Source organism: Urocitellus parryii, chromosome 11, assembly GCF_045843805.1.
Source record: "Urocitellus parryii isolate mUroPar1 chromosome 11, mUroPar1.hap1, whole genome shotgun sequence".
In the NCBI taxonomy this organism is placed as follows: Eukaryota; Metazoa; Chordata; class Mammalia; order Rodentia; family Sciuridae; genus Urocitellus; species Urocitellus parryii.
Window position 1 is genome coordinate 69,812,423 of NC_135541.1, and position 66,481 is coordinate 69,878,903.

The window sequence follows — 66,481 nt, forward strand, 5'->3', positions numbered from 1 at the left end:
GTTAGGGTTTAAGGAAAGCAACATAAGGAAACAGCAGAAAATACGAGTGTTGAGCTCCATTACAATAGAGAAATGGGGAAATAAAGTCAAATTCCATAAGTGGGAAATTTTTAAGTTTTTTATAATAATAAAAAAGTAAAATCTTAAATTTTAAAGTAAAATTTTAAAGTTTATAATTACACATATGGAAATTATTTCATTGATGTCTTATTCCTTATGAGAGTAATATATTGTGTTTCTCCCAGAAAGACATTAAGGTCAACATTTTTAAAAAGGGTTTATATATCAGGGACAGAAATCTGCCCTTTATCTTATAGTGGCACCCCTTTCTCCACAGAAAATCTTAACTGAGCTTCTCCAGAAATCTTCACCATGGTTGATTTTAGACTGTCAGCAAAAGAATCTCTACAAAAGAGTTCAGTGTAGGTAAACTTTCTATTTTTGTGATGCCCTATCTTACTTGGTCACTAGCCTGGAAGAAAATCAGCACTCCAGGTGCTGAACACCCCCTTACTAGTTCTTTACAAACATTTATCCAGTATAGTAGTTTGTAGAAATGTGTAAATGAGGCCTCTGGCCTTAAGCTGGGCTTCACAGAGATGTCTACATTTCTAAGATAAGTTACCAATTGGACTCCATGGTAACAGCTGGCAAGGGGAGGAAAGAAAGGGGAGAAGAAGTCTCCCCTTCTCAGGTGTTATCCTTGAAGGGTTAACATGCCCAAAAAAGTGAAATAAAAAGCTGCTTTTATGTGATCTTCTACAGACTGTGAACTTCTGGGCCCCTCCCCTTACATGCTGGGTATACAATTCTGAAACTACCTGAACTCAGGATTCAGGGGATTGATTGATCACAGCAAAAGCTGTGACCTCTGAACCTGGCTGCAGCCAAATAAAATTGTTTCCTGCTGTCTTAGGTCTTTAAAACAATCTCTCCAAGTTCAAAGGCCTAACTATGGCCTAAACATTACTTTTCACTGTTCCTCCCTGACACTAACTTTCTCCCCTCCATCCCCATGCAGAGTGTCCTCAGTGGAGTAGACAGAGGGCTAAGCAGAGCTTTGTTGGTGTCACTCACCCTGTTTCTTCCCAGCCAGCTGGTTCATCAGATAAGATTTGCCTGTGCGGTAGAGGCCCACAATGGCCACCACCACCATGGGCTGCGTGATGGCCGACAGGATCTGCAGGGCTTCCTGCTTGACCACTAGCTGCCCCTCCATGTTCTCGATGAGGCACATGGGGCCTGGCATGTAGGTCTCTGAGGTCATGTCTGGGGTGTTACTTTGTCTGGAAGGAAGAGATGGGATGGGCAGTAAATATTAGCCCTTGCAGAGAAAGACATTTTGCTTACTGAACCTGAGAACATAACTGTTTTCCAGTGTGGCCTGTTTCTGAAGATATTACAAAACAAAACATAAAAAGAAATAGCTAAAAGCACCAAGGTAAACTAGGTCCTAGGCGAGCCATCAGCTACCCTGCTTGTTCTTAAATAGCTGGTGAACAAAGAAAAATTAATTTCCTTAATCTTACCCTCTGATTTTTTTGCATCTATCTCATTCCACTGGATTTTGATTTACTCATGTTTCTGAGTTTTTACCTCCTAAAATCCCTATTTTGAAAATTTATTTTCATTATTTACTATATATAAATTTTTGCTTTTCTCTTATTTAGGTCCATATCTAGACTGCATTGCATTAAACAATTCTATGCCGTTATGTTGCATTTTCCAATAAATTCAAGTGTTTATTCAAGCTATACTTTTCAAAGGGATTTTTACTTAGTTAATAATTTCTTTTACAGAAACAAAACTTCAAAGTGTTTTCATTTTATGAATGTTTATATGAATGGAAAAAAATTTCATTTAATAATTTTTCACCACTAATTTTCTACTTCTGGGCATCAACTCCTGTAACCTGAGGAGTCTTTGGTAAAATATTTTAAAGCTATGTGAAACATAAAGGCAAATAGTTGTTTTTATGACCTGTCATGCCATAAGGAGAGGGTTTTTTTTAATTTTTTCCATTTTAGAAATCATCATTTATTTGGAAGCTAAAAATCCACTATCTGCTTGAATTCATTTTTCATGAAAGTCTTAAAATTAAAACATCTGGATTCTTTTTGCTAGCAGACTATACGCACTGTGGATTTCTTTGTTGTTGTTGCTGGTTTTGATGATCATGAAGACCCATTCTCTCCCTTTCTCATAGCCAATGACCTTTCTCATCAACCATCCTGATGAAAGACAAATTAGAACAGAAACTGCTGCTTGGGACCAAATAGTAGGAAGTCCATTCACAAATTGTACCGCCCCATGTATTCAGAGGCAGGAAATTCCATATGCCAGATGTCTTTCCCTTCCAACCCACTTCTACTGCAATATTGGTATTTTATATTAGTAGAATTCTGATTGCCTGACTTACATATAGCAGGGGCTAGAATCATATTTAGATTAGAAAGATGTGGGAAAATTCTAATCATGATCTACAATAATTAGCTACAAAGCAGATATTTGTAAACCAAATCTGTATTCAGACATTGGAGACTTATAAAGTCTCATGCTTTGAGGTGAACTTATTAATGTGGGAGAAAACAGCTTTGAAGTTTTAGACTTCTTCATGATTAAGAATAGCTCTGTGAATCAATATCAGTAATAGTGTTTTTTATGTTGTTCCCAGGTGTGATCTGTATAGCATCTTTAGTGCTTTTCGAAGAGCCAAATCTCCGACACGTCTTGGAATATTTACTGTGTTCAAGCCACACAAACAACTGCCACTCTGCCATTTACAACTCAACCTGTTTGTGTCCTCTGGGATAAAACATATTAAGACATTTCAAGTTCTAGCTAGCCCCCACTGGTATTGTGTCTAATTAAGCAGGAAACAAACTTAGCAGACACTGAATGAATTCCGTTATCTAGCTACACATCAATTTAGACTTTAATGGGTTCATTTTGTAGTATCTCAGAAAAATTTGCACCCTATCCTGGATGGAATACTTTTAAAAATACCTGAACATTGCAAATATCTTCCTCCCTTTTGCCCCCCACCACCTGCCCACAGTTTTAACTTACCGGTAAAATCTAGAGCAGAGAGAAAAGCTGCTTTTAGAAATGGCAGAAAAGCTGCTTTCAGGAAGGCTTGGTAAGGGTGAGTTTCAACAGTTGTCCTTTAGTTTAGCTGTGATGAGTTTTGATGAGCTCTTCCTCCAATCCTGGGGAGTTTCTTTCTTCCCCAGTTCCCGCCTCCCAGCAGAGTATTTGAATATGAAATGTAAGCATGGCAAAAGTCCAAGGGGTTTTCAAAGTTTCTCTACAAAACTGAAACCAAAGAGCAAATTCAGTGACTACATAGTTGCAGAGGGGATATTCTGAGCGTCCTCTGGTGGAAGGTTTCAAGATATTTGGCATGATTTCCCAGAAATTGCATTGTGTTAGGGAAGGAAAACTTTGAGAACTTTTGCAAGTTTTTCAAGTGTGTGTTTTTTGAACTAGCTTGAGATGATATTTATCTCCAGTTTGGAAAAACATACTCTTGTAGGTCTAGTTTACTGAAATGTTAAATGCACTCACATAGGAATAAGGTTGTTGTTTCTTTCTTTCTTTCTTTCTTTCTTTCTTTCTTTCTTTCTTTCTTTCTTTCTTTCTTTCTTTCTTTCTTTCTTTCTTTTTTATGGAAGCTTCAGGAGCTAAGAACTAATTTACAGGAAAAGATAAAGGTTTCTGCACAGCACACAAAGAATGCTGGCAAAGAAGTCATTTACTAAACATTTTCTATAACTCCCTGTACAGTGTTCACTTCTTTATGTGGAGTACCCTATTTTAACTCTCCCAACTGAAGAGCCAGGGCCCTGAGAGGTTTAGAAACTTGTTCAAAACCACAGAGCTACTGATAATCAGATCTTAAGGCTCAAACCCAGGCACTTCCTAGAGTCCTTCTGATTTGTGGTGTGTCATAATTGTCACCAACATCATTACTGCTTTTTTTATTGGTTGTTCAAAACATTACAAAGCTCTTGACATATCATATTTCATACATTAGATTCAAGTGGGTTATGAACTCCCATTTTTACCCCAAATACAGATTGCAGAATCACATCGGTTACACATCCACATTTTTACATAATGCCCTATTAGTAACTGTTGTATTCTGCTACCTTTCCTATCCTCTACTATCCCCCCTCCTCTCCCCTCCCGTCTACCCCATCTACTGTAATTCATTTCTCTCCTTGTTTATTTTCCCATTCCCCTCACGACCTCTTATATGTAATTTTGTATAACAATGAGGGTTTCTCTCCATTTCCATGCAATTTCCCTTTTCTCTCCCTTTCCCTCCCACCTCATGTCTCTGTTTAATGTTAATCTTTTCTTCCTGCTCTTCCTCCCTACTCTGTTCTTAGTTGCTCTCATTATATCAAAGAAGACATTTGGTATTTGTTTTTTAGGGATTGGCTAGCTTCACTAAGCATAATCTGCTCTAGTGCCATTCATTTCCCTGCAAATTCCATGATTTTGTCATTTTTTAGTGCTGCGTAATACTACATGGTGTATAAATGCCACATTTTTTTTATCCATTCATCTATTGAAGGGCATCTGGGTTGGTTCCATAGTCTAGCAATTGTGAATTGTGCTGCTATGAACATCGATCTGGCAGTATCCCTGTAGTACGCTCTTTTAAGGTCTTCAGGGAATAGTCTGAGAAGGGCAATAGCTGGGTCAAATGGTGGTTCCATTCCCAGCTTTCCCAGGAATCTCCATACTGCTTTCCAAATTGGCCACACCAGTTTGCAGTCCCACCAGCAATGTACAAGAGTACCCTTTTCCCCACATCCTCGACAGCACTTGTTGTTGTTTGACTTCAGAATGGCTGCCAATCTTACTGGAGTGAGATGGTATCTTAGGGTGGTTTTGATTTGCATTTCTCTGACTGCTAGAGATGGTGAGCATTTTTTCATGTACTTATTGATTGATTGTATGTCCTCCTCTGAGAAGTGTCTGTTCAGGTCCTTGGCCCATTTGTTGATTGGGTTATTTGTTATCTTACTGTCTAATTTTTTGAGTTCTTTGTATACTCTGGATATTAGGGCTCTATCTGAAGTGTGAGGAGTAAAAATTTGTTCCCATGATGTAGGCTCCCTATTTACCTCTCTTATTGTTTCTCTTGCTGAGAAAAAACTTTTCAGTTTAAGTAAGTCCCATTTGTTTATTCTTGTTATTAACTCTTGGGCTATGGGTGTCCTCTTAAGGAATTTGGAGCCCTACCCCACAATATGTAGATCAGAGCCAACTTTTTCTTCTATCAGATGCAGAGTCTCTGATTTGATATCTAGCTCCTTGATCCACTTTGAGTTAACTTTTGTGCATGGCGAGAGGAGGGGATTCAGTTTCATTTTGTTGCATATGGATTTCCAGTTTTCCCAACACCATTTGTTGAAGATGCTATCTTTCCTCCATTGCATGCTTTTAGGTCCTTTATCAAATATAAGATAGGTGTAGCTTTGTGGATTAGTCTCTGTGTCCTCTATTCTGTACCATTGGTCCACCCGCCTGTTTTGCTACCAGTACTATGGTGGCTTTTTTACTATTGCTCTGTAATATATTTGAAATCTGGTATCACTATACCGCCTGATTCACACTTCCTGCTTAGAATTGCTTTTGCTATTCTGGGTCTTTTATTTTTCCATATGAGTTTCATGATTGCTTTATCTATTTCTACAAGAAATGCCATTGGGATTTTGATTGGCATTGCATTAAACCTATAGAGAACTTTTGGTAATATTGCCATTTTGATGATGTTAGTTCTGCCTATCCATGAACAGGGTATATTTTTCCATCTTCTAAGATCTTCTTCTACTACTCTTTTTAGGGTTCTGTAGTTTTCATTGTATAAATCTTTCACCTCTTTTGTTAGGTTGATTCCCAAGTATTTTATTTTATTTTTTTGAGGATATTGTGAATGGAGTGTTTTTCCTCATTTCCATTTCAGAAGTTTTGTCGCTGATATACAGAAATGCCTTTGATTTATGCGTGTTGATTTTATATCCTGCCACTTTGCTGAATTCATTTATTAGTTCTAGTAGTTTTTTTGTAGACCCTTTTGGGTTTTCTAGGTATAGAATCATGTCAACTGCAATTAGTGATATTTTAAGTTCTTCTTTTCCTATTTTTATGCCTTTTATTTCTTTCGTCTGTCTAATTGCTCTGGCCAGTGTTTCGACTTAACTGACATATATAGAATATATCAACCATCATCAAGTGGATATACTTTTTTCTCAGTAGCACATGGATCCTTCTCAAAAATAGACCATATATTATCCCATAGGGTAACCCTCAGTAAATATAAAGGGGTGGAGATAATACCATGCATTTTATTTGATCATAATGGAATGAAACTGGAAATCAATGATAAAAGAAGGAAGGAAAAATCCTACATCACATGGAAAATAAACAATATGTTACTGAATGATCAATGGGTTACAGAAGACATAAAGGAGGAAATCAAAAAATTCTTAGAGATAAATGAAAATACAGACACAACATATTGGAATCTATGGGACACAATGAAAGCAGTTTTAAGAGGGAAATTCATTGCCTAGAGGTCATTCCTCAAAAAAAGGAAAAACCAACAAATAAATGAGCTCACACTTCATCTCAAAGCCCTAGAAAAGGAAGAGCAAAACAACAGCAAATGTAGCAGAAGGCAAGAAATAATTAAAATCAGAGCGGAAATCAACGAAATTGAAACAAAAGAAACTATTGAAAAAATTAACAAAACTAAAAGTTGGTTCTTCGAAAAAATAAATAAGATCCACAGACCCTTAGCCATGCTAACAAAGAGAAGAAGAGAGAGAACTCAAATTACTAACATACGGGATGAAAAAGGCAATATCACAACAGATGCTACAGAAATACAGAAGACAATTAGAAATTATTTTGAAAACCTATATTCCAATAAAATAGAAGATAGTGAGACATCGATAAATTTCTTAAGTCATATGATCTGCCCAGATTGTGTCAAAAGGATATAGACAACATAAACAGACCAATAACAATTGAGGAAATAGAAGAAACCATCAAAAGACTACCAACTAAGAAAAGCCCAGGACCGGATGGGTATACAGCGGAGTTTTACAAAACCTTTAAAGAAGAATTAATACCAATACTTTTCAATTTATTTCAGGAAATAGAAAAAGAGGGAGCTCTTCCAAATTCATTCTATGAGGCCAACATCACCCTGATTCCGAAACCAGACAAAGACACCTCAAAGAAAGAAAACTACAGACCAGTATCTCTGATGAACCTAGATGCAAAAATCCTCAATAAAATTCTGGCGAATCGGATACAAAGGCACATCAAAAAAATTGTGCACCATGATCAAGTAGGATTCATCCCTGGGATGCAAGGATGGTTCAATATACGGAAATCAATAAATGTTATTCACCACATCAATAGACTTAAAAATAAGAACCATATGATCATCTCAATAGATGCAGAAAAAGCATTCGACAAAGTACAGCATCCCTTTATGTTCAAAACATTATAAAAACTAGGGATAACAGGAACTTACCTTGACATTGTAAAAGCTATCTATGCTAAGCCTCAGGCTAGCATCATTCTGAATGGAGAAAAATTGAAGGCATTCCTTCTAAAATCTGGAACAAGACAGGGATGCCCTCTATCACCACTTCTATTCAATCATTACTGCTTTTTAAATAATTAAATCTCTTTGTATTCAGACAGTAATAGTACAGGACCATTGGTTTTATTTGTAATTTAGAATGAACACAGGGGCTGTTTGGCTGTGTTTCCTGAGGTTCCATTCTGGAGTCAAGGATTTGAAATTGAGGGATTTGCTCAGAAGGTGATCCTACAAAGCAGAGTAGAAGATAGGGAATGAAAATTGGAAGGGAATGAAGCCAAGGAACGGGGAAAGAGCCAGTGGTTCCTTTTGTGTGAACCACAAGGTTAGCCCCTTAAGCTAATTCCAGGAAACAAGGTAAAATCTGCCTGGGCATCTGGCCCTTAGGATGGAGCTTTTTCCTCCAACTTCCTTCAATATCTGTTCGGAGACTGATCCTGGCAGCATGACTCCCTGGCATTGCTGGCCTTGCTACGTGTGCCTTGAGAGCAAATGCTAATGTAGGGTATCTAAAATATTTGTTGTTAGATACCATTGGAATATGCAGAAAGGGTAAGTAGCAAGGAGAGATTGGTGAGGCACCCACAGCATCTGTGAAGATCATTTTCTATTTGCCAAGATCCCCTCATATCTCACAGAAAATCTACTCCTTTACTTCAAGACTTCTTCAAATGGATGGTTTGTCATAGTTTACTTTTTAAAAATGTACCCACAATAGGAACATATAAGCTATAGTCCTTATTACTGCCATTGATTTCATGGTCATAATTGATACTCAAGTTCTTCCCCCTTCTATCCATTCTAGATTGCATATACGTAGCCAGCAGTTCTTCTTATGTACTTACAAGGGATTCTAAAAAAATCTTTTTGTGTTCCAATTAGGGTGTGCTCACTACCAATGTATTTGAACAGACCACAGAAATGACAAGAGACTCCCAATTAATCCTCAAGAACAAGACATACTCTTCCTTCCTTTAATCATGTATATTCTCTTCATATAAATTACTGGAAGTTAAGCTTGCCAATAAAGCAATCTCATTTGTTGCCTGCTGGATGGTCCAATGGTAAGTTTTATATAATACGAGAGTTTGCATGACAGCTGTAGTTTTAGATGTAATGGAGCCTTACTACATGTTACTTCGGAGAAATACTGCCTAACTCCACACTTAAAACCATCCTTCTAGTCCAGCAGAAACACAGCATGTGGGAAGTGGATCATAAATTCATAATTGAGTCAATGAAGAACATTTTTATTTGATTCCTTAGTGCTCAGGCCTATATATTCTAGCAAGCATGCAATGTCTGTTAGTTCATCAACTATATACTGGATCTTGAATGCCAATGAACAATCTCAACAGTGTTTCTTATTACATCACCAAATGGACATTGCACTGTTTTATTAAGCTAGCAATATCTTGGTGATGTATAAGAAGTAGTGGATCCTATAACTACATTCACATTGTTGTTCCTCTTTTTTGTAAAATCAGAAACGTGTCTAAGATGACGTGTAGCAGAGTCACATAACAGTAGACCAGACACTATGAATCCTTAAACAGGTTTTTCCCATAATTCTCTAAGAAAAGGAGGGTAACACATAACCAGAATTCATATCAATTCCAGTTACAGGGTGCAAAGGAACCTGTATGGTCATCTTACTATCTACTGGCGAGCTGATCTCTAAGAAGAAAGGGATCATGTAGAAGCATCTGTTTCAGTCTTTGTTGCCTTCAGGCCAACATTTAATATCTGGTGAGATTAAGAGGGAGACCAGGCTGGTGGATTCATGCAAAGATTCAGTCATCAAACATAGCTATCTTGTCCACTTTGTACAAACAGTGAGTAAGTGAGAACAAAGGCTGAATCAAATTTAAGATAACTCCCTCATGGTTCCCTCTCTCTCTAAGGTGTAAAATCCTTGGTTTACATTGACCTAAGAGATAGACATCTACATATTAAAAACCTGCACTCCTGTGACTCACCTCCTGGTCATTCACTTGTGTTCCTTGTAAGCCAAGAAAAACCAGAGAAAACCATTCACACTGCTTAAGACTCTCTGTAGAGCCTTACTTCAGTTTACTCTTTCTTGGTACAAAATTGATGAACAGTACAAAATTGATGAACTGCTTAAAATCTATTCGTAGACAATAAATCTAAAGGTAGGTGTCTTTAGGGTCCATCTCTAGCTGCCAAAACTATATATTTTCCATTTTATTTCAATAAATAGAAAAACCAAAACACTGAAATTAGAACTGTCAGACAACTTCATGCCCTGACATTGGTGGTTTTCCTGTGTTTTGAAAACTTCTTTTACACAATTTCAAATTTCTTTTGGCTCCAGTTTTACTATAATGCCTGTTGCTACCACCATTTCTGCCACTTCTACAGCTGTCATTGGGGGATTCTCACCTGGACTGGTACTTTATGTCTTCACTGCTTCTGTAATGTGGGGTCCCAAAACTATTCAACTCACAGACTTACATATGTACAATCGTGTTCTCCCTAGAATTGTAAGGCATAAGTATCCATAAAAATGAGAGCCAATAAAAGTGCTTTTTCATTTTGTTTTTTGGAGGTTCCATTCTGAGATACATTGCAGAATGTATTTAAGAGAAAGCTTCAGAAAGAATAGTAGTTATTTACAGTGGTGAGCAAATCAATGACTTGTTTTTTATTAACCTTTATTCCTTTTTATTTTACTCCTCTGGTCCTCTATCCAGATGCCCTATATTTTTTCCATTGATCATTTTAAAAAAGAAAACTCTTTCACTCAGACCTTTGTCTCAGACTCTGATATTGGGAGAATCCCCACTGTGACCAGTGGTGATGGACATCGTAACAAGCGGCTCTATGTGGTGGCAATTTGGATGAGAAACATGGGGACACTATAATTGACATTCACAAATGGCCATGCATCTATCCATCCCCAACAAGATCACAGACATGAATGAGGTCATCATGATTCAACAGAGTGTCTTTCATTGGAACCCCTTAGAGCAGAAGTGTCACACAACTAAATGTAACCCAAATTTCTGGTAAAAACAAGAATAAAATTATTAACTAGGATAAAATATTCATTGTTTTAAGTCAATAAGTTTTGGAATAAATTGTAATTTACCTTGGTGATTTTAAGTTACCCTGGTTACAGTGAGAAATCATAGTGGAGCTATGAAGGAATTTATTTGGAACCAAGGACATCAACTGACTTTTCTCAGGTTCATGATGAACTAACAGTAGCAATAATCACAGTCAAACAAACCAAGGTAAGTAAGAATTCAGGACTTCTTAGGAGATGATTTGTTTCATTTCACAAGGAACATAGAGCACCTTAAATATCCCTGTGGATAAAAAAGGCTACCATGCAGTGCTATATATGAATGTATTTATCTTTCTAACATTCAGATGGCCTCATGGTGAATAGTATCAAGAAGTGGGAACTTTGGAGAAATGAGTAAGTGATGAGTATTCTGACCTCACAAATGGTATTTATTAGTGCTTTTATAAAAGATACTGAAGGGGACAACCAAGTTATTTTGCCCTTACACCATGTAGGACACAACAATGATGGGCCATGTTGGAAGCAGAGAGTGAGCCTTTAGGAGACACCAAATCTACCAAGCACCTTGATCTTGGACCCTGCAGTGTCCAGAATGGTGAAAAATAAATTTCTATTATTTATAAATTTCCAAGTCTGTGGTATGTTATATCAACAGGAATGGACTAAGGCAAGTGATAAAAGAAGAAGATGAAGAATATAAATTATGGTTTTAAAACTGTCACTGCAAACAGAATGTGGTTGTCCCTCAATTTGCCTTTGTTAAATGTTGGTGTTGATAAAATTTCCTGTTGATAACCCACGTATCCCCCCAATCTCCTATGTTAATTCAGGAGACAAAGTAATTAGATTATGAGACTGTAACCTAATCAGTGCATCGATCCATTCAATCAATTAATAATTTGAAAGAACTGAACTGGGTAGTGACTAAGGCAGGTAGAGTGTGGCACAAGGAAGGATCATAGGAACATGCCTTTGGAGTACATATATTATTGCTGACGAGCACAGGTTACTCTCTCTGCTTTTTGGCTACATGAAGTGAGCAGGTTTCCTCTGCTATACCCTTCTGCCATGATGTTCTACCTCACTTTTGCAGAAAGCAACAAAATCAGCTGTTCATGAACTGACCTCTGAACCCAGGAGCTCAAAATAAACTTTTCCTCTTCTAAGTTGTTCCGGTCAGATATTTTGGTTACAGTGACAACCCTAACTAATATACCTTTTGAAGAGACTCAATCCTGGACTGGTCCTACTAGAGGAGCAAGTAGACTGAATTATGTTCTTCATACTCCCACTTTACACTCCAGATTATGTTACTGCATCCAGTTCCACATGGCTGGAACAAGCTTCAGGCTGGTGAGCAGTCTCCTTCAGGACCATTCATATGCTATTTGTCCTGCCCTGAGGCTTCTCTGATGCTCAGTCTGGATCTCCTATTAGAAAACATTGGCACTCATTCTTGTACAAATTTGAAGATAAGTTTGTGGGACCAGTCTTCATTCAAAGGAATGGAAGCTGATGGATAAATGTTTTCCTTTTTTGACTTCTTGAGGGCATAGTTCTTAATAGTTTTTTTGTCCAATCTTCAAAATATTCCAATGGAGGTGAATGGCTATAGCCCAACTTGATAACCCATTCTTCTATTGACTTCTCTCTCTTCCCTGTTTCACTTTATCCTTATTCCCACTCCCTGGTATCCTATTTCCAATAAAGTTACCTGTACGCAGGGCTTTACATCAGGCTCTCCTTTCAGTTTAAACAAAGCTTATAAAACTGGCATTTACTATCTTAGATATCAGAATATTGAGGTCAGATCAAGTTTCTCAAAATAAGCTTAGGAGAGTTCTTATTTCTATTCTACTTTCAGCTCCCAGAAGCAATCCAGAAGCATCCATACTGGATACCTATGTGCTTATTTATCTAAAGACAGGTATGTAGGAAGTGATAGCCCTATGTTAAAATGGATCCCAACTCTGAGTATTTTCAGCTCCTTTCCTACTACCTCCCCAGTATATCACCATCCTCCTTAGTTGAGATGGTCACAGGAAACTCCAACAACTCTCTCTGCCTTCATTCTTTCACTCTCCCCTGATTTGACCATCCTGCAGGTTTCTCTTTACACTATAATCTGACCCTGTAAATCAAATTTCCCACATTTCCTAATTACTTCCCCAAATTAGTAAATGCCAGTTTTCTAAGCTTTGTTTAAAATGAAAGGAGAGCCTGATATAAAGCCTTTAAGTCCCTTAAAAATGAAATTTTTAACAAATCACCCAAACAATAAATGGGAAAAGGAACTGAACAGACACTTCACAAAAGAAGAAATACAATTGATAAACAAATATATGAAAATACGTTCAACATCTCTAGCAATTGGAGAACTGCAAATTAAACTCCACTGAGGTTTCATCTCACTCTAGTCAGAATGGCAATTATCAAGAATACAAGTAACAAATGTTGGTAAGGATGTGGGGAAAAGACACACTCATACATTGCTGAAGGGACTGCAAATTGGGGAAACCACTCTGTAATTTAGTATGGAAATTCCTTAGAAAACTTGGAATGGAAACATCATTTGACCCAGTTATACTACTCCTTGGCCTATACCCACAAGACTTAAAATCAACTTATTATAGTGACACAGCCACATCAATGTTCACGGCAACTCAACTCACAATAGCTAAGCTATGGAACCAATATAGGTGCCCTCAACAGATGAATGGATAAAGAAAATGTGGTATATATAAACAATGTAATGTTACTCCACCTTAAAGAAGAATGGAACTATGGTATTTGCTGGTAAATGAACAGAACTGGAGAATATCATGCTAAGCAAAATAAGCCAATCCCATAGAACCAAAGGCCAAATGTTTTCTCTGATATGCAGATGCTAATTCACAATAAGGGGAGCCTAAGGAAGAATATAGGTACTTTTGATTAGATAGACAGGAGTGAAGAGAGGGAAGTGGGTATGGGGTTAGAAAGGACAGTAGAATGAATGAGACATTGTTACCCTATGTGTAGTATATGACTACATAATCAGTGTAACTCTACATCATGTACAACTAGAAGAATGAGAATTTATACTCCAATTACATATACTGTGTCAAAATGCATTCTACTGTGTATAATTAATTACAACAAATTTAAAAATAGGGAAAAAAGTTAAATTAAAAATAAAATAAAAGGGTTGGGGATGTGGCTCAGTGGTTAAATGCTCCTGGGTTCAATCCCTGTGCCAAGAAAAAAAAAAAAAGCGAATAATTTTTTTTTTTTAGAGAGAGAGAGAGAGAGAGAGAGAGAGAGAGAGAGAGAGAATTTTTTAATATTTATTTTTTAGTTTTTGGCGGACACAACATCTTTGTTTGTATGTGGTGCTGAGGATCGAACCCAGGCCGCACACATGCCAGGCAAGTGTGCTACCGCTTGAGCCACATCCTCAGCCCCAAAATAAAATTTTTCTTTCAAAAATATATAGCATAAATTTATTTTTTTGCTGGTTGGTTTCTTCTAATAATCATCACTCTATATTCGCTACCTTTGCTTCAAGGGCATGTCAGGGTTTTATAGAGATCAGTATTTCCCTTATATCAAGAATTTTAGGGTCAAGTGTAAAAATAATAATCCTGTTTTATCCTTTATAATATGGTATCTCAGTAGCCTATCTGCTACTAGAGGGCAGGAGGCTGTGTGCCCAGTGAGATATGTAGAGAACAGACTCACTTATTTGAAAAGCTGTATAACAAAATGAACCACAGGAGGACAGTGCCAAACTACTGAAGTTAAAATAGGAGCATTCTGGGCTTGGGTGAAGTTTCCAAGAAGCAGTGCTACACATGCCATGAAATTTTTTGGCCTGCAAAATTCAAATGGTCCCAGTGGGAAGAGGGTGGTCTCTGAGGAGGGTTTGCAGAGGCACCATAAGAATAGTAGTTCGGTAGTCCTTCAATACTTCAACATTTATTAATATCTTACTTGTAAACTACTAAAATCCAAGAACCATGGCTGTTCTGCTAATCACTGTATCCTTAATGCCTTCGCCAGGGTCTGCCACACAGTTCAATACATATTTACCAGTGAGTAAGAGACTCTCCTAAGCTCATTTTGAAAAACTTGATCTGACCTCAATATTCTGATATCTAATTCTGATGAGGTCTGCTTAGATTTTTTTTTTTAAGTTCTTGTTTTGCTACAAGAGACCAACTCATTTCCCAGAACTGGCCAGTTACACAAATAATTCTTTGTTGCTTTCGGTTTCAATCTGAATTGTATTCCAGGAAAAGCCATTTCAAATAGGCCTGCAATGAATCAAGAGGTCATTTTCCTGGCTGGAAAAACACTTCTGCTAGGTCATTTTAAAACAGAGTATCTGAAAGTGTATGCAACGTGGAGGGAAGAAGGGAGAAACACCACACATCAGACTTCCAACATAGCCCTATTTTGCTGCTATTTTACAAGCATGTGGCACTGAGCTTCCAAAGACAGCTTGCAGATCGGGCCCATTGCCAGGGCTATCATAACTTATAATCACATCTGAGTGTCTTTAACTCACCTCCATGCAATAAACATGATAACTTAAAAACAAAAACTGCATCTTGTCACTTTTTTTGCTCAATAGATTAAAGCTTCCTGTTTTATACCATTCTATGGTTAGAACTATCTTACTTGTCCCTTTCCATATATATCCAGTCTATCTTTCACCACATGGACTTTCATCCTGACCAACCATGCCTGGAACTTGTTTTCCTCATTTCTTTCCTGAACACATTGTACTCATTAAAAATTCACCATAAGTCTCTTTTCCTCAGGGAAATATTTCTGACCAACTAATCTTAATTGGGTCTCCTTTCTATACTTACTCATAACATCCTGAATTGTTCACTTGCAATGCTTAGCAGAAATTGAAATTTTACATTTATTAATATCTTACTTGTAAACTACTAAAACCGAAGAACCATGGCTCTTCTTCTGCTAATCACTGTATCCTCAATGCCTTCACCAGGGTCTGGCACACAGTCCAATACATACTTACCAGTGAGTAAATACAATCATGTTTAAAAATGCCCACTCTCTTTTCAGTAACATATGAACTTTGCTCTTTGCATCCTCACCTTTCAGCCTTATAGATAAAATAAAGAAATTCTGTTCACAAGCTCAAAACATGAATTCATGGATGTGGGCTCATGTTACTATCATGTATCTTATCATTGCCATCATCATGAGCATCATCCTATCCTTAGCTTTTGCTTTAAAGATTCCGTAACCCTAAAACAACACCTGTACTTCCAAGATAGATAAATTGCACAAAGAGCAAGGGGAGCTCAGGGGTTTCACTTAGGCTTTCTTTACAATATTAGTGATTGTGCTGGATTCTAGGACTCTAGTCTAATATCAGCTATTTTCTTAATATTATTGTCAATAGAAAATCAAAATAATAACAGGAGACTTCTGGTAACATTTTGAACTGCATCATATGAAAACTTTCTCATCATCATAATGAGAAAAAAATTCAATGAGTTATGGAAAACAAGATTTCTTGTCACATTAGCTTGCTAGAACTGTAAAAAAAAAAAAAAAAAAAAAAAAAAAAAAAGAAAGAATTCTACCATTTGGGTCCACAAAGCTCATGTCCTTCTCACATGCAAAATACATTTGTCCCATCCCAACATTCCCCAAAGTATTAACGAATCCTAGCATCAACTCAAAATCCAAAATATCATCTAAATCAGGTGGGAGGGAGTAAGATTGCAGGTGTGATTCATCCTGGGTAGAAATTCCTCTCCAACTGTGAATCTGGGAAACCAAATACATGGTTGGTCAGGCATCAGTTCTCTTCCTCTCTCTCTATTATAGCTCTTGCTAGAGACTTAACATGTAATTTTAAAGGACTCCTTCTGCTTTATTGGAGAAATCTTCTGTGGAAATCTTACCAACAAAATCAGATTCATATGGAAGGAGTCAAACTAAATTATCTTATTTCAGACATCAAATGTATATGATAAAATCCAGCAGGAATTCAAAAGTTGTGATACTGGTTGTCTCTAGCAGGGCTGTCAGAGGTTGTTAACACACTCCTTTGAGGTTTTGGCAATGGTGAATTGATGTCTAGGGTGTGGTTTTGTAATTTATATCATTTATATGCTTTAGATTTGATGCACTCCTCTGAATGTGCCATATTTCATAATTTTGAAAAACAGGAAGGGGATGTAATTTATTAAAATCTTGCTTTGAAAGGATCAAGAGATTTTGTTGTAACTGATTAAGTTGAGATCAAGAGACATTTCAAAATAGATTTGACTCACAGAAAGGCCCTCTCCTATAGGTTCATTAAAAAAAAAACTTGTTTTTTAAAATGTGTTTTATATCTTTACACTTCAAACCTTTTGTTGTTGTTGTTATTAGTGAATGATGTAAAGGCTAGTTCTGATTTGATCTTTTTCTAAGTGGCCATGTAGTTGTCTCTTCCTATTTAATAGTCCATCTTTACCTTCCATACTTCCGACATAGTCTTTTTTTTTTCACGTTCTATTCTCTTCCATTGGTGATATGTATATTCAAGAGACATTATTACCAACATATCAAAATCTCTGGGACACCAAGAAGGCACTACTAAGAGGAAAGTTTATTGCATTGAGCTCATTCATTAACAGAATAAAAAATCAACAAATAAATGACTTAACATCACATCTCAAAGTCCTAGAAAAAGAACAAATCAACACCAAAAGCAGTAGAAGATAAGAAATAATTAAAATCAGAGCTGAAATCAATGTTATTGAAACAAAGGAACAGCTGAAAAAATTGACCAAACCAAAAGTTGGTTCTTTGAAAAAATAAACAAAATAGATAAGCCATGCTAACAAAAAGAAAAAGAGAGAAAAATTCAAATTACTAAAATATGTGATGAAAAAGGAAATATCACAATGGCACATCTAAAATACAGAAGATAATTAGAAACTATTTTGAAAATTTATACTCCAAGAAAATAGAAAATATCAAAGACACTGACAAATTTGCAGTGGCATATGACCTACTCAAACTGAATTAGGAGGTCATACATGATTTAAACAGATCAATTTTAAGTAATGAAATAGAAAACACCATCAAAAGCCAACCAATTAAGAAAGCAGGACCAGACACATTCTCAGCCGAGTTCCATGAGATCTTCAAAGGAAAATTAAAGCCAATACTCCTCAAATGATTGCATGAAATAGAAAAGGAAGGAACCCTTCCAAACTCATTCTATGAGCACCATCAGAACTTGGGCTCATTACACATTATTACTTATGATTCCTATTTACAAGCTCTAAAGGATTATAAATATGTAATGCAAAAATATTAAGTCACATGTAAATTGTTACCTATTATAAGTTATGAATTAGTGAGGATTAGAGAAAAGGAAAAAGCTTTTTGTTTAGTCCTTAAGCTTATGACACAATTTCCATAGTAGTATTTCCTTTCATCCTCTAAAGATCTCCATTTCATGTTAACATTGTTTCCTTTGAACTTGGAATTTCTCTATGCAGAAGGCCAACTGAGAGTGCTGATTTGCACCACTGCCCATAGTATAGCAGTCTCCAACCAGGTAAGAACTGTGGATTGTTCCATGGTACCATTGGTGCCTCCCTGTGATGGCATCCAGCACATGACCATAAGCAGTAGTGATGCTGAACAGGGTACCGTTCCATTTGACTGAGCCCATGTGATAACTTGCGATACCTAGACGCCTGGGTGACTTGCAATATCTAGAGACAAATTAGAAGACTAGGCAGAAGGCTTTGGGATTATTTAAATGTTGATTGTTCCAAGTTCTTTAGTTTCTTGTTTCTTTGTGTCTTTAGTGAAAAGAAATAAGGAAGCTTTGATGTACTTTAGAGTATGATACATCGAGCAGCTTGTGGCTCAGACATTGTTCTGTGGATATGCTGGATCTGGTCTTGAAACCTTGACATTTCAGATTGATGCATCAACTTGAGCTTTTGGGCTTCTTCCTAAGTGAAAAATAGACACACTAATACTTAGCAAAAAGTAAGGTCCGCTTCATTCTGATTGTCTAAACTATTGATTTGTCCTTATTTCCTTTAATCCACAGGAACAGTAAACAGTCCCTGAATCTCCCTGCTCCATTCACTTACTCCAGCTTACTTCTGAAGTTATTCACACTACTACTCTTCATCTACATCCAGAAACATTGTTTCAGTCCCTGAAATATTGCTGTCCCTAGAATTCCATCCTAAGGCTCCCTTCCCATTTACACTACACAAGTTCTTCGAGTAATCTTAGTCACATCTTGACCTCAATCCTCTTTCCCAACTTTCTTTTCCATTTTTAGAAAAATATTAACTGTGTTTTTAAGAAGAAATATTGTCACAAAAACAGAATGTCTAGGTGATATGCAGCCAGGAGGCATCTGAGCCTTAGATGAGGACATGTTCCAGGTCACCACACTTTGGGGGGGAAAATACAAGAAAATCTGAGGAGATCAAACACCAGAGTTTGCCCATAATGGCCTTCAGGAGAGAGCTGCAATCTCCCAAATACTCTAGGGCAGTTACTGAAAAACAGATACCTGCAGGTTCCCTGATAAGCCAGAGGGAAGATTGGGGTATTGTCTGTCTCATCAGAGGCTCACATAGGAATTCCCTAAAGGATTTCGGTAGCAGCAACACTGTAGATCCCACTCACTGGAAAGGCACTCAGAAGACTATGAGATAATGGCCTTTAGTTATCTCCTTGGGGCTTCATTTACCACATATAAACTGGGGACAGAACAGTTCTGCTTCACGGTAAACAGATTAGATGAGTGAATGCATGCAGAGGGCTTTGTACAGCGCGTGGGAAATAAGAACTGCTGCTTATTGAGTGATAATAAACTAAAGGACTTGGTGAAATAAGCACTGAGTTCAAGGCCATCAGAACCAGATATGATTGAAGCAAGGTCAAGAGCAAAGACACTGAAATATGAAATTGACATAAAAAAGTATGATCAGAGTAAAGAATTGTCCAGAGTAATTAAAAAATTAATAGAAAAAGCTAGTTACTGTGGGACAGAAATACCATGGTTTATACTTAAAATTCATATTCTTAATCTATGCCAAACACCATTCTAAATGCAAGTACTAATGCATTTCATTATGACAATACCCTTAGAAAATATGTGTAACCACCATTTCCATTCTAGACAAGAAGAAAAGGCACAGAGGACATAGATAACTTGCTTAAACAATGCATTTGGTAAAGGTAGAGCTCGGATGCACACCCAGCTGTCTAGCTACAGGGTCCCTGCCCTTAGCCACCCTAGTAGTCTGAATCTCCCCCATGGCTACTCTTTCACAGTCTTATCCTTATAGGGAAGGGAGAGAAACACAGTCCTGAGATGCAACAATTGATCAATACCTGCAGACGACGTTCCTGCTCCAACTGTTGCTGTGCCAGACACTTTGCTCTTTCTATCTCTATTTGTCTTAGTTGCTGCTGATGGAGTCTCTCCTTCTCTTCCATCATTTGCCGCATATGCCTACGAATCTCCTCCACACTTTCTGCTTCAGCCTTGGCAGCCTCTGCTTTTGCACGTGCCTCTGAAGAGAAAGAAAAAAATAGATAAACCTTCTAGGACAGCTCTGTCCCTCCCTTGGGCCTCCTGTTCTCATTCATTATTGTTCTAACCTATCAAGAAAATTCCCTGCCATTGTTTTTCCTTCCAGATAACCATCTGCAGCTGATCCTGCCATATTCAGATACCACCTGAGGTGATAAGAAGCTTCTTTGTATGTCTTGCTTCAGGTGAATAATCTCAGCTAGGCCAGGACACATGAATTTCAAATTTCTGGACATTTCTTGTCTTTTTTGCATTACTTCTGTTCTCTTCTCACCTTCCATCTCCTTTTCCTTGGCTGTGAGAGCCTGGTCTGTCTGTAGAACAGCTTTACTCACAGACTCTTTGGACTTTAAATACTTTTGCAGAGCTTCCTCAGCCTAGGAACCCCAAAAACATGCAGTTAGAACCTGGAAATGGTGATTGGCAATATGATAAAATCATGATTCCTTTTACATCAAACATCTTTTCCTCTTAGAAGGCGCTCTGCCTGCACCTGATGGAGATGTCCATCAAGCCTCTCCACAGGTGGGGTCTCAAACCTGGCTGAGCCAATCAGAGCACCCAAGGCCACTTGCTCACAGGAGGAAAAATACTATGACTTGAATGTTGTAAAGGCTGATATGGGTGCTGGCAAAGACACCTGCTCTGTCACCAGGGCTATAAAGATAGGTTGGACTTAGACCCAGCGGTATCTCTTTGTAGCCATGTGGGGTGAGTTTACTTGAAAATGAAGCCAATAGTCAGGAGAATGGAGCACACTAATGAAGTAGGATTTGGAAAGAAAAAAGGAAGCAGACAACCGCTGATGCTATTTGAACATTGGAATGTGACCATCATTTCATAGTCTAGTTGGAATTTCTTTCTTAAACACGTGAAACGAAATACCAGGCACATAATTCCCAGGCATGCTCAGTGACAGAGTAAGTCTGAGCCAGATGAGACATCAATCTCATCTCTGTTCCTGTACACATGTCCTATCTTCTGTTCTCAATGGTTTTTGTTAAAGAGGGGCCCCAGGATTTATCATAATTAATAGATAAAACCAGGAATACCTGTATTCCTTTCCTGAATTGCTTGTGGTACTTTGTCTTCAGCTTCTCTGTCTTCTGAAGGTAGAGGTTATGGCCTCCTGGTTTAGAATAAAGCCCCTGTTTCACCACTTCTTCCAGAGGACCAAAAATATCCTGAAGAAAGCTGAGCAATGATCTGAAGAGGCTTCTTCATTTGCTTACAAATGTCTTTCTGCTTTGCATCTAATAGGGTCTTCAAAGGGACAGGAACCCTCAGAGATATTAGCCACACCTCAGTATTTATGGAATTTATCTTAAAGCAAATCTCTATTTTTTTTTTGTTTAAGAAACTTCAAGGAATATAAGCAAGACTGTGCCCTTTCTGAAAAAGTTTCAAGGATTTGAGAGTCTATGAAAAATGACATTTAGCTGGGCACAGTGGCACATGCCTGTGTGCCAGTGGCTTCGGAGGCTGAGGCAGGAGGTTCGGGAGTTCAAAGCCAGCCTCATCAAAAGCGAGACACTAAGCAACTCAATGAGACCCTGTCTCTAAATAAAACACAAAATAGGGCTGGGGATGTGGCTCAGTGGTGAAGTGCCCCTGAGTTCAATTCCCAGTACCCACCCATCCCCACCCCCCAAAAAAAAAGAAAAAAGAAAAATTACATTTACTTTCGGGTGTGAAATTTTCTGAAAACCCTCTATTTCAATTTCTGCTTTAGAGGTGATCTTTTGACCATAGACCTCTAACCTCAAGCCCTCGTTTTAAATGCAGCCTACTTTTCCATCATTTCTGACTTCAGTGTTTTCCACCCTCAAGGAGAAGGTAGAAGTGAATAATTAGCTGGAATGATGTAGGTGACTAAATTAATCCTGGATACATTATACTTTAGTTGATCCAAAGGGAAATTCTTTCTGCTTTATTAATAAAAAAGGACTTTGTAAATATAATGATATAAAGGGATGTACTCAATACTTTGTAAATGCAATGTGTTTAATATTTTGTAAATACAATGTTTTAAAGGAATTAAATCAATTCAAATTAGCCAATTGGTGTAACATGGGAAAGGTTGTGTGCACATTTGAAAATTTCAGATGCTAAAAGTCCAGAGTACTTTTATACATTTGTTTGTTTTCAGAATGAGAGTGATAATGTGGCCACATAAGTGACCATCATTTTATAGTCCAATAGGAATTGCTTTTCTTAAACAGGTTTTATTATACCTTTCAGAGCAAAGCTTTCTTTTCTATTAATCCTAATGCCCATGAACTAGAAAAACAGTTACCTATAATTGCTTCTGGAAACTCTGGTCCTCATCCTTGAAACAGTTCTTTTTGAAGATTTCTATGGCCTCTCTCTCATTGGCCCTGTGCAGGTCCAGCAGCTCCTGGAGGGTATCTGTGGGCAGCTGCACCTTCTGGCCCATCAGCCTGTCATAGTAGGCAAGAACCTTTTTTATTGCAGCTGCATTCTCTGTCTGGGCAGGGCCAGGACTGTGTTCTCAATGAAGGGCAAATCCCCACTGATAGTGTTGATGTAGGTCATCACCAAGTTCTCTAGACCTTTACCAAGGAAAAGATGCTTGTGTTATTAGAGATATACTTTATTATCTATGCCATTTAATTCTGAGAACAGCCAGTTGCAGTGGTGCACACCTGTAATCCCAGGGGCTTGGGAGGTTGAGGTAGGAGGATTGAGTTAAAAGTCAACCTCAGCAATATAGTAAGGCCTTGAGCAACTCAGCAAGACCCTGTCTCAATGTATTTTTTATAAAAATATAAAAAAGGGCTGGGGATGTGGCTCAGTGGTTCAGTACCTATGGGTTCAAGCCCGAGTACCAAAAAGAAAATACAAAAATTTAAGAACATTCATTTAACAATATACTGCCCCCAATTTTTCAGCATTCTAGACAGTATCCAAGTAGTCTAGATAAATTCCTTTGGCAAATTAAGAGAGCAAGAAGTTGAATGTTTCCTTCTTTGGGAAAAGAAGCAGGGTTCAAAGAAAATAGGAAAAATGTCAAAATGTAGCTCACAGCTCATGGTCCACGTTTACTCCTTCTCTGGAGAAGTAAAAAGTCATGCACATTCATATGATTGGAATGCTATATGGTTTCACCTATTTAACCTCCTTTTCTTTCCTTCTTCCTCAGTTATCCATGTTCTTCAAAACTCTTTCACTTTTCACAGATAAACCAGTATGGGAGATACCATCCTCTGAAAAAGGGCTGATTGAGCAATTTAGAACAGGTTTCCCTTATTCTTTGTTGGAACTTCCCTGTTTTACTTCTTGGCCATTTACATTCTACTTCCCTCTATAATATAGCAGTTGTTTACAAAGTTCTGAAAGAGATGTTAGGAAACCTAGAGCCAGAAGTGTGCTTAGATATCTTTAGAGGTTCTAGACTATTTGGGCCTTAGTCCCATATTTGTATTGTATTTAGATTAGAAAAATGTGGAAACTTCCAATTATGATTTATACCAATTAGCTACAAAAACAAGTTATATAAACCAAATCTACACACAGATATTGTGGACTTACAACCTCTCATGCTCTATGGTGAATTTAATAATATGGGAGAGAACAACTTTGAGGTTTTGGACTACATGGTTAATAGCATGTGTGTCTATATTAATAATAGTATTTTATATGTTGTTCCCAGATGCTATCTGGATAGCATCTTTAGTGCTTCCAGAAGAGCCAGATCTCTGACACATCTTTGAAGGTTTACAGTGTTTGAGCCACACATATAATTACTGTTCTACCATTGAAAACTCATCCTGTATGTACCTCTGGGATGCATTTTCTCCCACTCTGGTAGAGCCCATGACTTTTATAAAAGAAAACAATGCAAGAGTGGATCAAAACACATAGAAACAAATACACATTTTAGCTTTATTGTGAGCTAGATTTAATTTCTAATCTCTCAGCCCTGTAATTGGGTATCACATTGGCGTTTCACTCATCTCTTTAAAGCTGCTTCATAAAAGTTGGAAGTAAATGACTATATATGTATCAGTACAACTACTACCTCAAAAAAGAGATCTGCTGAAGGAAAAAAAAAAGTACCAATAAGAAAAATGCCAAGAGGATATTTCAAGATGGCAGGCCAGAGGGAGGCAGCATTCTGTGTCGCTCTGTGACCTGGGACTCAAGAAGTCAGAATACTGCATCTCTGCAAGGGATATTCCTACTTTTGCACAGGAATCACAGCCACTGTGCCCATGCATGGCTCCAGACCTCAGCATCAAAGTAGGTCTCCCAACTACTCACCCACACAGGACTACCAGGTGCCCAGCGGGACCATCAGCACCAGCACCAGAGCAAAACTTTCGGCCACCCACCCCAGCAGAAATCCCAGATGCAGCTCCCACACAGGACACCCAACAGTTACCCACACGCTACATTTCCAGCCGCCACTCCTGTGTGGACCCTAATCAACCAACATGGGGCTCCCCCGGTCCCCTCCATCTTGGGACTCTGCAGCAACATAGTCCCCTACATGCTGTAGCCTGCCTGCACCTTGCCTGCACCCTGCCTGAACCAGGGAACTTTACACAGGCTCTGAAGAAAGCCACAGCCACACACTGCATGCCACAGTCTTTGAACTCATTGTCTAACTCCATAACCCGGCTACTCCCATGTGACCCAACACCCCATCACTGAAAGCAGCTGCCTCCATCTTGGGTCACTTTCATTATCATCTTTAGTAGGGGCAATTCCCAGTTTGGAACTCCATCTGGCCAGGTACCCAGTTTCTAACTCCCCCCTCTCCCCAGCAGCTGCTAACCTACCACAATGACGGCCTGACACAAAACAGTTCTCAGCAAGATAGGTGAGCAAGGCACACAAAGCACTACACACAAGAACCCTGGAGACAAAGGTCCTATATTAGGAAGCAATAAGGGAGAGGGTGAGTGTGATACAGTTTAGAGAGTAACACAGAGGCCAGGAACTGGAAGGGCTCCAGGTGAGATAAGGAGATAAGACCACATCACAGGAGCAAGCCCCCCCAAAAATCCTTGAGATGAAATTTCCCCTTGGGGACCAGGGGGTGCCACACCCCACTTCCAGGTGCCCTCCACCCAGGACCAACCCTCCCTCCCTGATTACCTTCACATCCTGAGGGCAGAGATACCAGCTAACAACAGATGACCCCACCTATTGGATGAGTAGGGAAGCAGGAAAGACACTGATCTCCAACCAAAACAGTCCATGTTTCTTCCTTTGAGATTTTTTTCTTTCTTCTCCCTCTATTCTCTCACCCTCACGTCCCCAACATATGTGAAACCAAGTACTATGCATGAATTAAGATATTGAGGATGGAAATGACTGAATAGGATATTACTGTTGCATTGTATATTCTTTTTTTCCTCCAATTTTTAGTATTTTAACATTTTTAATTTTTTAATACATGTGTGTTTGTTTTATGAGCTCTACTGTCTTCCCACTTATTTGTCTACCCCAAATTACTTCCTCTCTCTTCTCCCGCTACTAATCTTCCTCTTTAGATTCCTTTTACAATTCCTAAGATATAATAAGTCTATATCCTCACTTCCTGCCTCCTCAACATATTGTCCTACTCCGAACCCCCGGTTCTTTGTCCACCATCAGAAACTGTAAGCCTTATTACAAACCTACTGATTATATTGTGGACAATAATAGAATTCACCATTTATGTACATTGTGAACAAACTGTAAATGTCTATTAGCAACTAATGATATTGGGATGTTAACATTGTCCTTCCCCTCAAAGGAGAGGTACTGGAACCCTACAGGGGCACTACAAGCCTAAAGGGTAAAAAAAAAAAAAAAAAGTTAATGTCTTGGATCCACAGTGCTAGAAGAACACACGAGCAACATGAAAAGACAAGGGAGGAAAGTGCCCCAAACTAATCAAGATTCCACATTATTAGAATCCATGGTCAGCAGAGCAGATGAAATGACAGAGGAGTTCAGGATATACATAATTAAAATGTTCTGTGAATTAAAGGATGATATAAGAGAGTAAATATAGGCAGCAAAATATCATTTCAACAAAGAGCAACATAGACAAATACAGAAAGCAAAAAATTATTTCAATAGGAGAGAGAGATTCTAAAGAAAACCCAAACAGAAATCCATGAAATGAAAAAAATAATAAACCAAATTAAAAGTTCAATTCAAAGCATCACCAACAGATTAGATCACTTGGAAGACAGGACTTAGACAATGAAGACAAAATATATAATCTTGAAAAGAATGTAGACCACACAGTGAAAATGGTAAGAAACAATGAGCAGAACATTCAAGAAATATGGGATAGCATAAAAAGATCAAATTTAAGAGATATTGGGATAGAGGATGGCATTGAGTTCCAAACCAAAGGAAAGAACAATCTAGTCAATGAAATTATATCAGAAAATTTTATAACATGAAGAACGAATTGGATAAATAAATTCAAAAGGCTTTCAGGACACCAAATGTATAAAAATCACAACAGATCCATACCAAGGCACATTATAATGAAAATGCCTAACATACAGAATAAGGAGAGAATATTAAAAGCCATGAGAGAAAGGAATCAGATTACATATAGTGGAAAACCAGTTAGGTTATGTGCAGATTTTTCAATCCAGTCCCTGAAAGCTAGAAGATCCTGGAACAACACAAATCAAGCTCTGAAAGAAAATGGATGCCAATCAAGAATCTTGTACCCAACAAAATTAAGCTTTAAATTTGATGATGAAATAAAAATATTCCTTGATAAACAAAAGTTAAAAGAATTTACAGCTAGAAAACCTGCACTACAGAACATCCTTGGAAAAAATATTCTATGTAGAGGAAATGAAAAACAACAATAAAAATCAGCAGAGGGAAGTAGTACACTAAAGAAAAAGTGAATCAAAGGAGAAACAAAGCCAAGTTAAGTATCAAAAATGAACAAAAATGGCTAGGAATACAAGTTATATCTCAATAATAACCCTAAACGTTAATGGCCTAAACTAACCAATCAAAAGACATAGACTAGCTGATTGGATTAAAAAAGACCCAATAATATGCTGCCTCCAAGAGACTCATCTTATAGGAAAAGACATCCACAGACTGATGGTGAAACGATGCGAAAAATCAAACCACTCACATGGACTGCATAAGCAAACAGGGGTTTCCATCCTCATATCAAATAAAGTAGACTTTAAGCTACAGTTAATCAAAAGGGATAAAGGGGGATATTTCATACTGCTTAAGGGAACCATACACCAACAAGACATGACAATTATACATATATATGCCCCAAACAATGGAACATCTGTGTTTATCAAGCAAACTCCTCTCAAGTTCAAGAGTTAAACTGACCACAACACAATAATTTTGGGTGACTTTAACACATCTCTTTCACCACTTTCAAACAAAATCTAAACAAAGAAACTATAGAACTCAATAATACAATCAATAACTTAGACTTAACTGACATATATAGAATATTTCAACCTTCAATGAGCAAATACACTTTCTTCTCATCAGTACATGGATCCGTCTCTAAAATGGATTATATACGGTGCTACAAAGAAGCTCTTAGCAAATACAAAAAAGTAGAGATACTGCCCTGTATTCTATCAGATCACAATGGAATAAAATTAGAAATCAATGATAAAATAAAAAATAAAAATTGCTCCAACACTGAGACTAAATAATATGCTACTAAATGAACAATGGGTTGCAAAAGACATCAAGGAGGAGATTAAAAAATTCTTAGACATAAATGAGAAAACTAATATAACATATCGAAATCTCTGGGACCCTATGAAGGCAGTACTCAGAAAGTTCACTGCATGGAGTTCAATACTTAAAATTTGAAAAAGCCAACAAATAAATGACCTAACATTATATCTCAAAGCCCTAGAAAAAGAAGAACAAATCAACACCAAAAGCAGAAGAAAGGAAATTATTAAAATCAGAGCTGAAATCAATAAAATTTGAAATAAAAGAAACAACTGAAAAAATTGACAAAAGAAAAAATTGGTTCCTTGAAAAAATAAATAAAATTGACAGACCTTTAGCTACACTAATGAAGAGAAGGAGAAAGAAAACTCAAAGTACTAACATACATAATGAAAAAGGAAATATCACAACAGAAAGTACAGAAATATAGAAGATAATTTGAAATTATTTTGAAAACTTGTACTCCAATGTAATAAAGAATACCGAAGGCATTGACAGATTTCTAGAGTCATATGATTTTCTCATTTTGAATCAGGATAACACACTCAATTTAAACAGATCAATTTCAAGCAATGAAATAGAAGACACCATCAGAAGCCTACCAACCAAGAAAAGTCCAGGACCGGTTGGATACACAGCTGAGTTCTACAAGACCTATAAAAATAACTAATACCTATACTCTTCAAATTATTTTGTGAAATAGAAAAAGAGGGAGCACTTCCAAACTTACTCTATGAGGCCAATATCACCCTGATTCCAAAACCAGGCAAAAGACACATCAAAGAAAGAAAACTTCAGACCAATATCTCTAATGAATATAGATGCAAAAATTCTCAATAAAATGCTGGCAAATCGAATACAAAAACATATCAAAAAGTTTGTGCACTGTGATCAAGTGGGGTTCATCCCAGGGATGCAAGGTTGGTTCCATATATGGAAATCAATAAATGTAATACATCACATCAATAGACTTAAAGATAAGAATCATATGATCATCTGACTAGATGCAGAAAAAGCATTCAACAAAATACAGCACCCATTCATGTTCAAAACACTAGAAAAACTAGGGATATAACAGGAACATATCTCAACAACATAAAAGCTATCTATGCTAAGCCCCAGGCCAACATCATTATAAATGGAATTAAACCAAAGGAATTAGGAATTAAACCAAAGACACTGCGTACATTAGAAGAAAAAGTAGGTCCAAATCTTCATCATGTGGGATTAGGCCCCAACTTCCTCAATAAGACTCCTATAGTGCAAGAATTAAAATCAAGAATCAGTAAATGGGATGGATTCAAACTAAAAAGCTTCTTCTCAGCAAAGAAACAATCTGTGAAGTGAATAGAGAGCCTATATCTTGGGAGCAAAATTTTACTATTCCCACATCAGGTAGAGCACTACTGTCTATGGTATATAAAGAACTCAAAAAATTAAACACCAAAAACACCAATAGCCCAATCAATAAATGGACCAAGGACCTGAACAATCAACAAATATATGAAAAAATGCTCATCATCTCTAGCAATTAGAGAAATGCAAATCAAAACTTTACTGGAAGATTTCATCTAACTCCAGACAAAAGGGCAGCTATTAAGAAAACAAACAACAATAAGTGTTGGCGAGGATATGGGGGAAAAGAAACACTCATACATTGCTGGTTGGACTGCAAATTGATGCAGCCAATATGGAAAGTAGTATGGAGATTTCTTGGAAATCTGGGAATGGAAACCCCATTTGACCCAGCTATCCCACTCCTCTGTCTATACCCAAAGGACTTAAAAACAGCATACTACAGGGAAATAGCCACATCAATGTTTATAGCAGCACAATTCACAATAGCTAACTTGTGGAACCAACCTAGATGCCATTCAGAAGATGAATGGATAAAGAAAATGTGGTAAATATACACAATGGAATATTACTCAGCATAATAAAAGAGAATAAAATAATGGCATTTGCAAGAAAATGGATGGAGTTGGAGAATTTTATGCTAAGTGAAGTTAGTCAATCCCAAAAAAAGCCAATTGACCAATGTTTTCTCTAATATAAGAATGCTGATTCATAGTGGGGTTGGGAGGCAGAACATGGGAGGATTAGATGAACTCTAGATAGGGCAAAGGGGTGGGAGGGGAAGGGACTGGGCATGGGGGTAAAAAAATATGGTGAAATAAGATGGCCATCATTATCCTAAGTGCATGTATGAATACATGAATGGTCTGAATATACTTTGTATACAACCAGAGATATGAAAAATTGTGCTCTATATGTGTAATATAAACTGTAATGCATTCTGTTGTCATATAATACAAATTAGAATAAAAAATAATTTAAAAAAGGAAAAATGCCAAGAAATATAAGAAAATGCTCTGAAATGTTGGCAAGAGATTTTCCAGAAAAAAAAAAATTCTTTTTGATGCATATGAGTCTAGCTCAGGTTTTGTTTTGATTGTTGTTGTTTTGTTTGCTTTTGATTTATTTTGTGTAGGGAAAAGAAAAGGGATGGATCAAGAAGATACCTAGATATCAAACAAATATGAGATGCATGAGCATGTGCCATGAATACAAGTTCAGAGGAGGGAGGAGTTCCAAGGAGTCACAAAGTTTACAGACTAATATTGAGGATCAGTTTGGGAGCTGTTGAATTAAGCCATTCCTAATGTTGTAGGGACAAAGGAGGCAAGGCACCAAAGATAGCAGTTTTATTTGGCTGCAGCCAGGTTCAGAGGGACAGCCTTTGCTATAATCAATCAATCCCCTGAACCCCGAGTTCAGGGAGTTTCAGAGTTTTATACCCAGTGTGTAAGGGGAGGGGCTCAGAAGTTCACAGTCTCCAGAAGTTCACATAAAAAGCAGCTTTTTCTCTCACTGTTTTGTGCAAGTTAACCCTTCAAGGACAACACCTGAGAAGGGGAGAGCTTCTTCTCCCCTTTCTTTCCTTCCCCTGCCAGCTGTTACCATGGAGCCCAATTGCACTTAAAAATGTAGACATCCCTGTGCAGCCCAGCTCAAGGCCAGAGGCCTTGTTTGAACATTTCTTCAAAGTACTATACTTGATATGTTTCTGAAAAACTAGTAAGGGGGTGTCCAGCACCTGGAGTGCAGGTATCTTCTTGGCCAGTGGTCAAGTAAACAGGGTGACACGAAAATAGGAAGTTTACCTACATTGGACTCTTTTGCTGACAGTCCCAAAATCAGCCATGGTGAAAGAGGGCTTTTCTGTGGAGAAAGGGGTGCCCACTTCACTAACAGCAGAGACAACAGAATAGAAGAAATAGAAAACCAACCCAAAAAGGATTAACAGGTGAGTGTGCCAAGGGGGAAAAATAAGTAAATATTATATTTAGAGGAAGAAATCTAACTTCAAAATATAAGAAAATGACGAAAACTATATTGCTGTTTTCAAGAAACTTCTTCACCGTTCACTCTGTTTTTTCAATTTTCTTTCTTTCTTTTTCTTTTGTCAGTGTTAATAAGCTATTTCCATGGTATCTCATTCCTGCGCTTTCTCCTGAAAACATTGAAAAGATCTACAAACTGTCAAATTGCAGGTGAAACCAGATTAATCAGGTGTCAGCGAAGACAAAGATATCTTAAATTGCAAATATGAACCCTGGTAGAACCTTAGATGGCAAAGGAAGAAAACTAGTACTAAGGCATTTCAAACTCTCTGTTAGTCCCTGCTAGTATTGTGTCTAATTCAGCAGGGAAAAGGAGGAGGAAAAAAAAAAAAAACCCTTACCAGACAACTAATGAATTCTGCTGCCTGTCTGAACACCAGAGCTCACTTTACTCCTGCTGTGTTTCATAGGGCCCTTCAGGCAAAGCTGCACCCAGTCCTGATAGATGTTTCCTCCCCTCCCTGGAGTCTGCAGTGCAGTTGGTGGAGGCGCCATATTGGAAGGTACAAAACTCCAGAAAGGAGGAGTGACACACACAACAAATACCCTAGATGGGTTCATTCCACATCTTTAAGGCCCTGGGGCTCGGTATCCAGAGGACGACCTGGACAGCGGGGCCGGGGCGGGACCTGCGGGGAAGAGCGCCTGCGCAGCCACTGGAGCAATGGGGGCGGGGAAGGCAGCGGTTTCTGTCTCACCACAACCTGCCGCTTCCTCCTGAGCTGCCGGTTCCCTCGACCTCCTGGGTATTTTAAAAACTAACTGAACCTTGGTAAATCTCTTCCCACCCCTGCCCGCGATCTTACCTTATCTACATAAATCCGGAGCAGAGATCTTTTAGAACAGGCAGAAAAGCTGCTTTAAGGAGGGCTTGGTCAGGGTCAGTACCAACAGTTGTCCTTTCCTTTAGCTGTGATGAGTTCTGATGAGCATCTTCCCACAATCCCGGGGATTTTCCTTCTTCTCCAGCTCCCACCTCCCAGCAGACCCTTGGATATGGAGTATAAGCACGCCAAAAGTCAGAAGAGGTTTTCAAACTTCTCCTCAGGAAACGGAAACCACAGACTCAATTCAGTTACTAGATGGTCGCCAAGCTGGTATTCTGAGCACCTCTTGTGGAAGGTTTGGATATATTTGGCCTGATTTTCCAGAACTTCCAAAGCGTTCCTGAAGGAGAAATGTTACCAAGGAGAGCTTTTGCAAGTTTTCCAAGTGTGTTTAATTTTGCCTCTTTTGGAATATGATGATATTTACCTCCAGTTGGGAAGAACATATTTTTTCAGGTCTGGTTTTCTGAAAAGGTAGATGCAGTCACATAGGAGTGAGTTTGTTGCTTTTACGGTAGGTTCCATAGTTGAGAACTTTAATTTACAGGAAATGACAAAAGGTCTTGGCAATTAGTACACATGGAATGCAGGCAAGGAAATTATTTTCTAAACATCTGCTATATTCCACGCACAGTGTTCACTAGTTTATGTGGAGTAAATATTCCACAAATATTTCCTCCCAATTTAAAAGAGCTAGGGCCCTGAGAGATTTTGTAACTTGTTCAAAATTATAGAGCTAACAATTAACTGATTTTAAGTTTCAAACCCAAGCACTCCTTGAAGTCCTCTGGTTTGTGGTTGTATTCTCATGATTGTCACCAGTACCGTGATTCTTTTTAATGATTAAATCTCAGTTTATTCTGTCTTTGGTTCTTTGGAGAAGGGGGCACTACTGGGGATTGAACCCAGGGCTTCATGCAGGCCAGGCAAGTGCTCTACCACTGACTACATTCCCAGCCCCTAGATCTCAATTTATTCTGACGACAAGGTTACAGGACTGTTGCTTTTATCTGTAATTTAAAATAAACACAGGAGTTCTTAGACTGTGTTTCCTGAGGTTCCAGTCCTGAGCCAAGGATTTGAGATTAAGGGATTTGCTAAGAAGGTGATCCTACAAAGCAGAGTAGCAGAGAGGGAAAGAGAAGATGGGAAGAGAATAAAACCAAGGAACAGAGTCAGAAGGTCATTTTGTGAGCCCAGCCCCTTGAGCTAACTCTAGGAAACAGTATAAAATCTGCCTGGGAATCTGGCCTTTAGAATGGGGGCTTTTGCCTTCCATTTCCTTTCACATCTGAATGGGAATTGCTACTGGGAGCAATGACCCTCCAGCATTGCTGGTCTGACCCACATGTGGGTTGAAAGCAAATGCTCAGATAGGGTATCTCTGATGTTTGCTGTTAGATGCCATTGGAATGTGCAGAAAGCGTAAGTGACATGGGGAGATGGTTGGAACACCCACACCATCTGTGAAGACCCCTTTCTCTCTGCCCAGATCTCCTCATACTTCACAGAAAATCCACTTCTTTCCTTCAAGACTTCTTCAAATGTTTGGCTAGTCATAATTTTTTTAAATGTATCTACAATAGGAAAGTCTAAGTGATAGTCCTCATTATTGCCATTGATTTCATGTCATAATTGATATTCAAGATCTTTCCCTCTTCTACCCATTCTAGATTGTTTATACTTAGCCAGAAGTTCTTCTCATGCATTCATGAAGGACCAAAAAAAAAAAAAATTGATTCTATGTTCTAGTTAGGCTATGCTTGCTTCCAATACATTTGAACAGACCTCAGAAATAACACAAGACTCCCAATGAATCCTTGAGTACCAGACTGTTTCCATCTTGCACAATCTCCTCATTTAAATCATGGTCAGTTAAGTCTGCCAGTAAAACAACCTCATTCATTGCCTGCTGGTTAGTGTAATAGGAAGTTTACAACATGGCCACATGGCATCTATAGATTTAAATTTAGTGCAACTTTACTAAGACTCTTGGGAGAAATACTGCTTAACTCCACCCTGATAATCAGCTCTCTAGTCCAGTAGGAACTCAAGAAGTGTTTAGAGGATCAGAGATTCACAAATGAGTCCATGGGGGAACATTTCTACTTTAATCCCTTGGTTCCCAGGCCTATATATTTTATCCAGCATGCAAGAGCTGTTCGTTCATCAATTATATGCTGCACCATGAATGCCAATGAACAATCCCACAGTGTGTCTTAGCTACATCCCTAAGTGGATATTCCATTTTTCTATAAGCCTGACAGCTTCTCCATGATGTATCAGTACTAATGCATCCTTGGGCTATATTCACATTGTTATGCCTCTTTTCTGTAAGTCAGAAACTTGTTTAAGGTGATATGTAGCAGGGTCAGACACTATGAATCCTTCAATAGCTCCTGCCCATAATTCTCTAAGCAGGGAAGGCCAATGCATAATCACAATTCATATCAATTCCAGTAACAAAATTGCTGCCATCTCCAGGGTACAAAGGTCCTGGTGTGACCATCATGATATCTATATCTAATAGCTGGTTGATCTCACTGAAGAAATGGATTGTGTTGAAGAATCAGTGTCAATCTTTGTTGCCTTCAGGACAACATTAAATATTTGGTGAAATGAACTTTGTTGAGAGAGATCCCAGGCTGTAGGTAATTGCAAAGATTCCATTACAGCTATCATGTCTACTCTGTACAATCACTGGGTAAGTGAGGACAAACTTGGGTCAAATCTAAGGTAACCACCAGATGGGTCATTTTTTTTCTTTAAAGAATATACTGTCTGGTCACCATTGACCTAAGAAATAAGTAACTACATATTAACAAACCCACTCCTGTGCACTCACCTCTTTATTACTGATCATTCACTTGTGCTCCTTATTAGCCAAGAATAACCAGCGAAACCATTCACCACTGCTCAAGACTCTGTAGAGCCTTACTTCAGTTTACTCTCCTTTTGTACAAAATTGATGACCAGTTGAACTGCTTAACATCTGTTCATAGACAATAAATTTAAATGTAGGTGTCTTTGGGATCCATCTCTAGCTGCCAAAGCAACATATTTTCCATTTAGTTTCTATAAAAAGGAAAATCAAACACTAGAATTGGTAATGTCATACCCTGTGTGGAAGTTGTCACATGTGTTGAACTTCTTGTACACAGTTTCAAGTTTCTTTTTGTTCCATGTTTTATAATGTCTGTGGCTTTGTAGAGCTATCACTAGGGGCATTTTCTCCTGGAATGGTGTTTTATGTCTTCACTGCTTCAGTAATGTGGGGCCCAACAAAGATTCATCTGACAGTCTTACATATATGATCATTTTCTTCCCAGAATTGTAAGGGTATTGATATCCATGAGGATGGGAGCCAATAAAAATTTTTGTCCATATTATTTCCTGTAGGTTCCCCTCTGAGATGCCTTGCATACAATATTTCAGAGAGAACTCTTCAGGTGGATTTGCAGTTACTCACAGTGGTAACCAACTCAATAAATTAGTTTGTTATTAACCTTTGTTCCTTCCTTGCTTGACTTGCTGCTCCTCTACCCAGATCCCTTATATTTTTATCTGTTCATCACTTTTTTAAAAAGAAAATTCTTTTCATTCAGACCTTTCTCTCAGGCTTAGAACTGGGGGGATCCCAGGCTATGGCCAACAGTAATGGACATGCTAACAAGCAGCTCTATGTTTTGGAAATTTGGATTAGAAGTATGTAGGAACTTCAAATGACATTTATAAATGGGATCTATAGGGTTGGCCCAAGATGATTATACTTAGGCTCTCTTGTCAAGCTTTCTGGTGGGCTATTTTTAGTATGTAGCCAAGGTCATAAACACCTTGATGCAGCATATGTACTCAGACTCATAAACATGTTCTTGTGGGCATGGCCTCACTTATTTAATCTGTTAGCAATATGCCTTCTTATTTTCTGTTAGCAATATGCCTTCTTTTGGGCCAGCATATAAAAAGGCCTCTGGAATGACTGGGGTGAGGGAAGATATTGCTGCCTCCAAAAAAGTATGTCTACTATCACTACTGCACCTAGCATGTTGTTTCACCTGCCAAAATCCTGAATCTATTTTCAGTGTCTGAGACCATGAAGGACAGGCCCATGTCTCTAACTATCCTCAACCAGGCCACAGATTGTGAATGAGGTCACTGTGGACCTATAGACCAGTGCACTTATCATCTGAATACAACAGAGTATTTTCAGTGGAACCACTTGGAGCAGAAGTATCTCACAGCCAAACTTGACCCAAATTTCTGACCAAAATACTGATTAAATCACTGTGCTAAAATATTTTTTGTAAGTCATCAATCTTTCGAATAAATTTTAAGCAGCAATGCACCACTACTTAAACACTGGTAGTTATAATTTACCTTGATTATAATGAGGAACCATAGTTACTTCTTCACAGGAGAGGTATAAGGATTTTTTTGGGATACAGGGCAGGAAATGGCTTTTCTGTGGTCCATGTTGAATTGACAGAACCAGCAACCACTGTTCAAAATCAATGTCACTGAGAATTCAGACTTCTTAAGGTGATGATTTGGTTCACCTCACAAAGAACATAGAACATCTGAAGTGTCCCTGAGAATAAGGAAACCTACTAACCAGTACTATAATCTGAGTATATGTGTCACTCCAAAATTCAGATGTCCCCAAGGTGACAGTATTAGAGGTGGAAGCTTTGGATAAATAATCAAATCATGAATGTTCTGCCCTCATGAATTGTGTTTGTTATTACAACAGATGTCAAAAGGATACAAACAAATCATTTTACCATTCCCCCATGTCAGGACACAGCAGCTAGGGGCAATGTTGGATGCAGAAAGTGAGCCCTGAGCAGCAACTCAATCTTAGACTCTCCAGGGTCCAGAATTGAGGGAAATAAATTTCTATTATTTATAACGTACCAAGTCTATGGTGTTGTTAGAGCAACTGGAATGGACCAAGGCAAGTGGGAAGAGAGGCAGATGAAGAATATCAGTTATGGTTTTAAAAGCAGCCACTGTAAACAGGAAGTTAGTTTTCCACTAATTGTTCTTTAATAAATCCTTGCAGAGTTTCCTGGTGACAGTGAATTTTTACACCTTAGATATGAGGTGTCCTCCAAAGGTCTTGTGTTAATACATAAGATGAAATGATTATATTATGAGAGCTGTAAAATAATCAATAAATTAATTTATTCAATGGATTAATATTTGAAAGGACTTCTGTACTGGGGCGTAATTCAAGGCAGGCATGGCTGGTAGAGGTGGGTCACTGAGGTCATTTCTTTGAAGTATATGTTTTGCTTACTCTCGCTCCCTCTTTCTGTCTCTGTCTCTCTCCACCATCACTACCACATCTCTCTCTCTCCTTCTTGGCTACCATGAATTAAGCAGTTACCTTTACTTTCCACTGTACTCTTCTTTCATGATGTTCCACCTCATCTTGGGCCTAAAGATATGAAGCTGGCCATCAGTGGACTGAACCTCTTAAACCAGAATCTCAAAAAAAAAAGTCAACTTTCCCCCTCCTCTAAGTTGTTCTGGTCAGGTGTTTTGGTCTCATAAATGACCATAACCCATATGGATACACTTTTTGAAAAAACTCTATCATGGACTGGTTCTACTGGATAAGAGAGAGACTAAATTTTATTCCTTATAGTCCAACTTATACTCCAGATTATGTTACTGCATCCAGTTCTACCTGGGCTGGAACAAGCTTTATGCTGGTGAGCACTCTGCTTCAGGCCTATGCCTATGCTATTTTTCCTGCCCTAAGACTTCTCTTATGCTCAGACTGGATCTCTCATTAGAACACACTTAAAATCATTCCTACAAACTAGAAGATAAGCCTGTAGGAACAGTCTTCATCCCAAAGGGATGGAAGTTGATGAATAAATGCTTTTCTTTCTTGACTTCTTGGGGTCAGAGTTCTGAAATGCTTTTGTACCATTCCTCAAAATATTCCAGTGGAAATGAATGGCTCTAACACAGCTGCCTACGTCTTTTTTTTGTGCACCTCTTGCTACCATGGGTCCTAGATGCTGTATGTGGAGATATAGGTTCTGTTTGCCTGGTGAGGTTTTGATCTTGTTTTGATCCCATCCCTTTTTTCTATGCCTCAATTCCTCCCTTTTAGAATGGAAAGGTTGACTCTGTGCCTTTAATTATTAGATATATGTAACATGATTTTGGTTTTTATAGATTGTCATAGCCAATAATTTCCCAGAAGTGTCAAAAGAGACTTTGGATGTGGATATTTGGGCAATCTGAAACTGTTAAGAAAATGATACTATTAGTAATGGACTGAATGCATTTTACATTGTGAGATGGACATGAACTTTTGAGAATCAGGAACAGAATATTATGGTTTGGATATGAGGTATACTCCAAAGGGTCCTGTGTTAATGCAGGAATTATCAGAGGCAAATGATTATAGATCATGAGAACTGTAAAGTAATCCAGGGAGGCTGGCTCCTGACATCCCTTGATTCTGTTCCCAAGAAGCCATTTTACTCATCCCCAAGATTCAGACAGAAAGAGGGGAAAGAGGAATTTGTTGAGTGCAGACTCAAATTCTGTGACACAAATGTACAAATAATCTATATTTACTCTCTTTGCCCATACCAGCTTGCAGTTTAGTTAGAAAAAATATAACCTCTATCTAGGTTGCCACGAACTCCTCATGTAAAATATAATCACAGAATATTTAAAGGCAAACATTTAGTATAACTCTGAGATATTTGCATCCTTATCTGATAGAGAATTTTTTTAATCCTGAAATTAAACTTGGCAATTTCTGGAGATGAATCCAAGCTGGGCTAAGTACAGTGGCCTTATAGTTACTGAGACAGAGAGGGACATACCTAGTAGACATGCACATTGTTGCAAGCCTAAATAGCAACAGTCCTTTCTCTAATAATGGGATCTAAAATGTCAGTGTATTTTTGTCTGTCTCTCTTTCTCTCTCTCTTATATATTTTGTTTGTTTTCATTTTGTTCATGCAGGTATGAAGACATGACTCTAGAAAAGAAGATACTCAGGCTTATTTGTTCTTTCTGACCATAAGGAAGATTTAGGATCATTATTTGATAACAGGAGAAAAAAAGCAAATTTGGCATCATTCTTCTGGCTCCATGATTTCAAGCTGTTGCAAGAAAGAACATCTCTTAAAATGATATTCGGTAAGCCTCATAAAAGTTAAAATATTGATTAAGGAAAGCTTGTTGAAATAGTTTCCTAAACTGATAGTTTAATGAGACTTTATTTAACTGAAATAAAGTTCTTCTCTGTTCCATTAGTTGAACCCCCGAAATAAATGTAGTATCTTCTTTAGAAACAGTTTTGCTTTAATTTGTGGTTTTCTTTGTTTGTTTGTTGTTGTTTTTACATGTACTCAATTTGGGGTCTGGAGAATATGCTCAGACAGGAATAGTATCACTGTTTTTGATATCCATGTGAGATAGCTATGCAGAATCTGCTAAAACTGAAATGTCACAGCCATATTGAGACTGACTTTCTAGCACACTAGACCTTACATAAAGATCAATGTCTTTGCAGAACGTCACTGGTGAAAGTTCAGGCTTGTGGTACTTTCAAGGTAGCTATCCATAAAAACCAAACTCAAATCCAGCTGAAGTATGATGACACTGAACCCATGCTTGCCCCAAACATCTTAATACAAAAGAGGTATTTCTATTTCCAACACAAATATTATCATACAATTCTCAACTATTTCTTCAGCAATGAATGATTTAAAAGATTGTGAGAGACATTGGAAAATGAAGTTAAAACTATTGATTTTAAAGAGCTAAAGCAAGCAACATATATAGAATTATATATTATGATGAATTATATATGTATGATGTTTAAGGATTCTAGCAGAAAGGTGATCAATATACATGAACAGATGTGGATTTGCAGCAGGAAAGTGGAAATTGTTAACAGTCAGATGGAAACTCTGTAAACCACAAATCACAATATTAGTGATGAAGAATTCTTCAGTGGGATCAACAAAATACTACACATGAGCATAACAGAGAGAAGAATCAGAGCCCTTTTAAAAGGTCAATAGAAATTAACTAAACAGCAGCACAGCAGCACAAAGAGATTCATGAGTACAATCAATGATAGCTGAGTTCCCAGTAGCTTGGGGCATCCCCAAAACCAATGTCAAAGAGTTTACTGTAAATATGATTGGGATTCCAAAAGACAAAATGGAAAGGGAAGAGAACATGGCTGAGAGCTTTCTGAAACTACTCGAAGACAACCAACCACAGGACCGCAAGTTCAGAGAATCCGAGTAGAATAAATGCAAGGAAAACACAGTCATGCACATCATAGGCAACATAATAAAACCTAATATAAAGTAAGCATTTTGGAGGCAACTAGAGAAAATGTTACATATGGGGAATTAAAAATAAAAATAGGAGCAGTTATTTATGGAAACTCTACAAGTGAGATAGAGTAGAAAAATATCTCTAAGATATTGAATAGGAAATGGCAATTCCAAATTCTTATCTAGTGAAAACGTTTGTAAATAAATATAAATACAGAGTTTTTTAAATTTTTATTTTATTTTTTTATTAGAGCTTAATGGTTCCACATAGTTTCTGGGTTCATCCTGATAAACATGAATGAAAATCCATTTCAGTTCATGGTCTCCATCTCCCCTCACACTTCCCCTCCTCTCTCTTTCTCTATTCTACTAGTCTTCCTTTTACTTGTCTATTAATTGTAAATACAGAGTTTTACAAATTATAAAGACAATGAAAACAAATATTAATGGATTCAATGTAATCCAAGAAAACATATGATTTTTTTCTGGGAGGTACAGAATAATCCAAAAATTTATATAGAAATGCAAATGTTTAAGTACAGCCAAGAAATTTTTGATGAACATTGTAGAAAGCCTGAGCCCAGTAGAAATAAGACATAATTCTTATGATTCTTTAGTTTGCAATACATCATTATATTTGTGCGTGAGTGGTCAACAGGCCCTAAGAATTGAGAGAGTTGCAAAATACACAGTCATATATTGTTATCAAACTTACAATTTCTTCATGAGTTTGGAGACAAAGACTATCTTCTGTTTAAATTGTTTTGGGAAAATAGGTCATCCTTTTTCAGAAAAATACTTTGAACCCATAATTCACACTACATAGATCTTAAATTTTTGCAGAAATTTATAGAGATACATATGAAAGGTCAAATGACACACATTTAGAAAAATAAATAGATAAGGAGCACCGTGTTGATAGATGTGAAGATACACACAGGCAATAACACATACATCCCTCCTACCATAAAGTAAAATGTTGTTGACTACAGTCAAAAATTCTTTTCAAAAAAATTCCATAAAAGGTGTTAAAGGAAATCACAGAATGAGAAATGACATTGACAAATCATATAACACATAGGAAACTCATATCCTTTATATTTAAGGAACACCTAAAAATCAAGAAAAAGACAGAATATGATAGAAAAAGACATCACAAAACATGAAAAAGAACTAGTGTACAAACTAGTGAAGAAGTGTTGCACCTAATTTATTTGAGAAAAATGCAAATTAATGTCTCAATAAGATACAACACATTACCATATACAGTACAGCCACTGTACTTCAAAATGTGAGCAGTTTTGGTGTGGAAACCATCATATTATGCAAGAAAGACTCTGAACTCATGGCAAACCTAATGTAGAAGGACAAGATTCACTTCCTCTAACCTAGGAAGTCCATTCCTAGGGATGTTACACAAGGGAATTGTGCATGTATACATACACACACACACACATACATATTTTAAAATCAACTGAATAATATTTCAGAAAAGATAAACCTGAGAATTTTTATATTTATCAATAATATAATAAACAAAGGGATTTTATTATATACAATATATACATTTCCAACTACACAATGAAGTAGAAAAATCTTATTGATATCTTTTTGGAAATGAAGCAAGTACAAAAGAAGACATGCAATAAAATCTGATTTATCTAGAAAGAAGATCAAACTAAGTTACGTTATTTCAGACATCATTTGTATATGATACAATCCATGAGGAATTCAAAAGTTGTGACACTGGTTGTCTCTAGTAGGGTAGTTAGAGGTTGAAATACACTCCTTTGGGGTTTTAGCAATGCTCAATTTATGTTTCTGGGGTGTGAATTTTGTAATTTATATGCTTTATATTCGATGTACTCCTCTGAATGTGTCATATTTCATAATTTTGAAAAACAGAGAAGGGGATATAATTCATCAGAATCTTGCTTTGAAAAGGATCAAGGGATTGTGTTATAACTGATTGAGATATAGGATCAAGAGAAGTTTCAAGATACTTTTGACTCATAGAAAGGCCCTCTCCTATAGGTTCATAAAGAATATAACCTTGGTTTTCTTAAATACAGTTTATATTGTTACACTTTAAACTGTTTTGTTGTTGTTGTTTCAGTGTAGAATGTAAGATCTGGTTCTGATTTGGTCTTTTTCTAAGTTTGCCATGCAGTTGTCTCTTTCTATTTAGAAGTCCACCTTACTCTCCATACTTCCTATAGAGTTTATTTTGAACTTTCTATTCTGTTCCATTGGTGATCTAAACATTCAAGAGTCATTACCACATTTTTAACCTTTATTTTTAACAATGTATCTTCTTTTTTGTGTTGAGTACTTTTAGGTTGTTTTCACACTGTGCTTTTGGTTTTCATTCTTTCAGTAATTCTCTCTAAATTTTAACATATTACTTACTATTGTTTTATTAAGCACGACAAGAAAGACAATATCAAAATGGTTATTAATGTGGGGTCCAGATTCAAAAGGCTCCTGTGGTATTGCCTTGAGATGACATAATTATCTTCAGTGCCTTAAATTTAGTAACTTTAATAATAGTCCCACTAATAAACATAAAAATGTTTTAAGTAATGATAATTACAATAAAGCAATACTTCATGTTCATAGGATTTTGTGAGCAATAGATGTGTTATTACAGGGAACACAACTGGCACATGGTGAATCCTGAAAAAATATTAGCTGCTATTACTAACTACTTAGAATGCTAAGGAATAAAGAAGTTGTACATGTTTACTATTGCTGTTGTAACAAATGACCACCAACTAAGTGACTCAAAACAATAAGAGTGAAATCTGAGTTTTTAAAAAACATTTCAGTAATAATAAATTAAAATGCTCAGAGAAAATGGCACATGTGGCATATAAGCTTCTATTATATGACAACATAGAACTTGAGAAATGTTGGAAATAAACATTTACTCAGGACGCTCAGTAAAATTATCTCTTAAATTATGCTAGAAAGGGCTGGTGTTGTAGCTCAGTGGTAGAGCACTTGCCTAGCACTTGTGAGACCCTGAGTTCGATCCTTAGCAACACATTAAGATAAATAAATAAAATAAAAGTACTTGGGGCTGGGGATGTGGCTCAAGCGGTAGCTCGCTCACCTGGCATGCGTGGAGCCCGAGTTCGATCCTCAGCACCACATACAAACAAAGATGTTGGGTCCACCGAAAACTAAGAAATAAATATTAAAACAATTCTCTCTCTCTAAAAAAAGTACTGTATCCATCTACAACTACAAAAGATAAAAATAAATATGTTACAAAAAAAAAGAAAGAAAGGAAGGAAGAAACAATAAGAGCAAGGGCTGGGGTTGTGGCTTAATGGTAGGGCCCTTGCCTTGCATGGGTGATGCACTGGGTTAGATCCTTAGCACCACATAAAAATAAATAAATAAAGGTATCATATCCATCTACAACTAAAATATTTTTAAAAATACAAGCTTATACCCTATAATTCTGGAAATCAGAAGTCTGCAAGGCTAATCTCAGGCATTAGTGGGTTTGTGATTCAAATGAAAACTCCAGGAGACAATCTATTTCCTCACTTTTCATTATACTTAAATAATTTAATCATTTAATTTCATAATAATAAGATCAATGGGGTCAGAAATACATAGTCTAGTTCTTAGTAGTTCTAAAAACTCTCCCTGTTCATCTTTCAGTGCATTTTCTTGTCATTTTGTATCCAATGACACAGTTCTGTTCTAGGTGACAGAGTGTGTGGGGACACATGGGAGCCAAGGAACCTAGTGGGAAAGAAAGTTTGTGGACCACTGGTGGAAGCAACGTGCTCCTCTAGAATTTTGTAAGGGGAGACCCCTTATTTGGTGGGGAGATATTAGAGAAGTGTTAGTGAGCTAGATGTCAGATTATTTGTAGTGTGGTCTAGACTAACAGTATAAATGGTGGGAACTTTGGATAAGTAGATTAATTATGCCATGACCCAGGTTTAAAAGTGTGTTGAAGATAAGTAGTAATGATATAGAAAGTTGTTCTTTCCGACTATGCCATTTCCTCAGGTGTAAAATGTATGTTATTTTCTGTTTTGTGGTCTGCATAGCTCACAAAGGTTCCTATAGAGTATTGCTAAACAAATGCTCAGCCAGTGTGCTGGTACCTTGTGGAGTTGAGGTCAAGTCCAGAAACATAGCTGAGCAGAACTTTGCTATACAAGAAGTTTAGAGAAATGAAACTCTCAAAGAACAGAAGAAAAAGTACAGATATTAACACTAATGTGCTTTTCTTCTGAATATAAATAAAACACATTTTGAGCAACTAAAAAATAAATGATGTACTTCTATTATCTCCCCACTGGAAATTCTTTACATAATTAAGTAGTTATAAGATATAAAGAAATGTAACTTTGTGGAGTATTCCTACAATTTTTAAAATTTTTATTGGAGTTAAACAAAACAAATAGAAAGGCATAGCAAAGTGTATTTTAATTCTAGTTTTAAAGAAATTCCTAATCTCCTGATGAAAATTTAAAAGCTTTCCCCATAGAATTTTAAATACTGTGAAACATTTTTAAAAAGAGTTAAAACCATAATAGATTTATGGCTTAAAAATATTTTATAGTTAAAACTACATACTAACAGATACATTCATTTTATCAATATTTTTAAATAATCAACAGGCTCTCACAAAAGACTGCAAAAGTTATGATGATTTAACTTTCACATATAGAAAGTATAAAACTAAATGAGCATCATCAGAATTTTGGCACATTACACATTACTTATGCCTATTATTTATGAGGTCTAAAGGATTTTAAATAATACATAAATATTAAGACCAATGTTTTCTATTATAAAATTCTCTGAGTATGAACTAACTCAGGTGAGAATGAATGCAAAGAAAAAGGCTTTCTCTTTAGCCCTTAAGCACATGATATAATTTTACAGTAGTATTTCGTGTCATCCTCTAGAGATGTCCATCTCATCATAACATTATTTGCTTTAAGCTTGGAATTTCTCCATGCAGAGGTCAACTGACAATGCTGATGATTTGCACCATTGCTCATAGAAGGGAAGCCTTCACCCAGTTGAGAAGGGCACATTGTTTTAACTTTACCACTGGGGCCTCCTTTTGATGGCATCTAGCACTGGGCCAGCAGCAAGAGTGATGCTGAACAGAGGCCAAAACCTAGAACAATTTCCATTTGACTGTGGTTAACAACACCTAGGTAACTTGCCATACCTAGAGACAAACTGAAAGATTAGGCAAAAGGCTTTGGGATTGTTCAAATGTTCATTGTCCCACATTTTCTAGTTTCTCATCTTCAGTGAAAAGAAATAGGAAGAGGAAGCTCTGATGTTTTCAGTACGTTAGAGTATGATACATGAATCACTAGCACGGTGGAGATGCTGGATCTGATCATGAAACCTGGTGATTTGAGCTTCAGGGATCATGTCACCCCTTTCCTGAGAAGTAATAAATAAAAACAATAAAACTTAGCAAAAAGCAAGCTCAGCTTCATTCTGATTGCCTACACCACTGACTTGTCCTTACTACCTTTAATACACATAAACAATAGACATTTCCATATTTTTCTTTTCCACTCAGGTAGGTCCATGCTACTTCTATAGTTAGTCACATTCCTCTTTCTCTAGTTCCAGAAACATCCAGTCCCTGAAATGTTGGGGTCTGTAGAATTCCATCCCAAGGCTCACTTTTCACCTATGCTACCTAGTTTCCTTGATTAATCTTAGTCACAACTTGACTTCAGTCCTCTTTCCCAATCCTCTTTTCCATTTTTAGGAAAATATTAACGGTGTTTGTAAGAGAAGAAACTGACACAAAAACAGAATATCTAGGTGATGTGCAGTCAGGCGAGGTGTCTGAGCCTTAGATGAGGAAAATGGTTCAGGTCACCAAACTTTGGAGGGAGAAGTACAAGAAAAGAATGAGGGGATCAAATACCAGAGTTTGCCCATAATGCCTTTTGAAAAACCAGCCTGTATCTCAGAGCAAAGCCTGTCCAAGAAAGGGACATGGCCTTTATCCTTGGAAAAACCCACAGAGCACTCCTAAGCAGATTCCCACCCTGCTAAGTTGTTTATGGACAAATAACAGGAGAGATCGGCTGTGCCAGGTGTCCCTGACTCAGTAAGGCTAGGTGGGGATCCATAGCAGCCCCCTAGCATCCACCAATCAGCATGAGACAGGGAAATACCTGGGATGCCAGATGACCCTCCCAGTAGTTTATGGTGGTTGATAACATGTTGGGAAACCATGTAGTTCAGCACGTATACCCCTCATGGCTTAAACCAATCAGTTCAAATGAATACCCCTTTTGTACTGACCAATCACCCCTACCCAACTTGTTCCCGCCAGTGAACGTGCTAATCATGTTTTAGAGTTGTTTTTTTTATTTTCCCAAGGTGTGTGATGATTTGCTAAGAGATGCTATGATGTATGTGAAGTCCCTGCCTTCTCCAAAAAATGTATAAAACTGCTGCAAACCCTGGGCTTGGGGCCTCTCAGCGTCACCAGTTGCTGTGTATGCGCACGGAGGACTGAGCTGGCTCGCAATAAACACCTCTTTTCTGCTTACATCGATCTTGGGTCTTTGGGGGTCCCAAATTGGAGCATAACACTTTCAGAAAAGAGCTACAATCCCGAAAATACCCTGGGGTAGTTACTGAAAAACTGGTACCCACAGGTTTCATGGTAAGCCAGGGAAAATGTTGGGATGTTGTCTATCTTATGAGGTGTTCCCACAGGAATTTGCCAAAGAATCTAGGGAGCAGCAACACTGAGGATACCACTAATGGGAAAGGCAGCTTCAATGCCTCACAAGGGTGTGAGATACTCACATTTAGTTATCTCCTTGGGGCATCGCTAACCTCATATAAAACTGGGGACACAACAGTTCTGCTTCACAGTAAATAGATTAGATGAGAGAATGCATGCAGAGGGCTTTTTACAGTGCTTGGGAGAGAAGAACTCCTGCTTATTGAGTGATGATAAACTACAGGACTTGGTGAAACAAGCACTGTGAGTTCAAGGCCATAAGAACCAGAGATGACCGAGGCAAGGACAACAGCAAAGACAAAATGCAAGATGAAATTGATGTAACAGGTATAAACAGGGCAAAGGATTTTCCAGAGCTATTAACAAATTAACAGAAAAAGCTAATCACTGTGGGACAGAAATGCCTTGCTATAGATTTAATAATTTATATTCTTATTCTACTCCACTCACCATTCTAAATCCAAATATTAATGAACTTGCTTATCACAATAACTTCACAAATATGTCTAACCCCCATTTCTATTCTATGCAAGAGGAAAACAGGCACAGAGGACATAGATAACTTGCTTACACCATGTATTTGGTAATAGTGGAGCTTGGATGCACATTCAGCAGTCTGATTCCACAGTTCCTGCCCCGAACCACCCTAGTATTCTTCATCTCCCCTCACTGTTTCATGCTCTCATCCTTATAGAGAAAGGACAGAAACACAACCCTAGGCTGAAACAACTGATTCAATACCTGGAGCTGACGTGCCACATTCCTGTGTTGCTGTTCCAAAATGTCTGCTATTTGTATTTCCATTTGTCTTATTTGCTGCTGATGGAGTCTCTCTTTCTCCTCCATCATTTGCTGCATCTGCCTACGAATCACCTCTGCACTTTCTGCTTCAGCCTTGGCAGCCTCAGGTTTCACACGTGCCTCTGAGGAGAATAAGGAAAAGTATAAACCTTCTAGGACAGCTCTGTCCCTCCTTTGGGCCTCCCGTTCTCATTCCTTATTGTTCCAACCCACACAGAAAATTCCTGCCATTATTTTTCCTTCCAGATAACCATACTGCAACTGATCCTGCCATACTCAGATACCACCTGTGGGGATAAGAAGCCTCTTTGTCTGTCTTGCTTCAGGTGAATGATCTCAGCTAGGCCAGGATACATGAATTTCAAATTTCTGGACATTTCTTGTCTTTTTTGCATTACTTCTGTTCTCTTCTCACCTTCCATCTCCTTTTCCTTGGCTGTGAGAGCCTGGTCTGTCTGTAGAACAGCTTTACTCACAGACTCTTTGGACTTTAAATACTTTTGCAGAGCTTCCTCAGCCTAGGAACCCCAAAAACACACAGTAAGATCCAGGAAATTGTGTTTAGCAATGTGATACAATTATATTTCTTCTTCTATCAATCATCTTTTCCTCTTAGAAGGCGTTCTGCCTGCACCTGATGGAGATGTCCATCAAGCCTCTCCACAGGTGAGGTTCAGAACCTGGCTGGGCCAATCAGAGCACCCAAGGCCACTTGATGAAAAGAACTCATTCACAGAAGGAAAAATACTGCAACTTGAGTGTTTTAAAGACTCAAGGATGCTGGGAAAGACATATTCTGTTCCCCGAGGATTGAGGCACTAAGAGGAATTGAACTTTTATTCAGCTGTATCTTCCTGGTTGTCATGTGGGGCAAGTCTATTTGAAAATGAAGCCATTTATCAGGAAAATGGAGCAGAATAATGAAATAGGGGTTGGAAAGGAAAAGAAAAGGAAGACAACTGAGGACACTGTTTGAACTCTGGAAAGTATTCATATTAAAAACTTTTGATTTTAGATATATAAACCAATTATAGTTTTTCTTAAATAAATTACAATAATTGGAATTCTGTTCTGTATAGCCAAAAATGGTCCCTTTGTTGCAGTCAGTACTCATGTTTGCAATAGAATTCTGGTGATTATGGTGATGGTTCAGTTTAATTCCACAGCTATCATTAGCACACCCACATCTTGTGCTAAAATACCAACACCAGGTACATAATTCCCAGGCATGCTCATTCAGCTACAGAGTAACTCGGAGGCAGAGACATAAACTGCACCTCTGTTCCTGTGTGCATGTCCTGTACATAATGGCTTTTTAAAACAGACACCTCAGCATTTCACATAATTAATAGATAGAATCCTGGGAAATACCTGTATTCCTTTCCTGGGCTGTTGATGATACTTTGTCATTAGCTCCTTTGTCTTCTGAAGGTAGAGATTATGGCCTCCTGGCTTAGAATAAAGCCCCTGCTTCACTGCTTCTTCCAGAGGACCAAAAATATCCTGAAGTAAAGCTGAGCAACAATCAGAAGAGGCTTTCTCATTCTGCTTACAAATGTCATTCTGCTTTGCATCTAGTAGGGTCTTCAAAGGGAAAGAACCCACGGAGATATTAGCAACACCTCAGTCTTTCTGAAATTTATTTTTAAAGAGATTCTCTATTTATTTAAGAAACTTCAAAGAATATAAGCAAGATTATAACCTTCCCAGCAAACCTGAAATAGTTACAAGAATGATAGTCTGTAAAATATGGCATTTACTTTTGGGTGTGAAATTTCCTGAAACCCCTCTCTTGCATTTCTGCTTTAGATGTGATCTTATGTCCACAGACCTCTAAACTCAAACCCTCATTTTAAATGCAGCCGACTTTTTTTCAGCATTTCTGGTTTCTGGTTTCTACCTTCAAGAAGTAGAAGTGAATAATTAGCTGGAATGACGTCAACTTGCTCTATTAATCCTAGATAGCTCATACTTTAGCAGATCCAAATGACAATTCTCTCTGCTTAATAAAAAGATAAAACATGACTTTGTAAATACAATTTTTTTCTTTTCACATTTTTATTGGTGCATTGTTGTTGTATATAATGATGGGATTTGTTTTTATGTATTTAAACATGCAAAGAATACAACAATATATTTTGGCCAATATTATCCCCTGTAAATACAATGTTTTAAAGGAATGAAATCAATTCAAATTTAGCTCTTGGGTGTAACATGGTAAAGTTGAGCTGTGTGCATAGAGGAAAACTTCAGAGCATAAAGGGCCCAGGTATTTACATTTTGTTTACAAATGAAAAGTGACAATATGTACACATAGGCAAATATCATTATTTTCTAGTCTAATAGGAATTGTTTTTCTTAAAAACGTCTTATTGTGTTATTCACAGTAATATTTTTCCCTCTGTTAACCCTAAAGCACATGAATTAGAATAAAACACACAATTACCTGTAATTCCTTCTGGAAACTTTGGTCCTCATCCTTGAAAGAGTTCTTTTTGAAGATTTCTATGGCCTCTCTCTCGCTGGCCCTATGCAGGTCCAGCAGCTCCTGGAGGGTCTCTGTGGGCAGCTGCACCTTCTGGCCCATCAGCTGGTCATAGTGGGCAAGTGCCCTTTTTATTGCAGCTGCATTCTCTCTCTCTCTGGGCCAGGGCCAGGAATTCGTTCTCTATGCAGGGCACATCCCCACTGTTGATAGCATTGACATAGGTCAGCACCAGGTTCTCTAAACCTGCACAGAGGAAGAGATCTTGGTGTTATTTGCATAAAAAGTCAATGAAATAACTGACTAATCGATTCATTAATGTCAATTAATTCTGATAACATTCATTCAACAACTTTCTGACCACTAGATAACTTTCTTTAGGAAATTGTGAGATTAAGAAGACAGGTGTTTCCTTCTTTGGGAAAAGAAATAGGGGCTAAAGAAGAAAATAGGGAAAATGTCTAGATATATGATTGTATGATTTTTTTAAAAATATTTTTATTAGTTGTTGATAATTTTTTTTTACTTATTTGTATGTGGTTCTGAGAATCAAACCTAGGGCAACACACATGCTAGGCAAGCGCTCTACTGCTGAGCCACTATCTCAGCCCCAAGATATATGATTGTATGATTTTAATCCTTCTCCATGGAGAAATAAGCAGATGATCATATAAAATCATGCACATTCCTGTGGTTGGATTTTTTTTTTGCCTCTTTGATCCTCCTTTTATTTCCCTCTGCCTTGGATTTCCATTTTCTTCAAAATTTTCTCTTCTCTCATTTTTTTTAAGTATTTAAGTTAGTATGATAGATACCATTCTCTGAAAAGAAGCCAATTATACAATTTAGACCAATTGTCCCTTATTCTGTGTTGGAACTTTCTGGTTTTCCTTCTTTGTCATTTTTCTACTTTCCTCAATAATACAACAATCATTTACAAAGTTATGAAACCTGAAGTTGTTAGGTAAAGGTAGAGCAAGAAGAAGTCTGACTGGATATCTTTAGAGGGTCTAGTTCAATACTGGACCTTAGTTCAATACTTGTAGCAACCAAGTTCTGTTTTCACAGGGAACAGGTATGTGTAACTATATCTACCAAAATTGTGACCCCCACATGCATCTAATTTATTTGTTGAACAAATGCTGCCAACCTATGGGGAGTAATCTAAATGAACAGGGGTTGACTAAAGGATAAAATATCTAACTTCATCATGTTCCTATTTCATGTAACCTTACAAGCATTACTAAAACAAATACTAGAAATACTTTTTGTATTCACTATAGCTTTTACAAACATGGTGCAAATGATTTGCACAGTGGTAATTGTTTATGCAATGTTGACCCAAGGACCTTCTTACATGTTACACATTATGTTGAATAGAAAGAAAATCCTTAAAGAGATATTCACAAGGCCCATTGACCTTGATGCCTCCTGGAAGTGTCTTGATCTTGGACTTGTTGAAGATGTGGGAAGAGAATTCTGCCATTTGTTGCACAAACTGAAAACTCAGCTCATCCTCCTTCAGTGTCTCTAGCTGGGAGACCTTCTTCTGGTGAGTGGGTGTGTCAAAGACAAAGCACTTCTTTGTTGGAAAGAACTTCTGAATACACAGACGAGGCAAATTGAAACTTTGAGTTCTTTCATCAATACCTGTAGAAAAACAGTATTTATTTTCTTTAGAATTTACATTCACTTTAATCTATTCTCCTCAAATATATGCCCTTTCCCTGGTGTTACTCAACTTATTATGTCTTCATATACCGTTAGAAAAATATTAAGGATAACTAATCAGGGGAAAGAAAAAAGGAAAGAATTTTCCCCAAGAACAAGGGAGTAATAAATTTTGATATCAAACATATTACTTCATTTGAAATCAATAATATTCATTATTTATTTTTTAAAACAGCTAGGTGGAAAAATAGGGAAAATTATACTTTTAGCCTTCTATCAAAAAAGAGATCATTTTGTTTGACTTCTAGGATTATGATAAGAATGATACCCAGATATCATTTCTTGGGTAACTTTCCTTCTTCTTTTCAAAACCAAAGCATTTATTTACCTTTCTTCATCTTCAATGAATTCTGCAGATATTCATCTGCTGTCATGAGTTGTCCATCTCTTTCCAGGCTTAGGTAGAAGTCTCGTAGAGTCCACACCAAGTCTGGAAAGAAGTTTCCAATGTCATCAGCATCTTTCACTCCAATGTTAGGCAACGTCCTTGCCCTGAGTATATCTGTCAGTTCTGTCATATTGCTGAGATGATTAAGGAAAAGTAGAAGAAATAGCACAGCATCTAAGCCCATATTTGATTTCATGTTCCCTAAACCTGCATTTTGCATTTGGCAACTAACAAATCAACATTTCATCATCAGTGAATATGAGGGCTCTTGACTGTACATTCAGTGTCTACCCATTTTCATTTGGGGGATTTACAAAGTTTCACAGACTTGCAGCTGATGAATGGCGTTCTCTGTGGCTTTGGTGCCATCCTGAACCTCACAAGGATACTGCAGTAGGTCAATGGCCCCCTCGTCAATTTTGTTCATGGTATTGTATACAAAGGTGCTGCTCAGAAGGATTGCCAGAGCAAAGATCTGGGTATCATTCTTATCATCATCCTAGAAATCAAACAAATTTAAGTCATGTCAAATGGCATTTCAAAATGAACTACCATTGAAAATAAGATTCTGATATACAAGTGTTAAGCAGGGAAAACACAAGTGATCAAACACATGAACTTCCATAGTTTTCTCATTGATAATTTTACCCTAAAGCATACATTTCTAACTCCAGAGTCCCACTTATAGCCACTGATAGATAATGGCAAAATTAATAGTCAATGGGGTAACCAGAATAGTTAAAATCAAAGTTTTCCTGGTACTAAAACAAAATCAGCCTATGTGAACAATACATATATCTATTTTATCAAATAATTATTATCCACAAGGGAGTTCACATTACTGATCTTATCTAATTTTAATGCTGTGGGATGAACTCATTATTCATATCTCCATTTTGTAAGGAAACTGAAGCTGAAGTTTTGGATTACTATCTTTGCATCTTGGTAGGTAAATCAAATGTAAAAATCAAAATCAAAACATAAAAAACAAGCAGTGGACGTTCAAGAGAATGTTTGGTTAGTTGCAAAAAACAGCTCATGAGAGTCAACTATGTACATCTCTTCTCAAGTCTTGAGTTTAGTGACTTTGCTTGAGTAGCTTGTAATTAGTTATGATAGGAATCTTTATAGAATGGTTCAGTTGTACAAATCCAATTCATTTTCTTCTGTGAACTTGTTGCTAAATACTTATTAGAATATAACTAGAGAAGACCAATGCAGTAAAAAAGATCCATGTGTCTACTCCTATGATGAGTTGGATAAGACCAAAAAGAATATAAAAAATTTAGGGAGACTCACTCTTCTTGAAAAGTGCCAGAGCCCTGATTTGAACAGAAGTTCATCTCATCCTGTGCCCACTACTAACCATATAAATTTATAAAGTGAGTTTATTTGCACCATTTTTATATACCTGGGAACTATTAAGCAAAAACATCAATGTAGTTCTAATATTCATTCTGCATTATAAATATATTTTCTCACTTCAGGCTTCCAAACACTATTGAAAATAGAAACAAAAAAAAATGAGGGGCAATATAGTCCAGTCAAGTAAAAGTACAAATTTATAAAAACAAAATGAAAAACTGCTTGTACAAAGCATGTTCAGTGATAAGGAGTTTAATCATAAAAGAATCTTCTGTCCTTACTTTCTCTACATCACCCAGGCCTTCAGTGTCCAGCAGAACTAAGGTGTGGCCTGGCTTCTCAGGATGAGGCACACACCACATCCAGATTCCCTTGGTGTGAGACTGCACCGTGGAGCCCACAGAGAAGCCTGCAGAGGGGAGTGCAGGGGTTGTCACAGAGAAGGGGATCTAGAATTCGTGTATTTTCTTGATGATTCAGTTAGGGTTTAAGGAAAGCAAGATAAGGAAACAGCAGAAAATACGATCTTCATTACAATAGAGAAATGGGGAAATAAAGTCAAATTCTGTAAGTGGAAAATTTTTATGGTTTTTATAATAATATGCAAGTAAATTTTTTAAAGTTTATAATTATGCATATGGACCATCTTATTATCCAAAGTGCACGTATGAAGACAGGAATTGGTGTGAATATACTTTGTCTACAATCAGAGATATGAAAAATTCTGCTCTGTATGTGTAATAAGGATTGTAATGCATTCTGCTGTCATATATAAATAATAATAATAATAATAATAATAATAATAATAATGCATATGGAAATTATTTCATTGATCTCATTCTGTATTAGGGGAATATATTGTGTTTCTCCCTGAAAGACATTAAGATCAACATTTTTAAAAAGTTATATGTCAGGGACAGAAACCTTCCCTTTATCTCCCCAAGTTAAAAGACCCAGGTGTGGCCCAAACACTGGTTTTCACTGTCCCTTCTTGGCACTGTCTTTCTCCCCTCCATCCCCATGCTGGATGCCCATAGTGTGGTGGACAGAGGGCTCAGCAGAGCTCTGTTGGTGGCACTCACCCTTTTTCTTCCCAGCCAGCTGGTTCATCAGGTAGGATTTGCCTGTGTTGCAGACGCCTACGATGGCCACCACTACCATGGGTTGAGTGATGGCCGACAGGATCTGCAGGGCTTCCTGCTTGACCACTAGCTGCCCCTCCATGTTCTCGATGAGGCACATGGGGCCTGGCATGTAGGTCTCTGAGTCCATGTCTGGGATGTTACTTAGTCTTCAAGGAAAGAGGTAGGATGAGCAGCAATTTCTAGTCTTTAAGCAGAGAAAGCCATTTTGCTTACTGAACCTGAAAACATAACTGTTCCCCAGCATGGTCTCTTTCTGAAGACATTAAAAAACAAAATATAAAAAAAGATAATCAAGAGCACCATAGTAAAGTCGGTCCTAGGCCTGCTATCAGTTACCTTGCTTATTCTTAAATATTTGGTCAACATAGAAAAATTTATTTCCTGAATCTTACCTACTGGTTCTTTGTATCTAACTCCTTCTCCTGGATTTTGGTTTACTTATATTCCTTTTTTTTTATGTCCCTAGCTTGATTATTTGCCAAATATAAATTTTTGTAATTCTCTTATTTAAGTCCAGGTCCAAAGTGAATTGCATTAATTCTAAGCCATTATCTAGCATTAAAAATAAATTGCAGGTGCTTATTTCTTAAAGCTGTACTTTTGAAGTGCTTTTTACTTAGTTGATAAATCCCTTTATTGAAACAAATGTTCAAAGCATGATGATTTTATGACTGGCTATATGAGCGAAGACAAAACTTCTTTTATTAATGTTTAACCACTTTCTTCTTCTGTTCTTTAGCTTTTGTAATCTGAGGAGTCTCTGGTAAAATATTTTTAAGCCATAGAGACATAAGCAAATCCTTGCTTTTCTGACTTGTCATGCTATTAAGAAGAGTTTTCTGCCATTTTACAAAACTAAAAATTCACTGTTTGACTTTATTTTCATGGACATCTTAAAATTAATACTTCTGGACTCTTGTTGTAGTAGACTATATAAGCTGTGGATTTCTTTGTTGTTGTTGTTGTTGTTGACAACCATAAAGATCCATTCTCTCCCTTTCTCATAGCCAAAGCCCTGTCAATCCTCTAGATGAAAGAAAAAACAGAAACTGCTGCTTGGAAACAATAGTAGGAAGTCACAAATTGCCTTCACGCATGGCACAGCTCCAGGGCATGGAAGTCAGGGAATGCTTGTACTGCAGACAGGGGCAATTTTATGATGAATTTAGAAGCTCAGATGTCAGGTGTCTTCTCATTTTAATGTACTGCTAATGCAATATTGGCATTTTAGATTAGTAGAATTTTGGCTGCCTGACTTACATGTAGCGGAGGTGAGAATCATATTTAGATTAGAAAAATGTGGCAACTCCCAATTATAATCTACACTAATTAGCTATAAAAACAGAAGTTATATAACTAAATCTGTATACAGATATTCCGAGCTTACAAACTTCATGCTTTTGAGGGAATTTACTAATGTGGGAGCTAACAGCTTTAAGGTTTTGGACTTTCTCATGAATAGCATTAGCATGTGTATTAATAATAGTGCTTTATATATTGTTCCCAGGTGTTCTCTGCGTAATATCTTTAGTGATTTTAGAAGACCAAACCTCTACCACATCTTTGAGTGTTTACAGTGTTCAAGCCACACTCATAACTGCTGCTCTGCAATTTACATCTCAGCTTGTGTGTGCCTCTGGGATGCATTCTTTCCCATTCTAGTAGAGCCCATGACTTTTATAAATGAAAACAACGTAAGAGTGGATCAAAACACATAGAAAACAGGGCTGGGAATATGGCTCAGTGGTAGAGCACTTGCCTAGCATGTGTGAGGCACTGGGTTGGTTTGATTCTCAATACCACACATAAATAAGTAAAAAATAAAGGTTCATTGACCACTAAAAAATATTTTTAAAAAGCACATAGAAAACAAATGCATATTTGGATTTGTAGTGAGTTAAATTTAATTTTCAGTCTCTCAGCCTTGTAACTGGCCATCACATTGGCATTTCGCTCAATTCTTTAAGCCTAAAGTGGAAGTAATGTTTCCTAAAGTGGAAGTAAATGACTCTGTATTTATATCAGTACAGCTACTATTTAAAAAAAGAGGTTTGCAGGAGATAGAGGAAAAGTACAAAGAAGAAAAATGCTAAGAAATAGAAGAAAATGCTAAGAAATGTTGGTGATAGATTTTTCCAGAAGAAAACAATTCTGTTTTAAATCCATGTCAGTCTAGCTTGGATTTTATGTTTTTACTTTTGTTGTTTTTATTATGTTTGCTTTTGATTTATTTTGTGTAGTTTTGTTCAAAGTTTAGAGGGAAGGAAAAGGCACTGATCAAAGAGATATGTGGAAATCAAACAAACATGAGACTCATTAGCATGTGCTATGGAAAGAAGTCGAGAGGAGGAAGGAGTTCCAAGGAGTGACAAAGTTGCTAGACCAATATTGAGTTTGGAAATTAAATCTAATCCACAATAAGCCGAAATGTGCATTTGTTTTCTATGTGTTTTGATCCACTCTCACATCTTGTACATTTATAAAAGTCATGGGCCTCTACCACAGTTGGAAAGAATGCATCCCAGAGGACAGCAATATGGAGCTGTTGAATTAAGTGATCCTAACAGCAGAGACACTAGAGTAGGAAAAATAGGAACTGACACAAAAGGGACTAAGGAGACTGCAGGAGTGGATGGCTTTGGGGTTTAGGGGGCAAGCCAATATGACAACAATATATTGTTGTTTTCAAGAAACTGCTTCATTGTTCATTCTGGGTTTCAACTTTTCCTTTTTCTTTTCTTTCTATTTTCTCTTTTCTTTTTTTTGTCCTTAACAATGCCAGCAAATATTTATGTTGGTTGGTTGACATTTTCATTTATTGTTCCCTCATGAAAATAATGAAAACTTCTTAAAATATTCAGGCTACCGTTTAAACAGCAAAAACAGGTGTTAGTAAAGACAAATGTCACTTAGTGACAATTATATGATGGGACATAAGGTGGCAGAAGAAGAAAAACAGTATTAAGACATTTTGAAGCTTCAGTTACTCCCCACTGCTATTGTGTCTCATTCAGCAGGAAACAAACTTAGCAGACACTTAATGAATTCTGCTGTCTATGTGGCTACACCACAATTTAGTCTTTACTAGATCAATTATGTAGCATGTCAGGCAGAATGCCACGCTATACTGGATAAAATGTTTTAAGATCTACTGGAACCTTGCAAATCTCTTCCCACCCTTGCCCATGTCCTTACCTTACCTGTAAAATCTGGAGCAAGGATCTTTTGGAGCCAGTAGAAAAGCTGCTTCCAGAAGTACTTGGTAAGATTAGTCCCAACAGCTGAACTTTAGTTTAGCTGTGATGAATTCTGATGAGCTCTTCCCCCAATCCTGGGGATTTCCATTCTTTCCCAGCTCCCACCTCCCTGAAGACAACTTGAATTTATATATGTAAGCATGCCAAAAGTCAGAAGGGGTTTACCAAACTTCTCTACAAATAACTGAAACCACAGAGCACATTCAGTGACTAAGTAGTAGCAAAGGGGATATTATGAGCATCCTCTGGTGGAAGGTTTGGATATATAGTGTAACTGAAGGAGAACTTTGAGCTCTTTTGTGAGTTTTCCAAGGGTGTGTTATTTGAACTAGCTTGAGATAAGATGATATTTATCTCCAACTGGGAAGAACATACTTTAGTAGGTCTGGTAAACTGAAATGTTAAGTGCACCCATGTAGTAGTTAGTTTATTGCTTTTTATGGTAGGTTCAGAAGCTGAGAATTCAATTGATAGGAAAAGACAAAAGTCCTGGCATTAGTACACAATGAATGCAGAGAAGGAAGTTATTTTCTAAACATTTGCTATACTCCATGCACAGGGCTCACTAGTTTAGATGCAGTACCCTATGTTAACTCTCCCAATAAAAATTCCCTCCATTTTAAACAGCTAGAGCCCTCAGAAGTTCAGTAACCCGTTCAAAACCACAGAGCTACTGATAAACAGATCTTAAGGTTCAAACCAAAGCACTTCCTGGAGTCCTTCTGGTTTGTGTTGTGTCATAATTGCCATCAGCATCATTACTTCTTTTTTCATAATTAGATCTCTTTTTATTCTGACAACAATCATATAGGACCATTGGTTTTATCTGTAATTTAGAATAAACACAGGGGTTCTTGGGCTGTGTTGCCTGAGATTTCCTTCCAGAGTCAAGGATTTGCTCGGAAGGTAATGCTACAAAGCCGAGTAAGAGATAAGGAATGAAAACTGGAAGGGAATGAAGCCAAGGAATGGGGCAAGAGCCAGTGGTTCCTTTTGTGTGAACCATGAGGTTAGTCCCTTGAGCTAACTCCAGGAAACCAGGTAAAATCTGCCTGGGAATCTTGCCCTTAGGATGGGAGCTTTTTCCTCCTGCTTCCTTCAATATCTGCAGCATGATCCTGGCAGCCTGACTCCCTGGCATTGGTGGCCTTGCCACATGTGCCTTGAGAGCAAACACTAACTAGGGGATCTGAAATATTTGTTGTAAGACACCAGTGGAATGTGCAGAAAGGGTAAGTGGTAAGGGAAGCTGGGTGGGGCACCCACAGCATCTGTGAAGACCATTTCCTATTTGCCAAGATCCCTTCATATCTCACAGAAAATCCACTCCTTTCTTCAAGACTTCTTCAAATGGATGGCTTCTCATATTTTTTTTTTAGGTACCCACAACAGGAAAGTCTAAGCTATAGCCCTCATTATTGCCATGGATTTTATGATCAAAATTGATATTCAAGATCTTCCCCTCTTCTACCCATTCTGGATTATTCATACTTAGCCATCAGTTCTTCCTTTGTACTTACAAGGGATCCTAAAAAATCTGTTTCTGTTCCAGTCAGGCTGTGCTTGTTTCCAATACATTTAAACCAACCACAGAAATAACAACAGACTCCCAATGAATCCTTGAGAACCAGACATACTCTTCCTTCCTTCTATCATGTACTATCTGCTCACATAAATCATGGTTGGTTAAGTCTGCCAATAAAAAAAAATCTCACTCATTGTTTGCAGTATGATTCAATAGTAAGTTTACAAGAGATCTATTGGATGACAGCTGTAGATTTAGATGTATTGGAACATTACTAAGACCCTTCGGAGAAATGCTACCTAACTTTACCCTAAGAACCATTCTTATACTCCAGCAGAAACATAGGATGTTGTCAGTGGATCAGAAATTCATGATCGAGTCCAAGGAGAATATGTCTATTTATCCTTTGGTACTGAATTCTCCAGTTACTGTAGAACTGCCTATATTCACTTCAGTTTTGTCCATTTTGACTTCAACACCTGAGAACACCCATTATTAGTGATATAAATGTTTATAATTTTATATCTTCTTTCTGTATTAGGATATTTATTAGTATGTATTATTCTTCTATCTCTTCTACCTCGTTTGATTCAAAGTGAATTTTGTTTAATATTAGGGTGACTATACTAATCCTAATAGCAGGGACAGTATTCACATGTAATATTTACCATGGGGATTATATTTAATATCTTTTTTTTCTTGGTACCAAGAATGGAACTCAGGGGCACCCAACCACCAAGCCACATCCCTAACCCTATTTTGTATTTTATTTAGAGACAGGGTCTCACCTGAGCTACTTAGCTCCTCAATTTTGCCGAGGCTGGCTTTGAACTCGTGATCCTCCTGCCTCAACCTCCGGAGCTGCTGGAATTATAGGCGTGTGCTGCCACCCCCAGCTTATATTTAATATCTTAAAGCCATAAAACTCTAATAGAAACTTATGCCAGCTTCATTTCAATAACATACAAAAGACTTAATCTTCAAGAGGTTCTTCCTCACCCCTTTTAATCATTGATACGATGAAATTATACCTTCATACGTTATATGCCAAAAAACATGAACTAATCATTTTTTGGAACAACACTGTCTCTTAAATCATGTGGACAATGAAATACAGAGTTAAAAGCCATAGTTACAATGATGATAGCTTTCAAGTAATAACAACTAAAGCCAGCAGCTGAACTCTTCAGATCAGGCTATCAGCCTACTTTCTCCCTTGCCTCCCCATCCCTCAGATTCAATGAATCAGAAACTAAGGGTTTTCTGCTCAGAAACTAGGGATTAAGCTGTGAGTGAGCATCTCCTGCTGGATTCCTATGCAGGTCAGTGTGGTCAAGATAAAGCTGCCAGTCTGCTCCATTTCCTCTTCCCACTTTTCTGTTGCTACTTTAGGAAAGAAATTTAAAACAAACCGAGGGCATATTGTTTCATTCTCACAAAGAAAGTGGAGCAAAAAACTGAACTCAAAAGTAATTTATGTAGCGGTTTTTTGTTTGATCTAAGAATAGAAATATTTTTTATTGTTCCTAGAATTAAGGATTTTTAGTTAACTTTCCAATGTTTGGATGATCCAATGTTTGGATCATTTATTTAGAAACAGCTCAGGATAAATAAACTTTGACAATTTAGTAGTGATATTTGAGAGTTGATCAGAGAGACTGAAAGTTAATTATTCCATATAAAACCAGCTTTATCAAATGTATGTAGTATTGGATGTTGTTAATACAAGGAACAATCACTTTCTTTCAACATTTCTCATTTTATTGTAGCCACTACCCACTTTCTTCTATTCTTTTTAAATTAATCAACCTAGTATTTTTAATCAACAGGTAATAAATAATTTTTTTAAAGATGGAAATTGCACCTTAAGAAACATCTTTTCTATTTTTTCATTTCCTGTCAGGGCACAATCACAAAATCAGTGTCTGAGGACAGAAGGAGAAAGGTGGAAGAGGCAACCCCACAGCAGTGCCTCTGCCTCCATGAGGCAGGAACACCCATAGACAGACAGGATAAGGGCCTCAGAGAAGGCAAAAGGGGAGGAGAATATCATGATATATCGGAAGGAAACGTCAGACCTATAGAACATCCTGTCACTGCCCCTGACAGCTTTAACCACAATGGCTCTTTTTTAGCTACCCTACTCCTACCGTTAACAATAGCTGACCACCAAATCTACCCTTATGTAAAGTGCTTCCTCTCCCCAACAGACATGTCAAACCACAAGTTTGGATGGGTCCTCTTAATTATGTAAATAAGGCATGAAACTTATGCACTTATTAAGCTCAGAACATGAAGAGCTCGATTTGTCCCACACCCTACCAGTCACCTGCAATGGACCATCAGTTATGGTTTTAAAAATCTCTAGACAACAGACACCCATTGGCATCTGTCTCTTGAAACCCCCTCCCATTTGGGGAGCTGTGCTTTCTATTACTCTAATAAATCCAGTTACTTTGCTCTCACCCTGTGTCCACAGATTTCATTCCTTGAATTTGTGAGACAACAATCTACTTGACATTCATGCTCCATGTAACACCAGGAACCTGGATGTTGGTCTTTCAGTTGGGGAAAGGACTTCAGTTCTCCTTCCTCAGAGGAGCGTGGAAAGCACTCCTCAGTTTCTCATGCAGGGCTCCTTTCTGCCATTCTCCGGTAGATGCCCCAGGAGAAGCAGCACATCCTCAGAAATAGGGCAAGCACTTTGGCAAGAATTTGGCCTCATAGACACCTCTGGACCAAACAGAGATGCTGGCAATTGGGAGCACAGCACCCAGCAGGTGGAACACCTCAGAACCACTTGTGTGCCCCTCTAATGTCTCTGTCCACCCACCAGTTAGGATGAGAACTAGAGACTCACCATTCCCAGTGACCTTGACTCCTTCCCTGAGGGTCTTGGTCCTTGCGTTGGTGAAGATCTAAGAATAGAAATATTTTTTATTGTTCCTAGAATTAAGGATTTTTAGTTTTCCAATATGTCCTCTGTATGGGATAGGAACTCCTTTTCATATTTTGTCTGGTGAAAGATAAAACATCCAATTTCAAAAGATATGCCTAATATCCTCCATAGATATGTTGGAATTTTTAGCTTTGAGACTTTCACCTGAGAAAGAGAGAAAATGGAGTTGCAGTGAGCACAGTCTTGGGATACGGCAGCTCTAGAATTTTGACTGGTGATTCTTGTTCTTTGTAGTTATTTTTTCTTACAGATCTATTTTTACAAATTCATTCAATGCCTCAGTGCAGATCAAAATCATACCAATGATGTATCTCTGGAAATAAAATAGTAGGAAGCATTTTCCAAGGCAAAGAAATTTATAGCCGATATCCACAGAAACAAGAATCGCTCATGGATTATTAAGTGATGTTATGGTTTATAATGAGGTGTCCCACAAAAGCTCACGTGTGAGACAACATGAGAATATTCAGAGGTGACATGATTAGATTATGAGAGGTGTAACCTAATCAGTGGATTAATCCAAACCAATGGTATGATAACTAAGTGGTAACTGTAGGCATGTAGGGTATGGCTGAAGGTTGTAGGTAACTGGGATATGTACTTGGGGTTTGAATTTTGTTCTCTCTCTCTCTCTCTCTCTCTCTCTCTCTCTCTCTTTCTCCTTCCTCTTTGCCATATCCTGTTTTCCTCCACTGAGTCCTTCCACCATGATATTCTGCCTCATCTCAGGCTCAGAGCTACTTTCCCCCCCTCTACATTGCCAGGTCTTTCAGTCACAGTGACACACTGCTAAAACAGATGTTTATTAAATGACTTAATTAGTTAATGGTCATATATCAATCTCTGGTTTATGCCTGCTGATATAGCACTGCATGAAGAGGAGTAACAAAAAAGGATAATAAGAACAACAATTAACAAGGATCAGATGACACTTTATTCATTAAAGAAAACTTTTGATAAAATTGTGTATATTTTTTTTGCTATGAATTCCAAAGACCAAACACTACCTAAATGTAATTTAAAGAATTTCCTTCTACTTAATAAACTCATTTTTCCCCCCAGGTATTCACCCACCTAAATTCAACATATTAAGATGATTTGTAAACTTAAATAGCATCCACATAAATAAATCTGTTAGAATAAAGAGAAATATGTGATGGGGAATGAAAAATGGACAATCCAGTAGATATCAGATATGTTGAAAAACTATAGACTGAAAGTCACCCTAGATCTATTTAGAATGTATGATTATTTTTGAAGAGGTTATAACTACGCATTAGCTAAAAGGTTACACACTTCCTTGGTGCCTATGCTATTGTAGATACAGCTGAGCAAACCTAGTTCTCCATTGCAATTTTATGTCTAACAATAATCTTGCTCACTAATTTCTTTTTATTAGTTTTAATTAGTTATACATGACAGTAGAATGTATTTATGCATTTCAATATATCATACATAGATGAGATATGATTTCTCATTTTTCTATGTGTACATGTTGTAGAATCATATCAGTCATGCAGTCACATATATACATACAGTAATAATGTCTGTGGCATTCTACAATCTTTCCTATCTCCACATCTCCTACTCTCCCCTCCTTTCACTTTCCTATATCTAATCTAAGATAACACTAGTGCCCCCCACCTTATTGTGAATTAGCATCTACATATTAGACAAAACATTGGGCCTTTGGTTTTTTTGGAATTGGCTGATTTCACCTAGAATGATATTCTTCAACTCCATGCATTAACTGACAAATGCCATAATTTCATTTTTCTTTAAAGCTGAGTAAAATTCCATTAGAAAAAAAATATATTTTATATATATATATATATATTATAAATATATAAATATAAAAAATATATAATATATATTATATATAAATAAACATATATATAAAAAATATATATATATATATTTATCACATCACATTTTCTTTATCCATTAATCTATTAAAGGACCTCAGAGAAGGCAAAAGGGGTGCCTATGCTATTGTAGATACAGCTGAGCAAACCTAGTTCTCCATTTTTATTAGTTTTAATTAGTTATACATGACAGTAGAATGTATTTATGCATTTCAATATAGGTTGGTTCCATAGTTTAGCTATATATTAATTGAGCTTCTATAAACATTGACATGGATACATTACTGTAGTATGCTGATTTTAAGTCCTCTGTGTATAAACCGAGGAGTTACCGCTATAGCTGGGTCAAAGGGTGGTTCCATTCCAAGTTTTCTGAGAATCTCTATAGTGCTTTCCATAGTGGTTGCACCAATTTGCAGTCCCACCATCAATGTATGAGTGTACTTTTTTCCCCACATCCTCACCAATATTTAGTGTTGCCTGTATTCTTAATGATTGCTATTCTGACAGGAGTGAGATGAAATATTTGTGTAATTTTGATTCGCATTTCTCTAATTGCTAGAGATGTTGAACACTTTTTTCATATGTTTGTTGATTGATTTATTTCTTCTATTGTGAAGTGTCTATTCAGTTCCATAGAGATTTTGTTGATTGGGTTATGTGTGTGTGTGTGTGTGTGTGTGTGTGTGTGTGTGTGTTTCTTTTGGGGGTTAAGTTTTTTGAGTTCTTTTTATATCCTAGAGATTAATGTTTTATTGGAAGTACATGTGTTAAAGATTTTCTCACAATCTGTAGGCTGCATCCTCACATTATTGATTATTTCCTTTGCTGAGAAGAAGCTTTTTAATTTGAATCCATCCCATTTATTGGTTCTTGATTTTACTTCTTGTGCTTTAGGAATCTGTTAAGAAAGTCAGATCCTAGGCTGACATGGTGAAGATTTGGACCATGTTTTTCTTCTATTAGGTGCAGGGTCTCTGTTCTAGTGGCTAAGTCTTTGATCCACTTTGAGTTGATTTTTGTGCAGAGTGAGAGATAGAGGCTTAATTTCATTTTGCTACATATGGATTTCCAGATTTGTCAGCACTGTTTGTTGAATATGCTATCTTTTCTCAAGTGAATGTTTTGGCACCTTTGTCTAGTATGATATAAGTGTATTTATGTGAGTTTGTCTCTGTGTTCTCTATTCTGTACCATTGGTCTACAAGTCTATTTTGGTGCCAATACTATGCCATTTTTGTTACTATTGCTCTGTCGTATAGTTTAAAGTCTGGTATTGTGATGCCTCCTGCTTCACTTTTCTTGCTAAGGATTGCTTTAGCTATTCTGGGTTTCTTATTTTTCCAAATACATTTTATGATTGCTTTTTCTATTTCTATGAGGATTGTCATTGGGCTTTTAATAGTAATTGCATTAAATCTGTAGAATGCTTTTGGTAGTATTGTCATTTTTATTAATTCTGCCTATCCAGGAACATGAGAGACCTTTCCATCTTCTGAGGTTTCCTTCAATTCTTTCTTTAGTGTTCTGTAGTTTTCACTGTAGAAGTCTTTCACCTCTTTTGCTACATTGATTCTGGTGTATGTTATTTTTTTCTGAGGCTACTGTGAATGGGGTAGTTTTCCTAATTTCTCTTTCAG

General features: G+C 37.3%; 2 protein-coding genes across 3 annotated transcripts in view; both read right to left on the reverse strand.

The window, feature by feature from the left end:
- LOC113176957 (guanylate-binding protein 5-like) overlaps nucleotides 1-3,233 on the reverse strand; it is a 14,140-nt gene extending 10,907 nt beyond the window's left edge. The window contains exons 1-3 of one of the 2 annotated variants that reach the window (XM_077791284.1): nucleotides 3,070-3,233; nucleotides 2,139-2,231; nucleotides 1,078-1,286 (exon numbers count right to left, since the gene is read on the reverse strand). In XM_077791284.1, the coding sequence (XP_077647410.1) occupies nucleotides 1,078-1,286; nucleotides 2,139-2,188 (259 nt within the window). In that variant the 5' untranslated portion in view covers nucleotides 2,189-2,231; nucleotides 3,070-3,233. The remainder of the gene's footprint in view (nucleotides 1-1,077; nucleotides 1,287-2,138; nucleotides 2,232-3,069) is intronic. The other variant, XM_077791285.1, reaches the window with a different exon arrangement.
- A 14,192-nt stretch (nucleotides 3,234-17,425) lies between these two features.
- LOC113176958 (guanylate-binding protein 5-like) lies at nucleotides 17,426-55,362 on the reverse strand. Its single transcript, XM_077791116.1, is given in 11 exon segments — nucleotides 17,426-18,673; nucleotides 20,079-20,260; nucleotides 48,537-48,639; nucleotides 49,493-49,705; nucleotides 50,568-50,759; nucleotides 50,761-50,852; nucleotides 52,014-52,256; nucleotides 52,666-52,859; nucleotides 53,115-53,224; nucleotides 54,372-54,499; nucleotides 55,173-55,362. Coding segments are annotated over 11 exon segments (1,767 nt in total). The 3' UTR covers nucleotides 17,426-18,553.
- Between the last annotated feature and the right edge of the window lie 11,119 nt (nucleotides 55,363-66,481).